The 72,089-nt window shown below is 35.8% G+C and overlaps 2 protein-coding genes across 2 annotated transcripts; both read left to right on the top strand.

Annotated features, from left to right (window-relative positions):
• Positions 1-16,316: 16,316 nt before the first annotated feature.
• On the top strand, positions 16,317-21,911 carry LOC145010623 (putative inactive DNA (cytosine-5)-methyltransferase DRM1B). The gene is made up of 9 exons (XM_078969143.1): positions 16,317-16,359; positions 17,320-17,567; positions 17,974-18,057; positions 18,204-18,269; positions 19,021-19,099; positions 19,168-19,214; positions 19,310-19,417; positions 20,878-20,977; positions 21,073-21,911. The coding sequence occupies exons 1-9, from the start codon at positions 16,317-16,319 to the stop codon at positions 21,909-21,911; spliced, it is 1,614 nt and encodes a 537-aa protein (XP_078825269.1).
• A 13,109-nt stretch (positions 21,912-35,020) lies between these two features.
• LOC145010624 (DNA (cytosine-5)-methyltransferase DRM1A-like) lies at positions 35,021-35,595 on the top strand. The gene is made up of 2 exons (XM_078969144.1): positions 35,021-35,065; positions 35,164-35,595. The coding sequence occupies exons 1-2, from the start codon at positions 35,021-35,023 to the stop codon at positions 35,593-35,595; spliced, it is 477 nt and encodes a 158-aa protein (XP_078825270.1).
• Positions 35,596-72,089: the final 36,494 nt, after the last annotated feature.

The raw sequence follows: 72,089 nt of genomic DNA on the forward strand, positions 1-72,089 counted from the left end.
ACTAAGCATTAAGCTTCGAATACAATGCCTTAGTAAAATTGATATGGGCATATTTAGTTATAAAATTCATGCATTATCTTAATACTTTATGTTAATTTTATCTCATTTAATGAAAAAAAAGGTGTTTAATTAGATTAAATATTTCATTTTCAGCAACAAAGACATGCTCCAAAGAAAAATGAAGCGGAACTAGCTATTGGAAGCTTGGATCTTGGATTTTGAAGAAAGAAGGATGTTGTTGGACAGCTTGACCCCTCGTCAGTGTTTTGGTCATTTCTCATGAACCGTAACTCCGATTGACGAGATTCAAAATGTTCTGAAAAGTAGACACAATTTCGGACGACTTTCGTGTTTTGAGAAAATGCTGATTCAAAACGTACTCGGCGAGTAGGGTCGATTACTAGGCGAGTTGTATCGAACTTTCGCGATTCTGGATGCGCTGACTTGCCGTACACGGGTTTTAAGTGATGGACTCGCCGAGTAGCCTCTGTTTTGTGAAAATCTATATAAAGGGACTTTCAGATCGATACCCTAGCATATAGATGAACCCTTGGAGGCCAATTGTCGACTAGAGGTGCTGCTGGAGCGTGGGAAGCAAGGGAATCAACCCTACATTCAATTTTAAGGAGAATCAAGTCAAAATCAAGTTTACTCTTACCTAATCTCTTGTTTGAACTATATTTTTACCAATTGATTTCGTTTTTGTCCTTTTTTCTACTGTAATCATGAGCTAAAAACTCATAACTTCTGTTTAGGTAGATGAATTTGTGAACATGGATTGATTATTTAATTAGGATTAATTTTAATTGGTGATTATGTTTTATTAAGCTTGTTAAAGAACCGTATGTGTTAACAATAACTATTCTTCTGTTAATAAATCAGTAATTAAGTTGTATGAACATCTCTTAGTTGCTAATTTCATATGATTTACGTGACCACATAGTTGTATGTCTAGGAATAACGAATGTGAAACTAGAATTAACTTGAAGATAGGTAAGTTAATGTGTGAGCTTGTGTGATACACCATCAACAAAAGGTTAATTGAAGAACCAATTTGATTAGCTAATTACAAGTCTTTCTAAACCCGAATCAACAAACTAGGAAATTCATTAATTTAGACAACTGGCCATTGCTTGAATTAATCTGTTTTCTAAGGATTAGCTATAACGAATGTGAATCTAATCACTTTAGTCGGTAACCAATGAAGAATTAATCCGATATATTTACCATAAAATCATCCATGTGAACAAATGATTCGAACCTAAACAGAAGGCCTTTTTAATCATTGAATTTAGTTGATCTTTGTTTTCTTAGCTATTAGTTGCTTAGTTTGCGTGTTAGTAAAGTATTTAAGTTTCTAGTCTTGAAAAACTAGAGAAACCCCCTTTCTATTACTTGTTTTATTTAGATAATATTAGCATTTATTTTAATTGTCTACCGTTCCCTGTGTTCGATACCCTACTTGCTTGAACTATATTACTAATCGATAGGTACACTGCCTTTCGTGTGTTTATTTTGTGTCTAAGTTAGTAGGATTAAAACTAGTTCGTTTTACACACATCAAAAATATATTATAATCCATACGAAGAGTACAAAAGACTTCGACTCATTACAATTCCCAAATACCCTTACAATCTCCCCCTTTGTAATCAGAGTTGAAGACATCAATTTGTAAGAAGTTGGATTAAATACAACAAGACTCTTCGTATTTCTGTGTACCGGCTTATTATATTCTTAAGCTCCTTCTTGTCTCCCTCATTATTCTTCTTGCAATGATTCATACAAACAATTAAGTTCGTATATTGCGAAGTCGAATATCTTTCTACTTCAGCAGCTTGAAACAAAAATTTCTTCGACATACCAGACTTATCCTTCCCAGAAAAGACTAAACCAAAAGGTTTTAAGTAGATTTCTCCATCATCATATCTTTTAAGTTATGCTTGAGTCTTCGAAGGATTCATGGGAGCACTTATTTCAAGACCCTTTGTTGTAGCCAACTCCACATCTGCCATTTCCAGACATTCATAATAATTTTCAATGAAGATTTTGATGTGAGTAACTCCCAGCTTAAACTCTTCCGGTTCAGTGTTTTGCAAATAAGAAAATGACCTTTCCTTCAGAAATAATGCAACTTGTATAAGATCATACAAGTTCATTAATGGAAAGCCAGCAATTGTGAATTCATGTACACTGCCATTTTCCCTCACCACTGTATATTTCAAGTTTTGGACTGTGTCTTCGAAGACCACATCCTTCTTTATACTCATCACTTTCTTGATCTTTGTTAAAGACCACACCTCCTCAGCTGGCTTTGCAAGAACAACATGAAATCTGATCTTCATGTGTGTTCCTTTATCCTTTTCTTTGAATTTGCTTTCAGCTTTGAATTGTGGCATGATAAACATCATATCATTTATAGGGAAATCCAGCTGGCCTGCATCTGTATTTGTGACAATATAGCTTTGCTTTGGTTTTTTCTCAAATGCGTATATGTGATTGAATGCAACTTTGGCTTCAATCATTTCATAATTGTAATGCTTCGAAGGATCACCTTTGTTCAAGACAGGAGGGGCACTGGCCCTTTGAGTCATAATACTCTAGATCATTCTCATTTTTTCAACCTCAACCTCTATCTTTGCTTTCTTTTCCTCCTTTGAGTTTTCAATCAAAATTTCTTTACCTTTCGATTTTGAACCAGACACAACATCATCAACTTTTGGCTTTGAAACACTTCTTCCAATGTCTCCATTTTTACCAATCACTATTCCTTTCGGTTTCGTAGTTGGTACGGTTGTTATAACTGTTGAGGTGATTGGACCAGCTGTTGCCATTAATGGTTTTAATGTTGGGATATTCAAAGAGTAAACCTTCCCCGCCACTTTCGAATTTTCTCCTTCAGTCTTTGACCCTGTAGATATTTTTTCTCCCGCTTGCACCCCTGTGCTAGCAGGTGGGGGGTATGTAGTTGGAAGAAGACTGGAGATGCGTGACAAAGGAGCTAGTTGTTGGATAAGTAACTCTTCAAATTTAGAAAATTCCTGGATCAGATCTTCCGTAGACAGCACAGACGCAGTAGACTTGGAAGATATACTTTTAAGCTTTTTCAAAAGTGTGAACACCTCCAGGAAATTTTTGTTGTCATTGGTTGAAAGCTGAGATATCTGAGGGCTCAGACTTTCGTATAGCTTTGCAAACTTTTTTACTGCCTCACAAATAATGTCCACTTTCTTGTTGATGGAATCAAACTTCATTCGAATAACAGAAACTTCTTTCTCCATATCTTCTCGTAACTCATGAATTTTGAAATTAACATCTTCTCTCACCTTCTTTACATCCTGGACAAACATCACATGCCTCTCTTTTGCAACTATCTTCAATTCTTTCAAGTCAGATACAAATTCAGTCTTCTGAGAATTCACTCTTAACTCATTATTTTGACTAGAATGATCAATCTTCTCCAATAACCTAGACTCTGAATCTTTCAACATTCCAGAGACTTTGGTGGTTAATCTCCCTTCAAGTAAGGACAACATGCCATCAACTTCAAGGCCAAATACAGAATGACCTCCCCCAAGATCAGCTTGGGATTGAATGATAGATTTAAGCTTCGTATTCAAATTCCAGATTCTCAAAAGTTCATCATCATGAGCATATGATCCGAGAAGTCAGTTTCCTCCTCATCAAATTCCAGATTCTCAAAAGTTCCCCCAAAACCTTCAGATTCATTTTCAGTATCCATGAATGAATCTTTTATTGGAGAAGTAGTGGTTTGTGGATCAGTTGATTGTGAAGGAAAAAGAGTGGTAAAAGGTTGTAAAATAATGTTTGCAAAAGTTGGAGAATCTGTTGTGGATGTTGTAGGAATGATAGGGGTAATCTGTGAAGGTAAAGAAATGAAAGACTCTGAAACCACATTCGAAGGGTTACCTTTTGTTGCTTTATTCGAATCGTCCTCACCCATGATGACATTTGTATCCATATCAGATATGTTTACAGGGATGCCTGAAGTTCGAGCCTCCACAGTACCTGTCTTGGCAATCGAAACTTCGGGTGGTGTAATAACAGATGTATCCACATGAGAAGAATCTTTAACAAAAGTTGTCTCAGGTGTTTTGGGAATAACCTCACCCTCATCTGAGGAAAGAATCACCCTTCGCTTTTTCTTCTTAGAGAGTTGTTTTGCCATATCAGCAGCCAAACGCTTTATTGTCACTCATTTGCTAACATTTTACATGATATGGATCACCGAAAGAAACTAGTACTAGCCTACACAATCTTTGAATTGAGTAAGAACATATCTTGTTGCCAAAATAATTATAACTTGTCGATGTAATGTTTGAGAGTGCACCCATAATAGAGAAGAGTTGTGTACGAAGTAAATAATGTTGAATTTTGAAATGGACATAAGAAAAACTACAAAAAACTATTTTAACTCAAAAGCTTGTGCTCTATCACATAGATCTCAATGCAAGCCTCGACCAATCCTTAAGAAGGATTAAACAATTATAAGACGTTCTTGTTGTAAAATTACATTCAATATATCACTAAAATCATGAGTATGTGCACATATAATAAAAAGGATGGAGAAAAGCAACACTGAAAATATGTGATATTGAGGACTAAAACATTAGCGTATCGATCTTAAACGTGATTAGGACTCAAAATTTTGAATATATGATATGTCCTAAACTTCCTATGAGTTTTTAAAATTAAAAAATATATATCACATTCTAGGTTATCGGTTTTAACTTTTAAATTAACATATTGCAGTATTTATTCCCTTTTTAAAAATTTCCTTGCATCATTTGTGTAAAAATAAATCTTGTTCTATAAATTGAGAATAAAACAAAACTTTCTTGCTTAAAAAAGAGTAAATTACGTGAATAGTTCATGGAGCAAAAAACCACCATGGAAAATAAAAACCATATCGAATCCATTCAAACCAAATATCAAATATAAAATTAAAACAAAAAATCAAATCCAAAACTAAAATCAAAACTAAAATCAATTCATTCAAATTCAATCCAATCAACCCAAAAATCAGACTAAAATAAAAAATACACATTTGTTTTGAATGAATTTTTGATATGATTTGTGTAAAACAATATACAAAGAAATATGGATTTGATAGGTTTATCATTGAAGCTTGAGTAGTAGAGACAACTTCATTGTCACTGAATAAAGATGCAAAGGTTAGGAAGGCGTAGGAGGTCGATTCTGAAGATCAAAACCAAAAGCCATGGTAGGGTTGCAATCGGTAGAGAGGTCAGGTCAATGAAGATGCCTTCATCACAGATAATGTATCATGTTGTTAGGGTGAAGGCGACGATGTGCTGTTAGAGAAGGGAGAAAACAAAAATAGATTTGTTGGAGTCACCGACAATTGATGGAGACGACAATGATCTTGGTGAAAATAAAAGGATTCTCAAAGGAAAAAAAGCCTTAAACACCCATCATCATCATTATCATCATCATCTTCTTCTTCTTCTTCATATTAAACCTTACAAACCCAACTTTAGATCGAGTCAATGCATCGGAGAAATAAGAGGATTTCTCAAAGGAAAACTCCCAATTTTAGCATAAACTTCAGTAGTGTTGGAATTCGTCACAAACTTGGTGGTTGATGGTGCAGAAAAAGAATGGTTGTAGATTGTGTAAAAATCGAGTGGTGGTGGATAAGAGGTGTGGACTGACAATGACGATAGTCCGATTACAAGGGTGATCACGATCCTATTACAAAGGGTCGGCGATAGTTGTCCGATAAAGGAGGTGGCTACAATCATCCGACAAAGGAGGTGGCGACGATCATTCGAAAAAGGAGGCGACAATAGTCGACTAGTCAAGTAGGGAAAAGACCTTAGTGTAGTGATTTAGAGCTTAATGTATTTTAGAAGAAAAATATATGATATCGACCAAATGGATTCTATCAGGTGGTGCATTCCCTCTTTGAGGTTGAGAGTTTAAGTCCCGTCGTGGACATATAGGTGGAATTAAGTGTTAGATTATAAGTATATTAGATTTGTCGGTTAAAAAAATATAGATAATATCAAATGGACAGCGAGCCTTTTTTTTCTTAATTTTCATTTAAATTTAAAAATGATAAATAAATGAGAGAAAGTTAAAAAAGAAATTAATGTGATGTAATAGTCCTTTTAGATTAGACAATGATCAAACACACAATAAACTCTATTAATCTTCAAAATTAAAAAAATAAGTTAGAAAAAAATGTATAAATTACTTAAATAACTATTCATATAAATTACTCTAAATATTAACATGCACATAAAAATAAGACAAAACTTCAAAAATGGTCCCTGTGGTTTCACAAAATTTATAGTTTGGTCCCTAATTTTAAAAAACCACACAGATGGTACCTATGGTTTCAAAACTTTTAATGTTTAGTCCTTCTTGAAAGACCCTAACTTTCGTATTTTTGAAAGACCCAAACTTTCATATTTCACATTATCATTACTCCAAAACATGCTATTTGCATATTCATAAAAGCAATATTTTATATTGATATAAAGGATTTATAAACTATTGGATACAAACCTTCTATTACAAAGTGTTATATATATTACATAACCACCCAGGATATTGTAATTTATACAAACATAAAAAGTAGTACAAAAGTACTATTACAAACTATTCTACATCTTTCAATAGTATGTAAACATACTATTTATTTATCACCTGCAATTGTTAAACATTGATAGGGTAAGCGGTGACGCTTAGTAAGTTCAAAAATAGATACAATATAATGTTATGTCATATATATATACTTCAATGTGGCAAAGCAAAGAGGAACAAGATGCATGTGAGATCATGTAACAAGCGTTCATATCAATCAAATATATTATTCAAAGATATTCTTTTCAATTCTTGATATACATCAATAAAGCTTTGGCCCAATTGGCATAGAAGACATGCAATTTCTGATTAACATCTTGTTAGATTTCAGGCTTATAGTCTTGTCTATCCATTTGCCAATGCCATAGAATAGAAGTCATTCTCTTACGGAGACATGCTCTACATGGCCAGAGGCTACGTACCAGTACCAATGTGAATCTAAGTCCTTTCACTGATCACATGGTCAAAGGTATTACAATTGCTATAAACATAGCGAATAACACGAGAAAATAATTCAGAATAATAACACTGAGAAGCACATAGCACATATAACACATAACATACAATTGTTCCTATATATTGAACTCACCTTAAGTTAACCGGAGGTTAAAATAGTAATTTGGACAGCACTTCGGCTTTAAATATGCCTTTCTATGTTGAAAACCGGGAGTTTGTTTGAAAACCGGGCTCTACGAAGGTAGGGCTTCAAAACCGAAAAGATAAAATTTACGGGCTTCTCGGGGGTCTCAGGACGTGTTTCGGGGGCTAAAATTGATTTCGGGGCTTCGAGGAAAGTTAATATGAAGAAAATATGGGAAAAGGGGCTAAAAGTGTCAAATTTTCAAAGTTAGTCGGCAACTCTCGTAGGCCCCCTTTATATAGGGCCGAGGTTCGGATGTCAGTCTAGAAGCGAAGCTCGGTGGCAGCAGCAGAGCGAAGCAGGTGGCGCGAGAGGGAGGCTTGGATGCGAGGCTCGGCTACGAAGCTGGTAGGCGCGACATGGAGGTGCGAGACTCGAACACGAGGGAGACGCGCGTCGGAAGCCTATTGGCTCGCACTTCGGTCGAATAGTTGAGCGGCACGCGTCGGACTTCCGGAAGCAGGCAGTGAGGTAGTTCGGTCCGGGCCACATCTCCGGTGACGCACCTGCTTCGTGCGAGGTGACGTGGTCGGTTACTATTCATGCGAAAATTTCCGATTTTCGTGCCCCGAACTTCTAAAATTCATAACTTTTTCATACGAGCTCCGTTTTTGACGTTCTTTATATGCACGCGTAGCTAAAATCATGCTCTACAACTTTCATTTAGACTTAGTCGGCTAATTTTGATTTTAATTTTAATATTATTATTTTTAACAGACCGGGACAGGAAAAATCCGTTAAAAATTCATAACTTCTTCATCTGACATCCGTTTTCGTCAGAATTTTTTACCGTTGTACTACATATGACGAGACCTTCGATTCTCATTTAGGATGTATCGGTCAAATATTTCTCGATCTAAAATTCGAGTTTTTAGCTGTCTACTACTAAGTTGAAACTTCGAAAAATCATAACTTCCTCATACGAAGTCAGATTTTGGCGTTCTTTTTATCGAATTTCTCGGTTTAACGAATACTATGACTTTTATTTAGATTACTAAGGCTAAGAAAGTACTTTATCAAAAACTCACTTTTTACGTCATTCGGCGCCGTGCCGGTTTTGTCGCAGATCTTCGGTTGGTCATAACTTCTTCGTTATAACTCGGATTTTGACGAGGTTTTCGCCTACAAATTTCTAATGAGATTCTCTACAATATCAAATAATAAAATTTTGCTTATTTAAAATTTCATATTTTCGCTAAATTTCACTATTTGGCTTTTAATTGGAATCTCATAAGACTTCCAATATTTTCTGAGTGATTCTAAACATAGTTTTACTTCATTTCTAGTAAAAACCATCTGTTAGAATTCAACACTCAATTTTACATAATATTTCACAATTTTATTAATTACAAAACACGATTTTTAAAACGTGTATGTTACAAATACCTCCTCCTTTTGAGGATTTCGTCCCCGAAATTACATCAATTAAAATAAATGGGGATATTTTGATTTTATCGCATTCTTATTCTCCCAAGTATAGTTTGGGCCACGATGGTGTTTCCACTTGACAAGCACCAATTCTACTTCTTTATTGCGTAGCTTAGTTGTTCTTTCATTCACGATTTCATCAGGCTCTTCTACATATCTTAACTTATTATCCAATTTCACTTCGGATAATGGAACTGTCTCATCGTAGATGAGCATTTGCGCAGATAACTTACATGAAACACATCATGAATACCTGCCAAATCTTCAGGCAATTCTAAGCGGTAAGCTTGCTTTCCAATTCTTTGGATGATTTTGAAAGGACCAACAAATCTAGGACTCAACTTTCCTTTCTTCCCAAATCGCATAAGGCCTTTCCATGGGGATACCTTCAGCATCACGAAATCACCCACTTGAAATTCAATAGGTCTTCTTCTCTTTTCCGTATAGGACTTCTGTCGATCCTGGGCTGCTTTCATTCTTTCTCGTACGATTTGAATCTTGTCGGTAGTGTCTTGAATCATTTCAGGGCCTCCAAGGATCTTCTGTCCTACATCATGCCAACATAATGGCGTACGACATTTACGACCATATAAATTTATAATGCTTCATATGGTGGCATTTTGATTGAAGTGTGGTAACTATTATTATACGAAAATTCGACAAGCGGTAAGTATTTATCCCAGTTACCACCGAACTCCAAAACACATGCACGAAGCATATCTTCTACTATCTGGATTGTTCTCTCTGTCTGACCATCTGTCTGAGGATGATAAGCGGTACTGAGAGCAACTCGAGATCCCAATTCGTGTTGCATACTCACCCAAAATTGAGAAGTGAAGCGAGTATCGCGATCGAAAACGATCTTTAGTGGCACACAATGTCTTGCAACAATTTCATCCAAGTATACCTGTGCGTATTTCTCCATTGGAGCTGTTTCACGCATAGCGAGAAAATGTGCACTCTTAGTTAGATGGTCGATGATTACCCAAATGCTATCATTCTGTCTAGCAGTCTTTGGCAATTTGGTAATAAAATCAATGGAAAGCTCTTCCCACTTCCATACAGGAACACTAAGGCTTTCTGGAGTTCCATAAGGCTTTTGGTGTTAGTTTTGACTTGTAAGCATACTAAGCATTCCTGTACATATCTTCCAATGTCTCTCTTTAATCCAGGCCACCAATAATCAACTCTTACATCATAGTACATTTTACTTGTGCCAGGATGTATTGATAGCTTAGATTTATGAGCTTCATCTAAAATCTTCTGTGTTAATCCACCAATCTTTGGAATCCATAGCTGATTCTTAAATACTTTTAATCCTCATGGATCATCAAGTAAAACATCGGCATAATGTACCATTCCTTCCTTCTTTACATTTTCTAGCTTTAAAGCTTCAACTTGCCACTTCTCTAGTTCATCAAGAATGGTGAACTTCACCGTAGTGTGAGTAATAGTATAACACATACTATTACGATAAACTTTCCTACTAAGTGCATCTGCAACCACATTAGCCTTTCCAGGATGGTACAGGATTTCGCAATCATAGTCCTTGATCAGCTCCATGGCTCATTGTTGTCTCATATTCAGAGTTTGCTGACTGAATATATACTTGAGAATCTTGTGGTCGGTAAATAATTGGCATTTTGTACTAAAAAGGTAATGTCTCCAAAGTTTTAGGGCAAATACTACTGCAGCGAGTTTAAGATCATGGGTGGGATAATTCTTTTCATAATCTTTCAGTTGTCTTGAGGCATAGGCTATCACTTTACCACGCTGCATCAACACACAACCGAGACCCAATCTTGAAGCATCGCTATATACGGAGAAATCATCATCACCTTCTGGGAGTGATAAGATGGGAGCATGAGTTAAAAGATCTTTTAGAGTTGAGAATGCTTTTTCTTGATCTTCACCCATTCGAACTTCACTTCCTTCCGTGTAAGGCTTGTGAGGGGTACGGCTATACGAGAAAAGTCTTTAGTGAATCTCCGGTAAATCCCGCGAGACCTAAGAAACTTCGAATTTCGGAAGCATTACGGGGCACTTCCCAATTTTGAATGGTTTCGATTTTGATGGGATCTACAGATACACCATTACTAGAAATAATATGGCCGAGAAATTGAACTTGGCGGAGCCAAAATTCACATTACGAGAATTTAGCATAAAGTTTCTCCTTTCGAAGAAGTTCTAAGATTTCACAAATATGAATGGCATGATCGGCTTCAGATTTAGAATAGATTAGAATATCGTCAATGAATACGATGACAGACTTATCGAGCATTGGTCGCCACACTCGATTCATCATATCCATGAATACAACAGGAGCATTTGTCAAAACGAATGGCATGACAAGGAATTCGAAATGCCCATAACGAGTACGAAAAGCAGTCTTTGGTACATCTTGCTCTTGTACTTTCAACTGATGATAGCCAGATCTCAAATCAATTTTTGAGAAATAGCTAACACCCTGAAGTTGATCGAATAAATCATCGATGCGAGGTAGTGGATCCTTGTTCTTGATAGTCACCTTATTCAGTTCACGATAATCGATGCACATTCGCATCGATCCATCCTTCTCCTTGACAAACAATACTGGAGCACCCCAGGGAGAGGTACTCGATCGAATAAAGCCTTTGTCAAGTAATTCCTGCAGTTGGATCATCATTTCTTTCATCTCGGCTGGTGCAAGACGATAAGGAGTCTTTGCGATCGGAGCAGCACCGGGCACAAGGTCAATTCGGAATTCTACTTGTCTGTCCGGAGGAAGTCCAGGCAGATCATCGGGGAAAACATTGGGATATTCGTTAACAATGGGAATATCATTTACAGTTTTATTCTCCTTTCTTGAGATGTCAACTGTATAGGCCATATAGATAGAACAACCTTTCGATATGAATTTACGAGCTTTGAGGAAAGAGATTATTTTTAAGATTCTTTGTTCACCATAGACATGAACAGGATCTTCCCCTTCAATAGGAATGTGTACCATCTTTTCATAACACAAGAGTTCAGCATGGTTCTTTGACAACCAATCCATGCCGAGAATAATATCGAAATTGGGCAAGGAGATAGGGATTAGGCTAGCAAGAAAATTATAGCCTTCAATTTCTAGGACACAATCCCTATAGATTTTATCAGCAAGTAATGATATACTTCCTGTAGTATCTACGTGAAATGGTTGCGCGAGTGCATAGCAAACAGTTTGAAAAGAACGCGCAAATTCATGAGATACGAAAGAATCTGAAGCACCAGAATCAAATAAGATGTGAGCAGGTCTAGAGTTGACAAGAAATGTACCCGTCACGACATTTGGGTCCTCACGTGCTTCCTCTGCGGTAATCTGGAATGCATGACCCTTAGCTTTTGGCACCTCCTCCTTTTTAGCTGGAGTATTCTTCGGTTGTTGGATAGGGACTTGACTTCTCGCTGGTTGTTGAACAGAAGCTTGACTTCCCGTCAATTGGCTAGTAAGAGTAGGGCAAAAACGCTTCTTGTGGCCAGTAATACCACATGCATAACAAGTCACATCCTTCCTTGGGCAAGCTGGCTTGATATGACCTGTTTCTCCACACCCATAACACATAATGGATTCTTTGTCTATTTTGCATTGACCCGGATGATTCCTTCCACAAACGCGACATGATGGTGATTGAATAGAAAAAGATTGTGACCTACCACGGCCACGAAAAGCACTCTAAGATTGTGCTTGCTTGCTAGGATCAGTTCGAATAGATTGAGCTGGTGGAATAGTGGAAGCAGGAGTAGTTCTTTCACTACGTGGATGCTTTGGAATAGTAAGAGTGGCACCACGTATTTCTAAGTCATGCTCACGGCTTCGAGCATACTCAACGACTTTATCGAATGACATAACATCCCGGTTGACAACGAAATCATGGATTTTGTGTCGTAGTCCTTCCATGAATAACTGAATTTTCTCGTCTTCAGTTGGAATATACTTCGTAGCAAACCTTGCTCTTTGATTAAATTTAGTTTCATACTCATTCACAGTCATTCCTCCTTGTTTAAGCTCGAGTAATTCCTTCTCCAATCTTCTCCTCATATCTAGAGGACAATACTTCTCTAACACACGAGTCTTGAACAACTCCCAGGATAAGTTCTCCTGGTCACATCCATCCAAAGCTTCATATGTTGCTTCCCACCAGACTAAAGCTTCTCCAATGAGCATTGCAGAAGCATAAATAGCCTTGTCTTCATCATCCACATGAGACACACGAAATACTTTCTCAGTGTTCTGAATCCAAGTTAGGCCAATTATAGGATTAAGGACACCAGAAAACTCTGTAGCACCATTACTCTTGAAATCTTTGAACGAGGGACGCTTCACCTTTCCGCTTGAAGATTCTACTGTGACTTACACTTTTCCTTTCTCATCATTCTTTTTGTGTTATTCGAGAGTTTGTCGAATAACACTGGTAAGTTTACCTAAAAGTCGCTCCTCACGAGGAGATACTGGAGTATTCACTTCCTCGGGTTGAGGATCTCCACCAACATCAGGGGTATTGCTACTTACTTGTTCAGCCATTGATCTGAAATACGGAGTAAGATAGTATTTTAGAATATTAGGGTTTACTATTACCTAATACTTTTACTTACATATTTCCTATGGTTTGTATCCCTATACTTACAATGATTAAGTTCATATATTGAACTTCCTATAGTTTAAGTCTAAATACCAATCCGTGGAATTTAGTTCGCTTAAACTACTGCTCTGATACCATGGTTGAAAGACCCCAACTTTCGTATTTTTGAAAGACCCAAATTTTCATATTTCACATTATCATTACTCCAAAACATGCTATTTGCATATTCATAAAAGCAATATTTTATATTGATATAAAGGATTTACAAACTATTGGATACAAACCTTCTATTACAAAGTGTTTTATATATTACATAACTACCTAGGATATTGTAATTTATACAAACATAAAAAGTAGTACAAAAGTACTATTACAAACTATTCTACATCTTTCAATAGTATGTAAACATACTATTTATTTATCACCTGCAATTGTTAAACATTGATAGGGTAAGCGGTAATGCTTAGTGAGTTCAAAAATAGATACAATATAATGTTATGCCATATATATATACTTCAATGTGGCAAAGCAAAGAGGAACAACAAGATGTATGTGAGATCATGTAACAAGCGTTCATATCAATCAAAGACATTATTCAAAGATATTCTTTTCAATTCTTGATATACATCAATAAAGCTTTGGCCCAATTGGCATAGAAGACATGCAATTTCTGATTAACATCTTGTTAGATTTCAGGCTTATAGTCCTGTCTAACCATTTGCCAATGCCATAGAATAGAAGTCATTCTCTTATGGAGACATGCTCTACATGGCCAATGTGAATCTAAGTTCTTTCACTGATCACATGGTCAAAGGTATTACAATTGCTATAAACATAGCGAATAACATGAGAAAATAACTCAGAATAATAACACTGAGAAGCACATAGCACATATAACACATAACATACAATTGTTCCTATATACTGAACTCACCTTAAGTTAACCGGGGGTTAAATTAAATAGTAATTTGGACAGCACTTCGGCTTTAAATATGCCTTTCTATGTTGAAAACCGGGAGTTTGTTTGAAAACCGGGCTCTACGAAGGTAGGGATTCAAAACCGAAAAGATAAAATTTCCTGGCTTCTCGGGGATCTCGGGACGTGTTTCGGGTGCTAAAATTGATTTCGGGGCTTCGGGGAAAGTTAATATGAAGAAAATATGGAAAGAGGGGCTAAAAGTGTCAAATTTTCAAAGTTAGTCGGCAAATCTCGCAGGCCCCCTTTATATAGGGCCGAGGTTCGGATGTCAGTCTAGAAGCGAAGCTCGGTGGCAGCAGCAGAGCGAAGCAGGTGGTGTGAGAGGGAGGCTTGGATGCGAGGCTCGGCTGCGAAGCTGGTAGGCGCGACGTGGAGGTGCGAGACTCGGACACGAGGGTGAGGCGCGTCGGAAGCCTATTGGCTCGCACCTCGGTCGAATAGCTGAGCGGCACGCGTCAGACTTCCGGAAGCAGGCAGCGAGGTAGTTCGGTCCGGGCCACGTCTCCGGTGACACACCTGCTTCGTGCGAGGTGACGTGGCCGGTTACTATTCATGCGAAAATTTCTGATTTTCGTACCCCGAACTTCTAAAATCCATAACTTTCTCATACGAGCTCCGTTTTTTATGTTCTTTATATACACGCGTAGCTAAAATCATGCTCTACAACTTTCATTTAGACTTCGTTAGCTAATTTTGAATTTAGTTTTAATATTATTATTTTTAACAGACGGGGGCAGGAAAAATCCGTTAAAAATTCATAACTTTTTCATCCGACATCCGTTTTCGTCAGACTTTTTACCGTTGTACTACATATGACGAGACCTTCGATTCTCGTTTAAGATGTATCGGTAAAATATCGCTCGATCTAAAATTCGAGTTTTTAGCTGTCTCCTACTAAGTTGAAACTTCGAAAAATCATAACTTCCTCATACGAAGTCAGATTTTGGCATTCTTTTTATCGAATTTCTCAGTTTAACGAATACTACGACTTTCATTTAGATTACTAAGGCTAAAAAGGTAGTTTATCAAAAACTCACTTTTTACGTCATTCGGCGCCGTGCTGGTTTTGTCGCGGATCTTCGGTTGGTCATAACTTCGTCGTTATAACTCGGATTTTGACCAGGTTTTCTCCTACAAATTTCTAACGAGATTCTCTACAATATCAAATAATAAAATTTTACTTATTTAAAATTTCATATTTTCGCTAAATTTCACTATTTGGCTTTTAATTGGAATCTCATAAGACTTCCAATATTTTTTGAGTGATTCTAAACATAGTTTTACTTCATTTCTAGTAAAAACCATCTGTTAGAACTCAACACTCAATTTTACATAATATTTCACAATTTTATTCATTACAAAACACGATTTTAAAACGTGTATGTTACACTTCTGCTTAACTCCATCAGCTTTTTATCGTTAAGTGAGGGACATTTTCGTCATTTCAATACTCAGGGACCATTTATGAGGTTTTTTCTATTTAAAAAAATAATATAAATAAAATATAAATATAAAATATAAAATGGTCTTTCTTTCTTTCTCTCTCTCTCTCTCCCTCTCTCTCTCCCTCTCTCTCTCTCTCTCTCTTAACCAAACAACTATCGTTTGGATCTTGACCATCTGTACTTTGTTCCCCATGTGTACCATAAGCTTGGACCTTTGTACTTTGTTCTCCAGCCGAAGCATAAGTCTAGACGTCTTGAAATTGATTTGAGTAATCATAAACATTCTTCCTATGCATGGAATCATCTATTACATTGTTGCTGCTTAACACAACATTTTGTTTCTGACTAACCAAGTTACAACCTTTCCCTATTTGATCCACATAACTATCTCCAAATTCAGTGAAAAAATCATTGTAGGATCCAAACCCATTACCATCATTCTCAGCAGGTTCGGTAGCAAAAGTTGTCCACCACACCTCCTTAACACCAGGAGCACCTCCAGATCCATGATCCCAACTAGCCATAGAATCCAAAAGGCTCCTCCAAACCAGCTACCTCAGTATTGGGTTCTTCACTCACGCTATCAAATGTAAATGAATTTGAAGAAACCAACAGATGAACATGGTCTAAAAAAGTGTCAGTTTACGCATGTTTGGTATCCCCATCAATGGAAGAAGAATCTTCACCTACTTTCCCCAAATCTTCGAGTCCAGTGCTAACATCACTGATACTTATATTAGCAAAAGCTTTAGTATCATCATAATCGTTTCCATCAACTAATTTGGTCGTTTATGAGGATAATAGAGTAACCGTATAATCATCATCGCCATCATTGACCAATTTATCAAAGAAATCTTCGTTAGTATCCTCCACCTGAAATGGAGGATTTGAAGCCATCTATACCAATCAAAACCTAACTTGAAAAAAACTCTCTTGATCTCAATTCGATTCAGAACCACATTATAGATCCGGAACAAGAACTCCCAATAAATCTAGAAAAACCCCCCCTAAATTGATATATATATATATATATATATATATATATATATATATATATATATATATATATATATATATATATATAAGATTTAAAACATGAGAGGTAACTAGGGTTTTACAGATCACCTAACCAGAATTCACAAAACCGTGAATTGCATCATCCTAATCCCAGAGCAAAAATTTACCTTTAAATAGTCTTAGTGCATCAAAATCGAACAAGAATGATCCCCGAAAGACATGAATACATTACAAAATAAACTTAGATACCAATATGACGATTTGAAGAAAATCGCATTATGTATACAAATCTACATGGAGAGAGAGAGAGGAGAGGGGGGGGGGGGAGAGAGGTAGGACCCTTTTATATTAAATATTTATATTTTTTAAATAGAGAAATAGTCACTGGGTATTGAAATGATGAAATTACCATTCACTTAAAGTTAGAAAGCAGACCGAGTTACGCAGAATGACTAAACATTAAAAGTTTTGAAACCGCCTTAACCATCCATGAAATTTTTTAAAATTAAGGATCAAACTTCAGATTTCGTAAGTTTTGAAGTTTTTCTTAAAAATAATATAAAAATAAACTAATTAAAGCTGTTTTAATCGGCGATTGCATACGCCATTGTCTCGGGATCCTCTGTAAAAGCGAGCAGCATCAAGCTACCTGCAACTTTTGTAGCTTGTTGGCAAAGCTACCTCTGAAAGCGGATTTCATCACTGATTTCATTCCGATTTCATTTTTGGTAAACAGTAGAAATCAAGTTGCTAATACCTACATTGTGATGTTTGCTGAAACATCATTCAAACACGATTTGCGTTTTGATTTGTTGCCGTTTATTCTAGTTTTACCTTTACAATGCCACACACATTAATGCGTGTAATCAAGGATTTTCACTTCTTGTTGCATTTCATTACTCCCTTAGTTTCTGTACTTAATCCGTCGTCGTTCACCTTTCACATAACGAAGAAGGAAACCCTTCAAAGCTAAATGATTCTCATTATGCATGACTTACTTGTACTGTACAACTACAATATACGTGATTTGATCCATTTCGGGATATTCTTGTGGAGTCCTGGATTTTATTCAATATATTAACATTATTTATATTGGTTGATGGAAGACATGAGCCCTAGATTTGATGAGGAGCTAACTATTGAATTTCCATGTAATGTTGCTTCATATTAGGAGAGGGAGTTATGTAATCTTGTTGTTTTGTTGAAGAATATTTTATTATTTCATCGATAAAGATTGATATGGATTCCAATCCTTTTAACAAATTATTATCTGCTGCAGCCTACAGAGTCGCATATCCTGAATCTTTTGGACAAATGGTAACTTGGTGCTATTAGTAATTTGCTTTTAGATGATTATATTCAAAGCCTTTCAACAAAAATTTAAAAGCAAGAAATGTTCTTCATTAGCTATTTGGTGGGCCCTATCAAACTTGGAATTTATTTAAAAATTCATTTCTATGCAGGATGACAATTCTTCTTCTGTAAGAAGTGACACCATTGATTGGAATACTAGGGATGAACGTAGGCGGGTACCCGCTTCATTTTGTGAAAACCGGAACCGGAACTGGAACCGGCGGTTCCTAGAAAGTTAGAACCAGAACTGGAACCGCTCTAGGCAGTTCTTAAATGTTTGGAACCAGTCTCGGAACCGGGGAGCGGGTAACCCGGTCGCATTAATTTTGTTAACTTTTTTTAACAAAACCGCAATTTAGTTCGATCTAAATCAAATAAATTCGGACCAAAGACGAACAAAATCGGACCAATATATTCTATACCGGTCTAAGTAACACACACACACACACACACACACACACACATATATATATATATATATATATATATATATATATATATATATATATATATATATATAAACCAGTTCCGGCGGGTACCCAACGGGTAGCGGTTCCAAAAAAACGAGAACCGGAACCGCTTAAGGCGGTTCCATAAGTTTAGGAACCGGAACCGAAACCGGAACCGGAACCGGAACCGCCTAAGGCGGTTTCCATTCCAAAATCGGCAGTTCCGGTTCCAAAAGCGGGTACCCGGTTCCGATGCTCATCCCTATGAAATACTGATGTGAGCTGGAGATCGCTAATAATAAATCATCATCTTCCTCAGTTTCTATGAGTACTAATGGAACTGTTTTATCCGAATTCGGGGAGGTAGTTTACAATTAATTAATTACACATAAATAATAACACCGGGTCCCACATAATGCCACATGGGATGTGATAATGAAATGTTACACTAATCTCTTTTACTATTTGGTTGCTGCAGTCAAGTTCTTCTAGCAATTATCACTTTATAAAAATGGGATTTCCTCAAGCAATGGTGGATAAAGTCATAGCTGAAATTGGTAATAATTCATCTTTTAATTTTATCTATTATCATTTTATTATATATCTAGTTTTGTTTCATTTCCAGGAGATCATGATATTGATGCAATACTTGATACATTACTCTCATACTATGTAAGTTCTCCATATGTTTTGTATCTTACTATTATTTATATCAACCTTTCTTTGAATAAAAGAAATTGTATTGTTTCTAATTGAAAGTGTTGCAGTATCTTGATGAGACTCTCCACCAAGAACAAGAACTCAATGATTCATTTGTGAAGTCTGAAAGCAATTTTGAAAGTGACTTCTCTGATCTTGATGACAGTTGTAGTGATGTAAGTCCTGCTTTTGATTTTCTTTTTTGTCAAATAAAGCACCGAATTCGTAGTCTGGCTTTCTTCTTCATGTATTTTAGAGATGAAAAAGTATGGAAAACAACGATTATCGTTTTTTTCAAGTTATATGATGTAGTTTAGAAAATTGAAAATTTCTCTTTTCTTAGGAAAAAAACATTTTTCTTACAAAATTTTTTGTGGAAAACTGCAAAATTTTCCACAACAAAACACATTCTGAGGAGGGAATTGGTTGTGGAAAATTATTTTCAGTTTTTTTGGAAAAGATTTTAGAGAAAGGAGTGGAGTTTTATTTTCAATTTTCCGTAGAAAAATTTAGAAAAGAAAACATGTTTAGATGTGTATTTTCTATCCTTTTTTTTATTTTCCAATTTTTGTTATTTCAAATAATAAACAATTTAATATATTACTTACATAACATTTAGCAAATATTGTCGCATCAAACTACAGTTCTCTAATGCAAAGAATTACAGAAATGGTCCCTGTGTAATAGTAAATTGCAGAAATGGTCCGTGTCCTTGCATTGTGCATGAAATAGACAAAATTACAGAAATGATCCCTGTGTAATTGCATGGAATGTAAAAATTACAAAAATGATCCCGTATAATAGTAAAGTTACAGAATTGGCCCCTGACTCCTTGTGTCTTTACATTTTGCAGGAAATGACTTTTTGCGTAAGTTCATTTTGTAGAAAATAACCTTTTTTATATTTAAATAGTTTAAAAATAAAATTTACTCTTGAACTTATTGTTTAATTGCTTTGTCAACATTAAAAATTTTCTGGGTGTGGGTTTATAATTAAAAAAAATTAGAAATGGAAAAGTATGGAAAACAACAGTTATCATTTTTTCAAGTTACACGTAATTTAGAAAATTGGAAAATTCCCTTTTCATAGAAAATTTTTGGAAAAAAAATTGAACCAAACATGTTTTCTAACTTATCGTTTTTTTTTTTTTTAAATTAGAAAATTTTCCACAACCAAATGCATCCTTAGCTCCTATACTTTAGGTTAATTTTATGGGTCCTGTTTATATGGTGTGAGAATATTGAAGATTTGACTAAGTGAAACTGGCTTATGCACAAGGATTGAGACAATTCATCTCATTTACTTCATATAAAGAGAAATAAATATAGGTTCAGAAATAGACACTAGAGGAAAATCTTATAAATAGATAGAATTTACCTTTTTAATAAGTTAAATGCAAGAAATATCAATACACTTTCATTTATTTGTTTATCATAGCATCATAAAAAATCTTCCTAGTTATAGCAATGTGATCCAAATACAAAGCAATTTTCATTGCTTATAATTGGGTAGAGTTTCAAAGTAAAATGTCCCACTAAAAATATTTGAAAGTACAATGCTATGATTGAGTGTATTTTTTTTTTTTTTTCCAATAGACAAGTATATTATATGACTAGCTTCCTTCATGTTTTTGCAGGAAGACAGTAATGAATCTTTTGAAAAGGATGACTCATTGGTGTCTCTAATTGATATGGGGTACTCAAATGGAGAAGCTTCAGCTGCTATTGCCAGATGTGGTGTGTGTAGTTACTACTTCCTCTTCTCAAAAATAAAACTATGTGCAACACATTTAATTCATGACCTTAAAATGAAAATTTCATCAAATTTGTAGGAAAAGATATGCCATTATCAGAGCTAGTAGATTTCATCAGTGCTGCTCACATATCAAAACAAGCCGATGCAGAATTCGATGCATTGACATACGAAGAGGAAGTCTCAAAACAGCCAAAGGACAAGAAGAGAAAGTCTCAAAAAAGGAATTTCTTGATGAAAAAGAAAACGATCGAAAAAAAACCAAAAAGAAAAAGAAACAATGAAGATGAAGATGAAGACGTTCTTCACCTTCCTAATCCAATGATAGGATTTGGGGTTCCACACGAACCATTTCACAATATTCACAGAACGCTTCCCGATGCAGCCATTGGGCCTCTGTATTTTTACTATGAAAATGTTGCATTTACACCGAAAGGTGTTTGGAATACAATCAAACGTTTCTTATACGAAATCGAACCCGAATTTGTGGATTCAAAATTCTTATGTGCAGCAGCTAGAAAACGAGGTTACATCCACAACCTTCCGTTAACAAACAGATCCCCAATTCAACCGCTTCCCCCTCGCACGATTTTCGAAGCTCTTCCTGGAACTAAAAAATGGTGGCCTTCGTGGGACAAAAGAGAACAATTGAATTGCATACTTACATGTATAGGAAGTGCCCAACTTACGGATCGGATCAGATTAGCCCTTTCAAATTCGAATTCGAATTTGAAAAGTGAGTGCGAGCCTTCGGAGCAAGTGAAGAAATTCGTTATCAATGAATGCAAGAAATGGAACATGGTTTGGACAGGGAAGACGAAGGTGGCGCCACTTGAGCCTGATGAGATTGAGTTAATCATGGGGTACCCTATCTACCATACAAGAGGTGCAAGCAAAGCCGAAAGATACAAAGTGTGACAACTGCCAATTCAGGTCATTCTTGGACTCATGCATCTTTATAATAACCATTCATGCACAACATGTCATGACCTAGTAGTATAAATTAGGTCAAAAATCTTGCATAAACTAGGATCCAACTAAGGTCTAGGACTAATATACTTGATACTTACAATTCTAGTAAGTTGCTTAGCTACAATAGGAAATGCCAATACTATAATTAGAATAAAGCTTCAAGCTTTGTTATAATTGAAATAGGGTATAAAACTCTAAAAATAAATTAAAACATTCTAATTATACTTCAACATGTTGTTGAATATCAATCAATGTTCCAAAAACTCTAAACAGCCAAAAATCCAAATTTATAAATCTTAAAGCTTAAAAACTTTATAAAATTTGGCTATAAACTTTCTAATATCAAATTTTATTAATCAAATTATGGATTATACCAATGAAATAGAAATATAAATTACAAGTATTAATCATAATTTATTAGTTAAAAACAAGATTTTTAAATAAATCAAAAATTGCTTAAAGAATCACTTTTATAAAAATTAGATTTTTATAAAAATTAGATTTTTATAAAAATTAAGGAGGGATTTTTTATAAAAATTTGAATTTAGGAGAGAGGAGGCTTTAATGCCTCAAAAATCTGGCCATCTCCCCTCTCCCCATGCACTCTCTTCCCAAAACTCATGATTAAACTCAAACCCACACTCCACCTCTTCTCTCTTCACTCTTCTCACTTCACTCTCTTCACACACTTCACCCTCTTCCTCTCTCTCTCTAAACTCACGAAATTTCTCTCATTTCTCTGCCAAATTTCAAGACTTTGAAGACCTTGAAGTGTTCTTACTTCTCTCAAGATCATAACCAAGGTAAACAACATCATCTTCTTCCATAGTTTGATGATTCTACTTCTTTTCCTTCTTAGTTTTCTCTTCTTTTAGGATTCTATGCCTTTCCATGGCTAGAAATCTTTATTCTCCCCTTGTGGTTTGTAGATTCTCACCATAACACAATGCATGTGTTTGAAATGGTGAAAATCCGGGATCAAACCCATGCAAGGAGTGAAAAAGATGCACATATGATCATGTGACATCAAAACATAATATTTCATGTTCTTCTCCATTTCTTGTGTGTTCATGCATGAACGAAAGCATTAAACCATTTCTAGTACATCTTGGATGCTCATTCATTCCATGCATGTGTTAGAAATCGGGCCTTACCAAGGACATGCATGATGTTCTTATTGAAATACCCTAAAAATGCACACAAGCAAACATGCAATCTGCCAGATTATTTTGTTCGACTTTGAACAGTCATAACTCAGTCATTTTTTAACCAAATCATGATATTCTTTTTGTATTGGTTAGTTCCACGAGTTAACTTTCAAACCCAACTGGTCTTACTGTAAAATATTAAATATCCGATTTTTGGCAGATTTTACAAAAAGGTTGCGCATACAGCTCTTTTTCTGTGATCACTATTTTTATCTTGCTTAAACAATGGTCTTAAACCCAACCATAAATCTTAGGAAAAATACCTTAGAAACTTAACATATCTAGTGAGTTATGGTTGAAATTTCGTGGCTTAAAACCTCACTGAATGGGCTACAAAAATTCATGAACCTCAGCCACATCTACACTTCATGCATTATTGCATGCAACTTTTCTTAAATTGTTTGGAATCATTACCCTCATTTCTCTTCTGAATACATTCTTAACATTTTTACTTTTGAAAGCCCTTGCATGCATGAGATAATCTGGAAAATTTCAAGAGCTTTTGTTATTTATTTGATTTATTAGAATTATTGCTAAAACCAAGGGCATAAATCATATAAAATACTTCCAGAGGTCAATAAATCCTAAATAAATTCATGGATGATACTTATGGGGAATAATGACCCCTCACCAAATTTCAGCAATTTTTGTTACTGTTTCATATGATTTCTAATTTTCTTTTATTTAGGACATGATAAATTACAAAACCACTTTTTAGGATGTGAAAATTTTATCTAACAATTTTCGCATACCTTACTTGTGATGGGTGACTCAAGAAAATAATTTCAAGATTTTTCATCATGTCTAGCTATTTTTCCCAATTTTTGGTAATTATAATGGCTTAAAAATGGGAAAAATAGTTCTGATTATCCAAAATTCATGAAAATTTGCCAGGATATCATATTATATAGTAGGAGGTTACATAAAAAGTTTGAATATTTTTCTCCACTGTAAACTATTTTTCCCTTATTTTCTAAAGTTAATTGCACTAAAATTCACTTAAATATACATAAATACCCAAAACCAGTTTATACATTATGAAAACCACTTTTGATATTTTTCCCAAGATATTTATACTGTAAATGATGTTACAAAAATTTATGGTAATTTATTTTAACTGTTTAATAATATTTCTTTAATTAATGACTATTTAAAGAAATAAAACAAGGAAAAATACAAATAACCACTGAAAAATATATTTTATATTTTTCCCAGCCTATTTATGTATAATAACAATTAAATAAAAAGTTTGGGTAATTTTGGAAACTGTTTACTATTTATTTCAATTTTTATTGAAATAAATGCTCAAAAATTATAAAATATAATTAAACAGCTTGGAAATCCATTTTTATAATTTTCCCAGCTTAGTGTTGTGTATTAACAGTTAAATAAAAAGTTTGAGAATTTTTATCCCTCAAATACTATTTTTCGTGAATTTATGTTGTTATTGAGACTTAAAATTTGGAAAATTAACCTTCCAAGGTTGTAATTAATCGCACGACTTGTAAAATTTCAATACATCAGAAAAAGTGTAACAAAATGATATAAATCCAATACTAAAACATAAATTGGCATTTCCCTATATGTAGAGTTTAGTATATTAGCATTAGATATCGACATGGAAACTCACTAGTGCGTGTGTTTGGTGTCGTAGGATCCCGGTAGTAAGACGTTGGTGCATCCCGAAGTACCGCTTGTGTCTACACAAAACATCGTGAGTATTCACGCACTCCCCTATTTTCAAGTTTTATGTTTTGGGGTGGAAAAGCATGTCCAGAAAAACTATTGTTTGCATGTTGTACTTAAATTGAATTGTATCAAACATGATTGCTATTGTATTGCTATGTTTCTTTATGTATGTCTATGCAACACGGAACATGAGAACTTATCGTACAAAGGCCCTTCCCTTATCTCTAACCATTAACTCTTTGAGCCAATGGTCGTTATGGATAGCGCTATTAGGAATTGACAACTCCTCACTCGCCCGAATCGCTGGAGTGCATGATACCATATTCATCTATGGAACGATAAGCATAGATCTCGATAGGGCTTCAGTCATAGGTTTGGTTGAGACTCATTGTTTGCTCATACACATACAAACTCGTTTCTCGTTATAGCAATAAACTTGTATTCATTAATAGCAATCAACTTGTTTATCATTGAAGCAATGTACTTGTATTTACGAAAAGCCTTATTGTACGCTCGATTTTATAAACTTGTGATACTCACCAACTATTTTCATAGTTGACGCTCGTTTTACATGCTTTTTCAGGAAATAATTAGTAAGTGGATGTAAAGATTCATCATCATAGAGCATGCTGCATCGTGTTGAAGCTATTATGAAGCTATATTTTGAACAATGTTATTTTGAAAAACTTGTATTTTGTTCTTTTGAAGCTATGGGTTGTAAACTTTTAAATACTGCTATGGTGATGTATCTTTATCTTTTGCAATGAAACCGTTATCGCTGTCATACCTTGCGTTTCCGCTTTAGCGGGGTGTGACAGAAGTGGTATCAGAGCTAAAGTTATAGAGAACATCGGTTTTTCTTTAAGAAAACACAATCTATAACTAAAACTTACAAAGAAATTCCTTTTACATCAAACATATTACAAGTATAATTAGGTTGGGAGTTGTATTATTGGACCTTGATTAAACATAGCCTGATCACCTATGTTTAATTAAGAAAAGATTTATACAAAGCTTGAGCTAATTATAATGGGAATATGTTCAACAAAAATATTTGAGAAAACCTTATTTAAAAATTTCAAAAGGTTAATTTTGGTGTGTGTAAGCATTGCATATTATAGGCATGCATTGTCATTTATTTCATATCTCATTGAAACTATGTCACAGTCCACTATGTCAAGATCGTCATCTTCCCGCGCTACCGCCTCAGCCGATGAATCCGGCTACGTCACTGTTATCCCTCGACGTAATCCCCCCGCCTCGATAGAAGAAGACCCATCAGAGGATACGGAAGATACTGGGAACTCGGTGGAGATCAGCAATGACAACGCCCCGAGTCAACGACGCGAGGCATCACCGACATCGGTGTTGCCACAGCCACCGCTCTATGGACTTCGCATTCGGAGGACAGCGAGGAAGAGTGTCCCCATTCCAGGAAGGATACCCGCCAGCACAGCAGGTAATGGCACGGCAGGACCTAGCGGAGCAGAACCCAGCGATGCAGGACCGAGAGCACCCTCACCTCAGCAAGTTATAGGGATACCTGTCAGACAGCCAGGTATGACCCCGGAGGAGTCCTGGAGATTGCAGTCGATAGCAGCGGGCCAACGTCACAGTCTCGCTGTGACAGCTGGGCATCGAGAAGTTTTGGATGAAGTCTTGGCAGGAATGGAAATCCTGTATCAGCATTCGATGGAGACTGCTGACACTGCTAGTGCTGCTAGACGAGAGGCAGGTCATGCGATGACAGCATATTATGTGTTTGGTGGGCTGTTCCTGATTGTGATGTGATAAGGATGGGAGCATCAGCAAAGGAAAGCTCTAGTAGCAAGAGGAAGCCAATAAATCAGGGAGAGAAGAAGTATGGAGGCAAGTCAGGGAGGGAGCAGAAAGTCTCAAGAAACTTTATGGTAAGAGCCCAGGAGCAAGAACCAGTGAAAACTCAAGGACAAGAAGTGCAGGAGCAAAAGCAGTACTCAGGGCCGCTTCCGAAGTGCAATAAGTGTAACTTCCATCACAAGGGAGCTTGCCCGGTGTGCCAAAACTGTAAGCAAACAGGCCATTACTCGAAGTATTGTAAGGTGAATAAGGAGGGAAAAAGGACATGTTACGAGTGCGGGAGTAATGATCATCTCCGTAGAGCATGTCCTAAACTGAACAATGGACCTGGTAACAATGGACAAGGCCAAGCCAGGCAAAACTTTCAAGGAAATCAAGTTGGACAGCCAAGAGGTGTAGCCTTTGTGATTGGTGCAGAAGAAGCTTGTCAGGACCCTGAAGTGATAACAGGTACGTTCCTCCTGAACAACCATTTTGCATCAGTAATATTCGATGCGGGAGCAGATAGGAGTTTTGTTTCTTTAGCATTTAGACCGTTAATTGGCTTGAAATCGGTAAAGATGAGGAATGCTTATGCTATTGAACTTGCTGATGGGTATGAAATTAGGGCTAGTGATATAATTCCTGGTTGTACTTTGAATTTAGCTGATAAACTCTTTAGCATTGACCTAATTCCTATAGAGCTAGGTAGTTTTGATGTGATAGTAGGGATGGATTGGTTATCCAAAAATAGAGCGGACATTGGTTGTTATGAGAAAGTCATTAGAGTGCCTCTCCCTAATGGAGAAACCCTTATCATACACGGTGAGAAGCCAGGAAGAAGTTTAAACATAGTATCAAGCGTGAAGGTTCACAAGTACCTGAAGAAGAATTGTATTGCATTCATGGCCCACGTGCTAGAAAGAGAACTAGAAGCTAAGCAACTCAAGGAGATTCCAGTGGTTCAAAACTATCCCGAAGTATTTCCGGAGGAATTGCCCGGTCTACCCCCTTATAGACAGGTCAAATTTCGGATAGACTTAGTTCCCGGAGCGGCACCGGTAGCAAAAGCACCATATCGCCTTGCACCATCCGAGATGCAAGAACTATCCGGACAACTTCAAGAACTTCTAGACAAAGGGTTTATTCGACCAAGTTCTTCACCTTGGGGAGCCCCAGTGTTATTCGTCAAAAAGAAAGATGGTTCGTTCCGAATGTGCATTGATTACAGAGAATTGAACAAGTTGACAATCAAGAATCGATATCCCCTCCCTAGAATAGATGACTTGTTCGATCAGTTGCAGGGCGCTTCCTACTTCTCAAAAATCGACCTTCGGTCAGGGTATCATCAGCTAAGAATTCACGAAGAGGACATTCACAAGACAGCGTTTAGAACCCGTTATGGACATTATGAATTCTTAGTCATGCCTTTTGGACTAACGAACGCACCCGCTGTATTCATGGATTTGATGAATAGGGTCTGTAGACCATACCTAGACAGGTTTATAATTGTCTTTATCGATGACATACTTGTTTACTCGCGGACCAAAGAAGATCACAATAGACATCTAAAGCTAGTGTTGGAGCTGTTGAAGGAACAAAAATTGTATGCCAAGTTCACTAAGTGTGAATTTTGGATTCGGGAAGTACATTTTCTTGGTCATGTGATCGGTGAAAGAGGAATCCATGTAGATCCAGCTAAGATAGAGGCAATCAAGAAATGGGAGGCCCCCAAAACCCCGACAGAAATACGACAATTCCTAGGATTAGCTGGGTACTACAGACGCTTCATTGAGAATTTCTCTAGGATTGCTCAACCATTAACATCTTTGACCCAAAAGGATAGAAAATTTCTCTGGGAAGAGAAACACGGAGAGGCGTTTCAAATCCTGAAAAACAAGCTGTGCAATGCACCAATTCTGGCTTTACCAGAAGGATCAGAGAACTTTGTGGTGTATTGTGATGCGTCTCATCAAGGATTAGGATGTGTGCTAATGCAAAAAGATAGGGTCATTGCATATGCTTCCAGACAACTCAAACCGCACGAGAAGAATTATACCACCCATGATCTAGAACTAGGAGCAATAGTTTTCGCCCTTAAGATATGGAGGCATTATTTGTACGGAACCAAATGCACCATTTATACCGATCACAAAAGCCTTCAGCATATTCTGGATCAGAAAATGTTAAACATGCGGCAGAGAAGATGGGTAGAGTTGTTTAGTGATTATGATTGTGAGATACGATACCACCCAGGAAAGGCTAACGTAGTAGCCGACGCTCTTAGTAGGAAAGTAAGAGTGAAACCTTCCCGTGTGAGAGCTTTGGGAATGGTAATTCAGACAAGCTTGAAATCTCAAATCATTAATGCCCAGGAGAAAGCGTTATGCAAGGAAAATCTTCCAGGCGAAACTTTACATGGTTTGGAAGAAAGATTTGAAACCAAACCTGATGGAGTTCGTTATTTTAAAGACAGGGTCTGGATTCCAAGGGTTAACAACCTGAGAGACATGGTATTAGAAGAGTCTCATCGATCTAAATACTCCATCCACCCTGGAGCAGATAAGATGTACAAGGATCTTAAAGAGTACTATTGGTGGCCTGGAATGAAAAAGGATATTGCCTTGTACGTCGGGAAGTGTTTGACATGCTCAATAGTCAAAGCTGAACATCAGAAACCTTCCGGGTTGTTGCAACAACCTGAAATTCCCCAATGGAAATGGGAGCAAATATCTATGGATTTCGTTACCAAACTCCCTAGAACTGCTAGAGGTCACGACTCAATTTGGGTCATAGTGGATCGACTGACGAAATCCGCTCACTTTCTCCCTATTCGAGAAGATTTCAAGATGGAAAAATTGGCCCAAATCTACATCGACAAAATTGTTTCTCTGCATGGTGCACCCCTATCTATCATTTCTGATAGAGATAGTCGTTTTACATCTCGATTTTGGTGGATGTTACAGAGGGCACTAGGAACCAAGATAGATTTGAGCACAGCTTACCACCCTCAGACAGATGGGCAAACAGATAGAACAATACAAACATTGGAAGACATGCTACGAGCGTGTGTCATTGAGTTCAAAGGAAATTGGGATACTCATTTGCCCCTAATTGAGTTTTCCTACAATAACAGTTACCACACGAGTATCCAATGTGCTCCATATGAAGCATTGTATGGACGCAAGTGTCGTTCGCCCTTATGCTGGACAGAAATCGGTGACAGACAGTTGACTAGAGTCGAACTTATCCAGGAAACATCTGACAAGATTACTATCATCAAAGATAAGCTTAAAGCTGCTAGAGATCGTCAGAAAAGTTATGCGGATAATCGTCGAAAACCATTAGAATTCCAAGTAGGAGACAAGGTACTTTTAAAAGTGTCGCCTTGGAAAGGGCTTGTGCGTTTTGGTAAGAAAGGAAAACTAAGCCCGAGATATGTTGGACCCTTTGAAATCCTTGAAAGGATTGGTCCGGCAGCGTATAAACTCCAATTGCCCCAAGAGTTAAGCGCCATTCACGACACATTCCACGTCTCCAACCTTAAGAAATGTCTAGCCGACGAAACATTAATAGTACCCCTGGAGGAAATTAAGATCAATGATAAGCTGAGCTTCGTTGAGGAACCGATAGAAATCCTTGACAGGGAGGTAAAACAACTTAAGCGGAGTAAGATCCCGATTGTGAAAGTTCGATGGAACTCAAAACGCGGGCCGGAGTACACCTGGGAGCGCGAGGATTACATAAAGGAAAAGTATCCGCAACTATTCCCATGCGATGACAAGCGATGATATAGAATGAATTTCGGGACGAAATTCTTTCTAAGTGGGGGATACTGTGACAACTGCCAATTCAGGTCATTCTTGGACTCATGCATCTTTATAATAACCATTCATGCACAACATGTCATGACCTAGTAGTATAAATTAGGTCAAAAATCTTGCATAAACTAGGATCCAACTAAGGTCTAGGACTAATATACTTGATACTTACAATTCTAGTAAGTTGCTTAGCTACAATAGGAAATGCCAATACTATAATTAGAATAAAGCTTCAAGCTTTGTTATAATTGAAATAGGGTATAAAACTCTAAAAATAAATTAAAACATTCTAATTATACTTCAACATGTTGTTGAATATCAATCAATGTTCCAAAAACTCTAAACAGCCAAAAATCCAAATTTATAAATCTTAAAGCTTAAAAACTTTATAAAATTTGGCTATAAACTTTCTAATATCAAATTTTATTAATCAAATTATGGATTATACCAATGAAATAGAAATATAAATTACAAGTATTAATCATAATTTATTAGTTAAAAACAAGATTTTTAAATAAATCAAAAATTGCTTAAAGAATCACTTTTATAAAAATTAGATTTTTATAAAAATTAGATTTTTATAAAAATTAAGGAGGGATTTTTTATAAAAATTTGAATTTAGGAGAGAGGAGGCTTTAATGCCTCAAAAATCTGGCCATCTCCCCTCTCCCCATGCACTCTCTTCCCAAAACTCATGATTAAACTCAAACCCACACTCCACCTCTTCTCTCTTCACTCTTCTCACTTCACTCTCTTCACACACTTCACCCTCTTCCTCTCTCTCTCTAAACTCACGAAATTTCTCTCATTTCTCTGCCAAATTTCAAGACTTTGAAGACCTTGAAGTGTTCTTACTTCTCTCAAGATCATAACCAAGGTAAACAACATCATCTTCTTCCATAGTTTGATGATTCTACTTCTTTTCCTTCTTAGTTTTCTCTTCTTTTAGGATTCTATGCCTTTCCATGGCTAGAAATCTTTATTCTCCCCTTGTGGTTTGTAGATTCTCACCATAACACAATGCATGTGTTTGAAATGGTGAAAATCCGGGATCAAACCCATGCAAGGAGTGAAAAAGATGCACATATGATCATGTGACATCAAAACATAATATTTCATGTTCTTCTCCATTTCTTGTGTGTTCATGCATGAACGAAAGCATTAAACCATTTCTAGTACATCTTGGATGCTCATTCATTCCATGCATGTGTTAGAAATCGGGCCTTACCAAGGACATGCATGATGTTCTTATTGAAATACCCTAAAAATGCACACAAGCAAACATGCAATCTGCCAGATTATTTTGTTCGACTTTGAACAGTCATAACTCAGTCATTTTTTAACCAAATCATGATATTCTTTTTGTATTGGTTAGTTCCACGAGTTAAATTTCAAACCCAACTGGTCTTACTGTAAAATATTAAATATCCGATTTTTGGCAGATTTTACAAAAAGGTTGCGCATACAGCTCTTTTTCTGTGATCACTATTTTTATCTTGCTTAAACAATGGTCTTAAACCCAACCATAAATCTTAGGAAAAATACCTTAGAAACTTAACATATCTAGTGAGTTATGGTTGAAATTTCGTGGCTTAAAACCTCACTGAATGGGCTACAAAAATTCATGAACCTCAGCCACATCTACACTTCATGCATTATTGCATGCAACTTTTCTTAAATTGTTTGGAATCATTACCCTCATTTCTCTTCTGAATACATTCTTAACATTTTTACTTTTGAAAGCCCTTGCATGCATGAGATAATCTGGAAAATTTCAAGAGCTTTTGTTATTTATTTGATTTATTAGAATTATTGCTAAAACCAAGGGCATAAATCATATAAAATACTTCCAGAGGTCAATAAATCCTAAATAAATTCATGGATGATACTTATGGGGAATAATGACCCCTCACCAAATTTCAGCAATTTTTGTTACTGTTTCATATGATTTCTAATTTTCTTTTATTTAGGACATGATAAATTACAAAACCACTTTTTAGGATGTGAAAATTTTATCTAACAATTTTCGCATACCTTACTTGTGATGGGTGACTCAAGAAAATAATTTCAAGATTTTTCATCATGTCTAGCTATTTTTCCCAATTTTTGGTAATTATAATGGCTTAAAAATGGGAAAAATAGTTCTGATTATCCAAAATTCATGAAAATTTTCCAGGATATCATATTATATAGTAGGAGGTTACATAAAAATTTTGAATATTTTTCTCCACTGTAAACTATTTTTCCCTTATTTTCTAAAGTTAATTGCACTAAAATTCACTTAAATATACATAAATACCCAAAACCAGTTTATACATTATGAAAACCACTTTTGATATTTTTCCCAAGATATTTATACTGTAAATGATGTTACAAAAATTTATGGTAATTTATTTTAACTGTTTAATAATATTTCTTTAATTAATGACTATTTAAAGAAATAAAACAAGGAAAAATACAAATAACCACTGAAAAATATATTTTATATTTTTCCCAGCCTATTTATGTATAATAACAATTAAATAAAAAGTTTGGGTAATTTTGGAAACTGTTTACTATTTATTTCAATTTTTATTGAAATAAATGCTCAAAAATTATAAAATATAATTAAACAGCTTGGAAATCCATTTTTATAATTTTCCCAGCTTAGTGTTGTGTATTAACAGTTAAATAAAAAGTTTGAGAATTTTTATCCCTCGAATACTATTTTTCGTGAATTTATGTTGTTATTGAGACTTAAAATTTGGAAAATTAACCTTCCAAGGTTGTAATTAATCGCACGACTTGTAAAATTTCAATACATCAGAAAAAGTGTAACAAAATGATATAAATCCAATACTAAAACATAAATTGGCATTTCCCTATATGTAGAGTTTAGTATATTAGCATTAGATATCGACATGGAAACTCACTAGTGCGTGTGTTTGGTGTCGTAGGATCCCGGTAGTAAGACGTTGGTGCATCCCGAAGTACCGCTTGTGTCTACACAAAACATCGTGAGTATTCACGCACTCCCCTATTTTCAAGTTTTATGTTTTGGGGTGGAAAAGCATGTCCAGAAAAACTATTGTTTGCATGTTGTACTTAAATTGAATTGTATCAAACATGATTGCTATTGTATTGCTATGTTTCTTTATGTATGTCTATGCAACACGGAACATGAGAACTTATCGTACAAAGGCCCTTCCCTTATCTCTAACCATTAACTCTTTGAGCCAATGGTCGTTATGGATAGCGCTATTAGGAATTGACAACTCCTCACTCGCCCGAATCGCTGGAGTGCATGATACCATATTCATCTATGGAACGATAAGCATAGATCTCGATAGGGCTTCAGTCATAGGTTTGGTTGAGACTCATTGTTTGCTCATACACATACAAACTCGTTTCTCGTTATAGCAATAAACTTGTATTCATTAATAGCAATCAACTTGTTTATTATTGAAGCAATGTACTTGTATTTACGAAAAGCCTTATTGTACGCTCGATTTTATAAACTTGTGATACTCACCAACTATTTTCATAGTTGACGCTCGTTTTACATGCTTTTTCAGGAAATAATTAGTAAGTGGATGTAAAGATTCATCATCATAGAGCATGCTGCATCGTGTTGAAGCTATTATGAAGCTATATTTTGAACAATGTTATTTTGAAAAACTTGTATTTTGTTCTTTTGAAGCTATGGGTTGTAAACTTTTAAATACTGCTATGGTGATGTATCTTTATCTTTTGCAATGAAACCGTTATCGCTGTCATACCTTGCGTTTCCGCTTTAGCGGGGTGTGACACAAAGGCCTCGGGAATGCATTTCAGGTTAAAATGTTTTAAAATTTTAATTTGAGAAATCTACATATTTAGCCTTCTGAAATCATCATTTGTCGAGAAATAGCCAAAAAGTTATAAAAAACAAAAGAGTAAGTTACTGAAGTCGTTCCTGTGGTTTGGTCAAAACTGCATATTTGATCTTTAACTTTTTTTTTTTGCACTCGGATCGTCTCTGTGGTTTGATTTTGTTGCGTTTTTTGTTCCTGTGGTTTGATTTTATTGCATTTTTCGTCCCTTACATACATAAAGTTAGGGACCAAACATGCAACTTTTGCCAAACCATAGGAACAAAAATGCAACAAAATCAAACCATAGGGACGATCCGAGTGCAAAAAAAAAATTAAGGACCAAACGTGCAATTCTAACCAAACCATAGGAACGATTTCGGTAATTTACTCAAAACAAAACTACACAAAATGAAATGGCAGATGAGCTTTCACATGTTGCAATCTTGTCATTTTTGCATGATGGAATTGTAGATGTCAAAACATCTACGATTTCCTTTCCTTAACTGAGATTGTACATGTCTTTAATGCATAACATTATGCATTAAACACTTGTATAATTTCATTTAAATAGAGGAAATCCCATATGAGATTTTGGAAAAAAAAAATCAATGACCGATGACACCTGTGATTTCATGGTACAAAAATAACAAAAATTATTATTATATTTTTTTTATACTTTTGACGAAATGGCAACCCGCGAAGGCCCATCTGCGATTTCATTGGCCATTCGGGTTCTTTCTTAATTTTTTTAGCTATCTTTTGTCTTTTTCTATTATAACTTTTGTAATAATCTATAATACGTAAATAATTATGAATTTGTTATAATCAGGTTGATACGGTTGCTTACCATTTGTCCGTGCTAAAGAATTTGTACCCACACGGAGTAAACGTTCTTTCGCTTTTCTCCGGGATTGGTGGGGCGGAAGTTGCACTACACAGACTCGGGATTCCAATGAAGAATGTGGTTTCTGTTGAGAAATCTTTAGTTTGTCAGAATATTCTTCAGGATTGGTGGGAACAAACTAACCAAAAAGGGAATTTGATACACGTGTCAGATGTTGAAGATGTGACAGTTGAGAAGTTAAAAGAGTGGATTGGGTGTTTTGGAGGGTTTGATCTTGTGATTGGAGGGAGTCCTTGTAACAATCTTGCTGGTGGAAATAGGAGAACACGTGATGGACTTGAAGGGGAACACTCTTCGCTTTTTTATGACTATTTTCGTATTCTTGATGGGGTTAAGTCTATTATGGGTACAAATTAAATTAGATATCCTGATTTAATACAATATCTTTACTTTTGGATATAAAGTAAACAATTCCCACCATTGTGTTCTCATTTATTAGCGTTGAATGTAAATGGTGAAAGCTAACGAAACCTCAGGATTCACGTTACAAATGTCCTTGGTAGAATGGAAATATTATATTTGATTTTTATTTGTTTTCTGTTATATTTATCTTGGTTTTGTCTATATTATGATAGAATGGAAACAATATGTTCAAGAAAAATGGTGAATTTTGTTTTTTAATCTGATATTGAGAAATCCAAAACCATATATAATCATCAATGTATAGCTTACATGTTTTAATAGCATTACTCGTATGTAGAATGGAGTTATAAGAGCGTATTTAATGGGAAGTTTTATTATAATTAATTATTATTTGTTTGAAATGGATTAATATTTTATATTGCCTCTTTAATTATATTTAATATTTTACAATTAGTTTTTTAGTAAAAAAAAAATTTTTTATTAAAAATATGATAGTATTTCAATTATGAAATATTTTATTATATAATATTTTTCATGTTTAATTTTATAACTATAACAATTCTTTTTTATATTTTAGTTAATTACCTAATGTAGTTGTACTTAAATATTAATGTCTACTAATACTTATTAAAATAATTTGTAAAATCTAAACGGCAAACATATACACACTCGTCTCGTTAAATACTACTCAGAAATCTATCATTTTTAACATATTTTAGACAACCTTTTTTTTTTTTTTTTTTTTTTTTTTTTTACAAATAACTATTATTTATTTTTATTTTGGGCTAGTAATCATGAAAGACCTAATACTTTTTTTTCTTTAAACCTAATTTTTATTTAAAAAAAGCCTCACATTTAATTTTTTTTTTTTACTCTTTTAGCAGGTATACCAGTGATTTTTCGGTAGTTGAAAAAAAAAATCTACATTTTTTCCTTGAAAAGTTGCTTTGATCTTACTTTTGTTTATGATCTTCTTGTGCTTATTCATATTGCCGGTTTGATCCATAAACATCTATTTAGATTCATATTTTCTTTTTCCTATTGTTGCTCGTTGTTCTTGGTGTGTTGGCTTATAATTTGCGTGTTCTTGTTTATGTGATTTGATCAACAATAACCTCATTATATTTCTTTGAAAATCAAATTTTCCATTCAATTGTCATATCAATAATAGCATGGTCTCGCTCGCCGCTACTAACGGGGTCTCGGTTGATTTCCCTTCCTTTAGCTACTCAGATGTTTCAGTTCGCTAAGTTTGAAAAGTCCAAAGTACTAGCTCTGATCTCTCTTCAGCAGTTGCAGTACGATTCTTTAATTCGAATTCCCACGTTCCAGCTTGCATTATGCCAACAAGTCCCACCCCCAACTCTTTGCTCTTCGACAGCCCGTCACTCGAAGCTCCTCTGTCGCGGAGAATCACTTCGCTACACTCCTTATGGCCCTTCTCTTTAATCAATGATTGTAGCAGCTTGTTGCTCTGCGTTGAACTCCTTTAGTGGCTTGGGACCCATAGATTCATTGTCTGCTGTGCAGAAGCGATCTCGTACTAAACGAAAGAACTTTCACTTAGCTTCAACAGTCCTTTCTCCTTTCTTTTCCGAAACTCAAATAGAAAACTCCGGGAAGAGAAGTGGTTCGTTTTCTTTCTATACGAAATTAAAGATTTCGTTTGTGTTCATGTTGGCGATTTTAGATGTAAATTCGGCGGTTCGTCCCTCCCCTTATGAGGGGATAGGAGTGAAAGAATCATTATAAAACTACGAGGTCGCCCCTTCACTTTCTTTGCTGGACGGGAAGATGCGAATCGTGAAGAACTGCACTCAGGGTTCCAAACCTCCCGTGAGTGACTGTTTTGAATACCAGAATAAAGACAAAATTACATAGATGGTCCCTGTGGTTGGCACGAGAGACCAAAGATAGTCCTTATGAGGAATTTTGAACGAGTATGGTCCCTGTGGTTCCAAATTGTTGCACGAATAGTCCTTATGACATACTCCGTTTAATTGTTGCCGTTTATCTAAATCACGTGACCCTCACACGAGGGTATTTTCGTCTTTTGCTTTGTTACACGAAATGATCATATACATAAATGATCCTTACATCCAGTTGCCATTTACGTTGCCCCAAGAAATCGTCCCTTTCTTTTCTCCTCTGGTTTATCATCTTCGTCACTGCAAAACATCAAACGGAAACTAGGGTTTTCATCTTCATCATTTGCGATGGTTCTAACTTTGTGGAATGTCCGTTCAAAATTCTCAGAAAATCCTGACCTGATCAAAGCTTATGGTGAGTGATCAGTTAACAACTTCCAATTTTGTTAAGTAATTTATGCACATTCAATTTTGAGACTTCATTCTTTCCTCATATCATTATTTATTTGTTTTTCAGTTGAGTTAAGTAGTTTTTGCACATTCAAGATTCACCATGGGGGTATGTTCACAAAATACCCAGGAAGACGTTACGTTGGTGGGAGTATTGACTATGTTGACTACGTAGACATGGACGTGTTCTCCGTACATGAGTTAGACGATATGATGAAGGAGATAGGTTATATCAACGGTGAGCCTATCTACTACCACTTCTTGATTCCAGAGATTGAAATCGATTATGGGTTACTTCCTTTAGGTAATGACTCAGACGTACTTTTGTTAAGTAAGCATGTCGCTAATCATAAAGAGATTATGGTGTATACTGAACATGGAACTACTAGACTCCATACATACTTTATGTCTCCAAATAAGGTCGTATTAGAAGAAATCAATGAGCCTATTTCTCCGGAACTCAATCGAAAAAAGTTTACAAGTACAGAGGTAGGATCATGTAGTAGAAAATTGGACTTGAATGAGAACTATGACTTTTCTAGGTCTGTTGTACCTTTTGGACATTTTGATAGAGATGTATTGAAAGATGTTGGAGTTCAGCCTGCAAGTGAGGAGCTTAACAAAGCCCAAGATGTTGGACCTTCAGAAGACTTTGATCCTTTCTTTTATATGGATCATAATGATTACCAACAGATGGGGGACGATGATTACCAACAGATGGGGGACAATGAAGAAATTGGAGATGCTATTAGTGATGAGACTAGTACCAATGGAAGTATAAGCGAGGATAGTGACTTTTTAGTGGATGAACTTAATATGGTGGAGGATGTCGAAGTGAATATGAAAGACTTCCACAGTGGTGTTTATTCTTTTCCAAATCTAGATAACCACCAATCATTCAATGCACCTGATGTCACAGTTGATGACGATTTGGAGGTGATAGATACACAGTTGTTTGAATCAGCTGTTGTAGAAGAAGATGAGAGGAAGAAGTTAATGAGAAGGTTAAACAAACCAACCACGTGTTCATCAGGAGTAGTACATGAAACTGCATTCTATCTGGGTCAAATATTTAAGTCCTCATCAGAAGCGAAGGACTACATTAAAATGCATGCAATTCGAACTAGGAGAAACATTTATTTTGCAAAAAATGATAAACAAAGAATTAGGGCAAAATGCAGGGGTGTGGTCCCAGAAATGACAGGTGGACCATGGACAAAAAGTAGAATCAAATGCAAGGACAAAACAGTCAGTTCACAAAAAGCAACATGCCCTTGGGTGGTATTAATTTCTAGATCTGATGAAGAAAGCGATTGGATGGTGAAAACTTTGGTTCATGAGCATAGATGTGTGCAGTCAAGATCTATTAAAGCGTGTACTTCTAAGTTTCTTGCAACCACCATTCTTCAACAAGTGGAAGGAAACCCAACTATCCCAGTCAAAGCTTTGCGTGTAGAGTTACAAAAGACATACGAGGTGGGGATGTCAAGAATGAAGGTCTTTAGGGCTAAACAGCTTGCACAGAAACATGTTCACGGAGATTATGAAAAGCAATACAGCCTTCTCAGGGATTATGTACTAGAATTACAACAGTGCAACCCAGGAACAACTGTGAAGATTGATGTATACAGTGAACCAAATTCAAACTTGGAAACTAGGATGTTTAGGAGAATTTATGTCTGTTTAGGTGCATTAAAACTGGGTTTTAAGGCAGGTTTAAGAGATTTCTTAGGATTCGATGGGGCTTTCATGAAGGGACCTTACCCTGGACAGGTTCTTACTGCTGTGGGTCTTGATTCCAATAATGGGATCTACCCACTAGCATATGCCATAGTTGAAGCCGAGAACATAAGCTCATGGAGTTGGTTTCTAGAGTGTCTAGGTGAAGATTTCGAGCTGTCTACAAATTCAAACTTCACATTTATTTCTGACAGGCAAAAGGTTAGTCTTCTTATGATACTTGTTCATGACATCTGTGTAATTTTGTCTGCTACCTTTAAAAAATAACATTTTTGTTACTTGTTTATTAGGGGATTTTACCTGCCATTGCCAACCTATTCCCTAGCGTTGAACACAGGTTTTTTTTAAGACATATTCACGAAAACATGAAGCTACAATGGAGGGGGAAGGAGCACAGAGATCATTTATGGGAATGTGCAACAGCAACAACAGTTAGACACTTTGACAGATTCATGGAAGATTTTAACAAGTTCAATTCAAAGGCATGTGATTGGTTAAAGAAAATTCCACCCAAACATTGGGCCAGAGCACATATTTCGGGTATATTTACCCTTATATAACAGTTAGACACCTTGACAGATTCAAGGAAGATTTACACTTTGACAGATTCTTATAAGATATTTTGTTGCATTGTACAGGAAGAGCACATACAGATATTTTGTTGAATAATTTATGTGAAGTTTTCAACTCAAAGTTGTTAGATGCTCGAGACAAACCTATAATTACATGTTTAGAATATATTAGGGAATACATAATGAAACGAATTTGTATTGTGCAAAATGTGATAGATAAGTCTCAAGGGCCTCTTACCCCAACAGCCACAAAACTTTTAGATGGAGTTAAGAAACATGCTTCTCAATACACTTGCATATTTAATGGTGCTGAGAAGACTCAAGTTACTGGGACAATGGGGGAACAATTTGTGGTTAATTGGAGGGACAGGAACTGTAGTTGCAGGCATACAGAGATCACTGGGATACCATGCTCTCATCTTGTTAGTGTCATTTGGGATAAGGTTGAGCATGGGGCAAAAAATGTCCCACCTCTTGAGGAGTGGGTACATCCATGTTATAGGTTAAGCACATGGAATGAAATGTACAAGTACAAAGTTCAACCAATCAATGGAAGAAGTATGTGGCCAAAGTCAGATTGCCCCACAACACTAACACCCCCCAAACATACTAAACAGGTAAATAATTTTCAATTTACAAGTTAGTATACGTTTATATTGTTTTATAATTTATTAATTATGCAGGTAGGGAGACCAAAAAAGAAGAGAAAGAGAGCTCAAACTGAAGAACCAAATAATCAAGGTAAAAGTTTGACCAGGAAGTTCCTTACAGTTACTTGTAGCAAATGCAAGAACAATGGTCACAACTCTAGGAGTTGCAAGGGACAAGGGGGACAAACTGAAGTTAGAAATGTGGTGGCAGGGGGAAAGAAGCTTAGTAAGGCAAAGAAGCAGGGAGATGGAAAAAAGGATAAATCCAAAATGAAGGAAAAAGTTTGATTTGTTGTCTTTTGTGTTGTTTGTTATGGAACCTTAGAAAGGTCTTTTGTGTTGTTTGTTTTGGTACCTTAGAAAGGTCAGACTAAGTTGGTTATTGTGTGTCTTTATCTTTTGTTGGTATTATGGTTCACACAGGGTGCTAGACTAAGATGGTTCTTTTGGTTATGATACATTAGTCTGCAAGCTCTTTTGATATTTTTTTGGTATTATGACTTTTCACTTGAAGGTTATGTAATGAACTTTATGACTATGCAAAAGTTTGCATTTTATTTTTGAACATTTCTAATGTTGTTATGGCTTTACAATGGTTCACACATTATACTACAATGGTCTAAACCCTATAAAAACCTTTCACTTTCATTTTTTATACTTTAATGGATCTGGATAGTTCATTAAGTTGCAAACCAATATTTTACACTCATTACGTTCCAGACCAATATTTTTCAATGGTTGCAGACTAAAAGTTTCCCAAATAAAAAGCATTCCATTCATACATACGAACATTTCTTACATCACAAACAAAAAAACGAAATCATCTTCAAATTAATAGTACTATCTGATTCTACCCACAAGCAAAAGAACCATCATCTATCTACCCACAAGCAAAAGAACCATCATCTCCAGACTAATACTATTAACATCTTTTGTACACATACATGAAAAAGAAAACCCAACTAAAAACTAGCATCATCTTCACTTTTTTTGCTTCAAAACTTGCTTGCAGCAGAGATTCTTGAAGCTTGTTCTTGGATCTTAGCAAACCTGGAATGACAGCCACAGCCCTTCGACACATGGGCTCATCAAACCATGCAATGAAACTGCAACTGCTAGGACATTTCCAAAACCTACGCCCTGGGTTGAGATCCATCCATGATGTCACTATCACCGCTTGCCTTCCACAAAAACAATTTACCATTCGTATGCAAATTTTCTTACAAACACACAGAAGAGAGAAAAGAGAAGAGAGAATAGAGGAGGCGATAAATAAAGAAGGAAGTGATGGGGGTTTAATTTTTATAGGGAAAGGGACTATCTTTTGCAGATCATGAGAGAGAAGGGATAAGCAAATGACGAAAATACCCTCGTGTGAGGGTCACGTGATTTAGATAAACGGCAACAATTAAACGGAGTATGTCATAAGGACTATTCGTGCAACAATTTGGAACCACATGGACCATACTCGTCCAAAATTTCTCATAAGGACTATCTTTGGTCTCTCGTGCCAACCACAGGGACCATCTGTGTAATTTTGTCCAGAATAAAAGAGACCTAACCTCGAAGTCCTCATATAACACTTCTTCCAATCCTGGATGGGGGATCACTTGTAGGAATGACATAATGCTAATCCATGTTCCACACGGCCAAGGAAGCATCGGTTTTTAATCTCATTATGACTTTGTCGTTCAGAAGAGATTGCCCCTATTAGATTAGAGAAGGGTGAGGGCCCACTTCCTTCTGATCTGCTAGCACTGTGAATTACCTTAGACCTACGTAGCAACAATTTCCTTAGGTAATTTATTATTTACTTTTCAAATGAACATATGTATAAACTTAATTAGCAAAAGTATAATATTGAGTTTTTAACCAAAACGGGTTATTTAAAAAACTATTTACCAATCTAGTATAGTTCCAAAAATATTTACCAAAATAATGTTTTTCTTCGTTATACTTCTATTATTCAGTTTTTTTTATTATCTTTTTACTTTAAATACCTATTTTTTTTTTTAAATTTTTTTTACTATCTTTTTAATTTTATTTTTGATAAAAGTTTTTCTCTTGTTTTTTAAAATCAGTTTTTTTTAAGTGTAGATGAATATAACGAATATACTGAAATGAATATTTATACATATATGACTACATATCTTATAAAAAGTATATCTTAATTAATATCGTTACGATATATTAGATGTGAAATAAACATAATATATAACAACTAATATTTTTGTCATATTATTTCTATAATGCAATTACATATTTTAGTAACAAATGTTTTTTATTATTATATGATCTTATATTTAAATTAACTTTTTTTTTTGTTTTGATCAAAGTTTTTTTAAACAAAAAGGAAACAACATGAGTATATATAAAACTTTAAAATGGAAATACTAAGTCATAAAAAGATTGAAAAACCATTAGGTTTATTTTAAAAAATAATCGTAAAAATTCAGTATAACTAATCTAGTGTACTATTATTATTTTGGTTCATTAGAGACCTACTTGTTTGTTTTTTTTAGCATTTCTATAGTGATTATGATGTTTTTGATTTTTTTTTTACCTTAGAAAAAACATTGTATAATGTTGAAGTTTTTACATCTTAAAGAACATTGTATGTGTGCACTATAGATTAGTTATACCGAATTTTTACTATAGAAACGTTAAAAAATCGAACAAATAGGCATCTAATGAACCAAAATAATATGTGTGCACTAGATTAGTTATACCGAATTTTTACGTTTATTTTCTAAAATAAACTTAATGGTTTTTCAAATCTTTTTACGGCTTAGTATTTCCATTTTAAAGTTTTATATATACTCATGTTGATTCCTTTTTGTTAAATTTTTTTTTTTTATCAAAGCTATAGAAAAAAAAAAGTAATATAAATATAAGATCATATAACAATAAAAAAACAGTTGTTACTAGAATATATAATTGCATTATAGATATAATAGCACAAAAATATTAGTTGTTATATATTATGTTTATTTCACATCTAATAGATCGTAATGATATTAATTAAGATACATTTTTTATAAGAGACACACACACACACATATATATATATATATATATATATATATATATATATATATATATATATATATATATTGTATATTTGTTACTAGAATATTCGTTGTTATATATATATATATATATATATATATATATATATATATATATATATATATATATATATATATTGTATGTTTGTAATATTCATCTATACTTTAAAAAAAAAACTGATTTTAAAAAACAAAGAAAAAACTTATAGTAAAAAGATAGTAAAATTAAAAAAAAAAAAAAGGTATTTAAAGTAAAAATATAATAATCAAAACTAAATAATAGAAGTAAAATGAAGAAAAATACTATTTTGGTAAATATTTTTAAAACTATACTAGATTGGTAAATAGTTTTTTCAATAACCCCATTTTGATTAAAAACTCGTAGATATTCTACTTCTGAAATTAGCATATGCAAAACATTTTGTCTCAAAATTAGTAAACGTATAATCATTTATTATATGATTTTATGCAAGTTAATTGACTTACAAAATTTTGTCTCACAATTAGTCCATGTGAAACCACTTGTTATACAATTCCATCAAAGTTAATAGACGCAACAAGAAAATCAAATCCGTCAATTAGGTTTGCGAATTATAGGTGATTTGAGAGTGATATAATTTTGAGAATTAGCATTATGTTTTAATCTATAAAGTAAAACAAAATTACCTTTTGTTTTTTTCTAGGGAAGAGATTAAACGGGTAGTTTGGGACGTGGGGTTGATAAAACTCCATGTCCAGATGGTTTCGCTTTTGGTTTTCTTAAATGGTACTAGGATTCTGTCACAAGTTATTCACTTTCTTGAGATTATCTCCTCGAAATTGTGTAGATTATGGGGTTTGGTTCATGTGGCGTGGGTGGAGTATGGTTGAACTTTCTTCTACTAGAACCTCGGGTTGGGTTAATAGGTCCGTACCTAGGAGTTTGCAGTGCAGAGGGGTTTTGAAGCAAGAAGATCCCTTATCCCATTAGTATTATTACTGCTATGGAAGATTTACATGTGGGCTTCCTTCGTGTTGGGTTAGCTGGAGTGTTGATGGGTATGAATATTGAGGATTTTGATGTGAAAGTTTTTCATTTGTTTCATGCGGTTGATGCATAGGATGTTTCTCGATTAAAAAGTTCGGATTCTTTAACTGATTACTATATTCTAGTTATAATTTTTTTTGGAAAGGAACTTCTCTAACGAGGATTTATAATCTTTGATTACTGAACGGGTCTATCATTATGCACGGCTTGTTTACAACCATTTAAAGGCCAATGATCTCCAAAATTTAAGCACTTTTAGTAGAGGTGTTGGCCAAAAATGAGGTTTCGAGCCTGATCCATTCTTGTCTAGACCGACTCCTTAGAAATTAGGCTTAGCCGGAAAGATATTGGTTTCATGGATCTAACCAGTTCATTCTATATTATATTATTAGGTTATAATCCGTGGACACCACGAATGAGAAAGATAAAAAAAAAATTATAAATAAATCGTAAGGTAATGACTGAACGGTTTTAATAGAAAAATTATTAATTTATAAAGATAAATGTTTTCTCTATGATTTTTTTTTTGATATAATACTTAGTTCAAACTACAACACATTGGTTTTAATATGGGATCGTCATTTTGTGTTTGTAGATATTTTATAAAATTATGATTTTATATTTCAATAGAGTGATTTGATAGGAAACATAAAGCACATATAATTGACCATGTGAAAAAAAGAATCCTTAAGAAACAAATAACCTTCAATAAGAATTATCATTGGCTCATTTTAATTGCAATGATTGGCTCATTTTAATTGTCATTGCAGTAGACTAAAAAATTGGTGATATGCATATATAAGTATAATAATAATTAACATATAACTTCAAAAATAATGATTTGTCAATGTTTTAAAAACCAGTTTTTTAATTGAACCGGTTGGGTGACGTTTTTCGGTTCAACCGGATGATCAAGCCGGTTCTATATTTTTATATGTTTTTAATTATCCTGCATATATTGATTACAAAATTTGTCATTGTTTTAGCATTACAAACGCAAATATAATGCAACATATAAAAACAATCATTATAGAAGTTAAAATCAAACAAAGAAACTCAAAACAAACAAAAAAAATCCAAAACAGTCTGATTCAATCCGGTCCATTCCGTTTCAATTCAGCCGGTTGAACCGGCTTTTTTTTTACCAAAATTGGACGGTTTAATCCGGTTAGGAAATCGTTATAAAAGCGGTTCAAATGGAATCGTCCTCACCTCCGATTCCCGGTTCTCGGTTCAATCGGCCGATTCGAACCGGTTTTTAAAACAATGTGATTTGTAGAGAAACTAATGACATTTTAATTGTAAAATGACATTTGAAAATATAGTTAAGTTATTATGACAACCAAAATTATGTAAATACTTTGATTATTAAGGTGAAAATCTTTAAAAATTAAAAAACTACTTTTATGATGATGGTATTAAACTCGTATGTTGTTTTAGTTGAAATTTTGTTAACAAATTAATATAAAAATATTAGAAAATTGCAAATTTAGTCAAATATATTAATTACCTTGTGAAAAATAGCAAAAAAAAAAAAAAAAAAAACCAAAATTACAAAACTAGCTCTTAAAATCTTAGATGAATTAAGTCTATCTGTAATTTCGTATTTCCATCTGCGAACGTATAAGTGCCTAAAGCACATCTGTGCTTTAAGCACTTGTATGTTCGCAGATGGAACAGTCTATCTATGATTTTGTACATTTCATCTGTGATTTCATAGCTATATTGTATACAAGGTTTTTTTTCTTCATTTTTCATTATCTTTTTTTAGAGAAACTCTCTCTTTCTACCTCCCACCGGTTACAATGCAAACAAAATATTCATTTATTTGTTTAGAGATGTTTTAAATAAAATTTCCAAAGAAATAACAAAAAAATGATAATTTTTTGAAGTTTTTTTTATATATAATAAGGTTGTTTCGTAGTTAAACCCTATCAATTTCGTAGTCAAAATATTTAAACACACACACACACAAAATCGCAGGTAAATAAAGAGGAAATCGCAGATGGAAAGGGGTTATATGTAGAACGAAAAAAACCCACCTCCGAACGTACAAGTGGCTAAAACATGTTTATGCTTTAGCTACTTCTACGTTCGCAGATGGAATAGCGAAATCACAGATGGATTGTACCCATCTGCGATTTTAGTGGCTAAAAATACATTTTTTTTTTGGCTATTTTCCAGAAAATAATTAGTGTATTTGGTTAAATTTGTAATTTTCTTTAAAAGTATTCATTTACTGTAAATTATGCATTTATTTTCAACATTACTAAAAAAACATTTATTTACTAAATAACCACCGATCAATTATCACTCCTCCCTACCCCCTTTATCTGTACCAAATTCGTAGATTTCAGCTACTACTTTGGGCGTGTTTGGCACAGAGCTTTTGGAAGCGTTTATGAGCTTTTAGCTTTTAGTTTTTGAAAAAAACGCTATAGTTTATACAAAAAGTTTCGTTTGGCAGTACGAGCGTTTAGCTTTTAGTTTTATCAAAACGCTCCGATTCTAAAAGCTACTTCATGTAGCTTTTAACAAAACGCTCCGGAGCTTTGAAATCAATTTCCATAATTACCCTTAAAAATATATTTATATACTTTTTTATTTTTAATCAATTGTCTTTTTTATGTAAATTTATATATTTCAAAAGCTTCCAGCTCCTTTTGCCAAACATTCATATAACAAATAAAAGCTACATGTTCCCGTTACCAGCTACCAGCTACATGCTACCAGCTACCCGCTACCAGCGAATCGCTACCCGCTTCCAGCTAACAGCTACTTTTGCCAAACACGCTCTTTTTGCCCTTACATTATCCTCGATATAGAAAATCCGACACCACCGGCGACCTTTGCCCGTCTGCATTTCTCATGATGAAATAACATAAGAATATACATCCAGAGATAATCGTAAATCAAGATACATTGAATATTACATGGATTATAAGCTAATGTCGATGGCTCGTAACATATATCGGGTGAAGGAATGGAGCATTGGGATATCAATACATCAATATTGAAGGTAAAAGACCATCAATTTTTCTGATTCTTTGTTATTTTAACACAAGATAAATATGTAGACATAGAAATTTACCATTTTAATTTGTAGGAATCTTGTATTTGAACTCTTCAAGAGTGAAAAAATACAATCGGACAGCTTTGTAATTTTTTTGTTAGTATATTTCTAAAATTTGAAAATTTAAAATGCTAAGTATAAATTATATTCAAACCATTAATATGAATAAATAAGGGATTTATTTTATTTGATATACCTTCTAAATTAATATAACATGTTATTGTATAAAGGGTGTTTTGAAACAACATTTTTTTATAGTTAAAATGATGATTTATGTTATTGGATAAGAGAGTAATTACTACTTATAATAAGATGTGGATGCTTTTTAAAATTTTTGAGCATGTCTTACAGCCATGCAACCTCTTGTCGATATTATGCCAACCACTATGAGGTTTGCATATAAAAATATAAGTCATTTTTTTTTTCTTTTTTTTTTATTATTTTTTTTATATATATTTTGTTAATGATTATTAAAATATGAATAAATCTTCCTACTCTAATAAATGAATAGTTTTATTCTTCTTTTGCCAAATATCACCCTATTAGGTATCATAATTAATATGATATCATTTGTCAACCTATTGATTCTTTATTTCATATTTCTCAATCTAATTAAATTAAATTAATAACATTAAAAAAAATAACATTAATACATATTATAAGGTGATATAATTTGATGTGTTTAGTTATATCAACGATTATAGTTTTATATAACTAAATAAATATCTATTAATTAACAATTTTTTTAAATTAATTTATTAATAAATTTCAGTTTTAATAAGAAATGTTATTTAATTTTGTAACTGTGGTTCCCACGTGTTATAAACTAGTAATATAATACTTCAAAATTTCATTGATCAGAAAATCTACTGTGTTGTAGATTAACCAGAATCTGATCTAAATCTTGTTTTAGGATGATTACTACGGGCAAATTATGACAATCAAATTCATTATATACATAATTGTAATTTACATCATCTACAATTTATAATGGTTTAGGCCTGTAGGGTACATAATTCTGGCGACTTCAACCTAAGGGCGAAATTCTCATACTTATTTTTATTATGTTAAAATCATGCCATTTCAACACATATTTACTTAACCGACCTTATTTACTTTAATCTCTTTTCTTCTTTGTTGCTAATTTACTCTCATCTGTTTAAAGCGTATCAGAAAATACTTTTATATGTTTTTGTAGCTAATTTGGAGAATTGAATCCAAAATCAAAACGGTGATTTTGTAAACAAAATAAGGAAGTAGGTTACCATTTTCAAAGGTTAATAATATGACCAAAAGATACATAAGAAAGTAGATTACAATTTCTGATGCAAATGGTTTGTTAATTCATTGAAACTCTTTTTTTAGAAAGTAGGTTACCATTTGAAATTTGCCATTTATAAATTGACATTATTTTATAAAAAATAAATATTTGAGGCATGTGTAAGTCTTATTCAATTTTGGTATATGGATTGAATGGTCATTCTTACCTATTTTAACATCATGACATCAAGATAAAACACACACAGGTAGACATCAAACACGTAATTGTTAACTGTTATTGCTGAAAATGGGATGAATTTGAAAGTAAGATACTATAAAATGATTTTTTTCATAGACACATACATATGTGATTCTAGTTATACATGTAAGCATCTTTTTACATTTTAAGTCATTGTAATTTGAGAAGGTGCATGATTAATAGGAAATGGCAGAATTGTCCTTTTCTATTTAAAAAAATAATAAAAGTTTTCTCTTTTTGTTTTTTTATACTGAATATTAACAAGGTACAGGAAATAAAATATCCAGTTCTAGTAATACATGTAAGTATCTTTTTACATTTGAAGTCATTATGATTTGAGAAGGTGTAAGATTAATAGAAAATGGCTGCTTGTCCTTTTATATTTAAAAGAAATAATGGCAGTTCTTTCACCCCATAACACGTACACACAAAAAATCGAAATGATGATAATGCTTGTCTTATCATTATAGCATAAGACTTAAAATCATAATCTTGATGTGAATGGTCCCTTGGTCCTGTATGAAACTGACGAGACAAAATTTGTCCTTAACAATAAATAAGCATAAATAAGCATGTTTCTTAAATATTTAAATCGAGAAAACGAAATGGTACTTGTATCTATGAAACTATCATTTACTATGTAAAAGATATAATGACAATTTTCTCTTTTCTTTTTGATACATAATATAGACAAAGTACATAAAGTCAACTATCTGGTTCCAAGCATACTTGTTTCTAGGATGCTATATTAGAATTGTAACAGAAGGATAAGAAGATAGAAATAAACAAAATGAAAGAAAGTATGGAAAAATTATTTTGTTTTACACTAACCTTATGGATTGGAATATATGAATGAAGATGGTAGTTTTGCAGAGATGAAGAAGCAGAATGACCCCAAACATATAAAAAAATTTAGGGGTTCGGTATCTATAAATGCAATGAATAGGCAAAGATTTTATTGTAATCATGATTTAATTCCTAATATGATGTCTATATATTTGGTAAAAGATCAATTAATTCAAAAACATTGCTGATTATATGGGATATGAGGATATATGAAATTCAAAATCTGTTTAAATTCAGGGACAATATGGTAACCATATAGCTGATTTGTAGGAGATGATGTCGATTCCTAAAGTAAGCAATGGGCAGGAAAAGAATTGAGAATAGAGCTACATGATTGGCACGTGGATTTTGGGGGGGGGGGGGGGGTCTAGGAGGGGGACACATGGAATTTAAGGGAGGTTTTTATTAAGTATCGAGATTGATATTGAAACTAGGTTTTATGGACCCTATCGGCTCACACTAACATTATATCTTTAATTACTTTTTGTGAGAGTATAATAAGTTTTGTGAATAAAATGTTAATATTGGATGATTTATGTCATTATATTTTTTTTATTATTTTAAATTCTTTGAAAAAATTTTAAACTAAAATGGAACTATACAGACCATAAATTTGGATTTCATTTAATTTCCTACACAACAAAAGCATAAGGCAATCAGATTTCTTTGGTCGATTTAAGTTCGTATGATCAATCTCATAACTCATTACTGACAAAGTCACAAGTCTACTAGCTGCCGAGCCCAACATTTTTAACCTTAAATAAAGAGTATGTTGATCATAATGATCGAAGATGATAGATTGTTACCTTCAAAGGGAGAGGTTCATTAAACAACCTTTTGCCCATGAAATAACATCACATTTTGTGACCTACCAATTTAAGTAACAACTTTAGGGTGATTATTAGACTGAATTTACTATCTAATTATGATCAGTTCTGATTTTATTTTGAATGAAAACACCAAAGTATGATGGCTACAATTGAGTAATACCAAACACACATAATATGAGCAACACCACAACTCTCTCATCTAAACAAAGTGATCCTTATCATCTTATAGCAAGTGTTTCATAGTATGAGATGCTCATTGGAAAAAAAACAGTAATGACCTTCTTAGAAGCATAAGGATCTGGCACACATCACCTCAGTAAATTAGGATGATAAAACGAATGGTGACCTTTAGGGGTGAACAAAAACCGCACCGCAACTAAAATTAACAACAAAAACCGTATAAACCGCAACCGCAATAAAAACTGATGGTGAGGTTTTTTGTTTTTCAAAAACCGCAAATTTGCGGTACAGTGCGGTTGTTAGTCTTTAAAAACCGCAAAAAAACCGCACAACACTGCATTTATTATATGCATTTTTTTATTAATTATTAATATATTAAATATTAAAAATAAGACAAGTTTTATGGATGAAAGAACGACAGAATTCTAGAAGACAAAAGTGTTGATTTTTTGTAATGTTTAACTTTGGAAAATGGTGAAATTTGACAATTTTAAGATGTTTATTGTTAATTATTAGTGATTTGATGATTGTAAGATATTAGTTGTTTGTGATTTAGGTTAATTGTCTTATACCTTATCGTTTTTTGTTATTACAAGTAATATGTTTGAAATTTTAAAACCATTTAAACTCTAAACTGCGGTTAAAATCATACAAAAAAAAAAACATACCAAATTCATGCGGTTAATAACCGAAACACAAAAAAAAAAGAAACAAAAAAAAAAACAAAAACCGCACCACAAAAATAACCGTCTAACCGCACCGCAAAAATAACTGCACAAAGCGGTTTTGAAAATGGATTAACCGCATTTACGATTAATGGTGAGGTTTTAGCCAATAACCGTACTGAATCGCATTGCACCCACATCTAGTGACCGGAACTTCAACTTGCAGCATAAGTTCTGACAAAAATAAACAATAATTATTTAAAGTAATATACAAAAAATAAACCAAACTAAATATGTATTACACCATAATCAAATTACAGTAAAATGTTTATTGAGGTAGGCTTAAGGATTCTACAATCGTATTCACGAAAAAGATCTTGAATTTTATGAATCCGAAAAACAAGGAACAAATTTCATATTTTTGTGTATGTTATATACTTATGTAACTCAAAAATATTGTATAAATGTGTTATTTATAGGCTTCATTCGAGGTTTTGACAGTTAAAACCTATAAAAACGGCGCATAAATGACAACCAATAATAATTGTTAAAACATTAAAAAAAAAACTGATTGACATAATAACTAAAATAATTAAAAAAACATTAAGATTAATATACATTAAAATCAATTAATTAGTCATGATTCAAGAAGAGTCTCAAGAACCTAAACCATATATTTGACCAATAATTATATTTAGTCCAAATTCAATCAATTCTAACCCAACAACACCAATCAAGCCCTAAGTTCTTGACCAACTACTTGATCTATGTGATAAGTAAGGTCAAAAAATCCTTATAAGGCAAATGAAAGTTTTTCCTTTTCCTATATGCGACACGATCCCTTATGTTCGTTTGCCTATATCAAGTTCCAACAATGTTGCTACATCAATCTTCAATGGGGTTACTCTTGGCGTCTCATAGCTAAGAATGGTCATAGAATATGACATGGGTAGACAAAGAGGGTTTAGAGTATTACCGAGATGTTCATAGTAATACTCATAATGCATATGTTAGAACAAAATGATTATGTATAATGGGAACGAGTTTAAAGTGTTTATATATATATATATATATATATATATATATATATATATATATATATATATATATATATATATATATATATATATATATATATATATATATATATATATATATATATATATATATATATATATAGGGTTAGGTTTATTTGAGACCACCTATATTTTGTGAGACCGTGAGACGCATTTTTTTATTTATTTTTATTTATTTATTTTTTTTTAGTTAATTCATGTTCCGAAAATAATATTTAAAAAAAGAATTTTTTGATTTTTCCATTTATTTTGCATTTTAAAATTATTTTTAGAATATGTACAGTGTAATATTCTATTTAGAATATTTCACGTATTTTTCAAAAAAAATAGAATTTTTTTTATTTTTTATTTTTTATTTTTTTTAGTTAATTCAAATTCCGAAAATAATATTTAAAAAAGAATTTTTAGATTTTTCCATTTATTTTGCATTTTAAAATTAGTTTTTAGAATATGTTAGTGTAATATTCTATTTAGAATATTTCACGTATTTTTCAAAAAAAAAAAAAAACGGAATTTTTTTTATTTTTTTTTATATTTTTTTATATTTTTTTTAGTTAATTCAAGTTCCGAAAATAATACTTAAAAAAAGAATTTTTGGATTTTTCCATTTTAAAATTATTTTTAAATTTGATCTCACGGTCTCACAAAATTAGAATGGTTTCAAATGAACCTGAACCTATATATATATATATATATATATATATATATATATATATATATATATATATATATATATATATATATATATATATATATATATATATAATTTGTTCGACTATCTTTTCTTTTTCCTTGAGCCATTAATGTTGTATAGGAGATTTGTGGAAGATCTAATGATGACAACGGCACCTTATATAATATTATTTATATCCAAGATACTTATTTACTTTTGTATTATAGCATCTTATTATTTTATTTATTTATTTATTTATTTTCCTTTGGAGCATTATTCTTTCTAGATCTTATTAAAGCATTGTGTTTGGAATAATCTATCCAATCATAACATTGTAGTTTCATAAAAATTAATGAGACATTTTAGTTTGAAACTCTACCCAATTATAGCAATGAAAATTGCTTTGTATTTGAATCACATTGCTATAACTGAATAGCTTTTTTATAATACAATGCTATAATAGGATTACCTAAATGTGTGATGCTATAATAGAGAAATCAATTAAAATACACCGCTACTTCTTGCATTTATCATGTTAAAATGGTAAATTCTGTCTATTTATACCATTTTCCTCTAGTGTCCACCTATATTTATTTTTCCTTATATGAAGTAAATGAGTAAATTTTCTCAATCCTTTTACCTAAGCCAGTTAGGTTTCAGTTAGTCAAATCTTCAATATTTTCACACTTTACAAACGAGACTCGTAAAATTAACGTAACGTATAGGAGCTAAGGGTGCTTTTGGATGTAGAAAATTTTCTAGTTTTCCTGTTTTTTTTTTTTTTCTGAAAAAATGATAAGTTAGAAAGCATGTTTGGTTCAAATATTTTTTTCCAAAATCTTTGTAAAGAAAAGAATTTTGCGATTTCTAAATTGGTTAACCATTAGAGAGATAATTTAATTATATGTTAAAGTTAATGGCATGATGAGGTGAGAATAATTTTAAATGATAATCTACATTAACCATTGAAGATGCTCTTACATAACATTTAGCAAATGTTGTGCATTGTTTTTAATAACACATCAAACTACATTTATTTAATGCAAAAAATTACAAAAATACTCCATGTGTAATAGTAAATTACAAAATGGTTTGTGTCCATGCATTTTGCATTAAATAGACAAAATTACATAAGTGGTCCTTATGTAATAGAATCAAAATGTATAAACTATAAAAATAGTTATCATGTAATAGTAAAATTACAAAATTAGTCTCTATGCCTTTATGTTTGCAAGAAATGACTTTTTGTAAAAGTTATTTCGTTGAAAATAACATTTTATATATTTAAATAGTTTAAAACTCTTGAACTTTCTAGTTAATTGCTCTATCAACATTACAAATTTCATTAAAATTTTGGTGGGTGTTGTGTGGGTATAGGTATAGGTATAGGTAGGAGTTGGGTAGGAGTGTGGGTGTAGCTGTAGGGGTGGATATGTAGGGTGGGGTGAAAGTGTGGATATTATTATGTCCAAAAAATTGAAGGTAAAAATTTCATGTTTAAAATAACGAAATACCAACAATTGTTCATTTCAAATAAAATCTAATCATAGTATGACAATGTATCCTTAAACATCAATGAAAAATTAAAAGATAGTGTTAAATAAAACTCCAGGGTGTGCAATGCGATCATGCTGAGCTCTTCTATAACACATGTGGATTCAGATTAGTCAATTAAGACATAATAAGCATTAAAAATGACTTTGTGATAGAAGATTATTTAGGATAAATAATCTTAACCAAAGTTATAGTATATGTGACAAGGATTCCATACATATAGAGAACGCCTAAATCTGACTTTATGAGAGAAAGTTATGACTTTTAGAAGTTTCAATGTAGTAGTGTGTGACTCAGAAATCGATATTGAAATCGGTCGATTATTACGAAAAACAATCTGGACGAGAGTTGAAGATCTCGTCACTACTTATCTGATGATATAAAGACAACCGATAACAAATATAGTAGTATAAGAGAGTTATGATTTTTATATTGACTTTAACAGTCCAAGCCCATTAAAAATTAATTGAGAATCAACTGAGGAAGTCTAAATGAAAATTGTAGATGTCATCGATAGCTACGCGTGGATTTAAAGAACATCAGTAACAGAGTTCACATGAAGATGTCACAACCCGAAATTTTCTATCCTGTACAGTCAAACACTTCATAGAAAATCAAACTCATTTCTGCTACCTTTTAGCACGTTTGGTGTCCGTTTGAGCATTCTGAGCTTTAACCCTTCAAGTGGTAAACATAGGACGTATACTCCAGGGCATTTTGTGCATCTTAGAAGTCTTAAAACTCCAAGAGTTTGGAGTTTACGGCCCATATGGCATTTGGACCGTAAACTCCATGGGCTATATATATGGCACTTAGTCATTTTCCCTTCATTTCTTCCATTTCAACTAGAGAAAACCCGATTTATCTCCCAAGGATCTTCAAGCTTTCGTCCCAATCTTCTCATATGTAAGTACTACTATCCTAGAGTTTATTAAGGCTTGTTACATTTCCATATATCAATAAATCACCCAAGAAACACCAAGAACAAGGTGTAACACCGTAAATTTCAAAACAATTTTTTTTCAAATTTTCGTAAAACATAATTCATTTAATATTCATAAAACAACCATATTAATTATCCAATTCAAGTAAATACAAAATCCCAAGATCACAAATGCATAAACTCCGAGTGTGTGTACGGATCAAGCCGGCGCCTTCCCGCGATCGTCACTAGTACCTGAAACAATAACATCAAACACTGTAAGCACAAAGCTTAGTGAGTTCCCCAAAATACCATATATAACACATAATAGCCATTCGAGGCTATAACTCTGTGGGTCCGTGCACCCAAACTCTGTGAACCCCCAGGTTCTAACTCTGTAAACATGAACAACATAAATCACATAGAAATAATGTAGTACAACACATAACATACATAACATACAAACACTCTATCACATAACTCTGGTTACCTACTCAAGGTAAAGTATAGTGAGTAGACTCACCTCGCGTCTCGGTAAGTCGTGAATCCTGAAATCACTAGTGCTCGATCCCCCGAGCTAAAGTCCTACTATATCACAATACATCTCTAATTAACACTTTCCCAACTAAGGTTGACTACTCTTTAACAAGTTAACTTAGGTCAACGGTCAACGATCAACTTTGACCGGACTCGGCGAGTGCACAATAGCGACTCGGCGAGTCTGAGCGTATACACTGATTTCCCTGAAATCCTCCCTTGACACGTCGAGTATCCTCCTAACTCGACGAGTTCCACCTGACATGAGTTGTGGGGCAACCACGACTCAACTCGCTGAGTCTCAAGAACAACTCGGCGAGTCCAGCTTGACTCAGTCCACCTGTCCACTCAGACTTCCCCCTGACTCACTGAATCAACCCTCCCCAACTCGGCAAGACCACTCGCTGTGTGGTCGGGCAACATTCATACTACTCGCCGAGTCTGTTCTTCGGACTCGGCGAGTCCGTGCCATGCAATGACTCAAACTTGCTCATAAGGTTAGATCCAGTCCATTAACCCATAAATCCAGTCCTTCCAAGCATATTTAGCACGTAAAGTCACTATCTTGATGCACATACAATCTCTATATGACCACAAATGATGTTTTTGTCTCAAATACTACAACCCAAGGTCATAAACTCCATTGCTATACATAAAGCTTGAAGAATGAGGCTCTTTGGACCTCTATGGATCCAGATCCAAAGCCTCAACACAAGAAGGGAACTATTTGGCATCAAATCATCCCATAAATGTCCATAAGAAACCCTAGATCCCATTATTCATCACAAAACAGAAAGTAATCCGAAATCATACCTCTAGATTGATGATCTAAGCTTCAAATCCATAGAATAGCAACCTCCTTTGCTTCCTCTTGCTTAGAATATTCTCCTTCTTTGCTAAATGACACACCCAAGGGTCAAGAATGCTTCATTTCTCTCTCAAAACGTTCAAGCACACAAGGATTTCTCTCTAAGGGTTGGGTGAGCACAAATGACGGCCATAAGGCCCTTTAAATAGGCCGTAAACCCCAGAAATTAGGGTTTCACCACACAGCGTGGACTCGTTGAGTCCGGACGCGACCCGTGCCCAAATCCGCGATCCTACTCGGCGAGTCTGGGCTCCAACTCACCGAGTCCACTCACAATTTCCATAAAATAAATCCAAAATAAATACCTGAAAATTTCCGGGCTGTTACAATTCTCCCCCACTAGAACTAGACTTCACCCTCGAAGTCTCACTATGCAAATAACTCTGGATGCTGCTCTCGCATCTCACGCTCCGGTTCCCACGTCATCTCGGACCCCTTCCGATGCTGCCACTGAACCAAGACCAAAGGTACCTCCTTGTTCCTCAAAACCTTGATTTTCCGATCTCTGATGGCCACTGGTCTCTCAGCACAATTCAGGCTCGCATCCACTTGAATATCGTCTAATGGAACCACTGCCGACTCATCGGCTATACACTTCCGCAATTGCGACACATGGAAAGTGTCGTGAATCTGCCCCAATTCTGCCGGCAAATCCAAGCGATAGGCTACCCTGCCTACCCTCGCGATTACCCGAAATGGTCCGATATATCGGGGACCCAACTTGCCCCTCTTCCTGAATCGGATCACTCCCTTCCAAGGAGAGACCTTCAGGAGCACAAAATCACCAACCTGGAACTCAAGTTTGGACTGACGTCTGTCCGCATAACTCTTCTGTCGACTCTGAGCAGTCAGTAACCTCTGTCTGACCTGCTGGATTTGCTCTGTCGTCTGAAGCACTATCTCCGTATTACCCATAACACGCTGCCCGACTTCTCCCCAACAAATGGGGGTTCGACACTTCCTCCCGTACAACAGCTCAAAGGGTGGCATACCGATGCTCAAATGATGGCTGTTGTTGTAAGAAAACTCAGCCAATGGCAAATACGTATCCCAACTTCCCCCAAAATCCAATACACATGCTCGGAGCATGTCCTCGAGGGTTTGAATTGTCCGCTCACTCTGTCCGTCTGTCTGGGGGTGATATGCGGTACTAAAATGCAGCCTAGTACCCAACTCCTCGTGGAACTTCTTCCAGAACCTGGAAGTGAAACACACGTCCCGGTCGGAGACAATCGAGATCGGCACCCCATGCCAAGATACCACTTCCCTCACATATATCTCTGCTAACTTCTCTGCGGAAGAACTTTCACTGATGGCGAGGAAGTGAGCGCTCTTCGTCAACGTATCCACAATCACCCAAATTGCATCAACTCCCCGAGCAGTCCTTGGCAGTTTAGTGATAAAATCCATGGTGATCTGTTCCCATTTCCATTCGGGAACCTCCAATGGCTGTAACTTACCATGCGGCCTTTGATGCTCGGCCTGAACCTTACGGAAGGTTAAGCACCTCTCAAAGAAGCACGCAACGTCTCTCTTCATACATGGCCACCAATACTTCTTCCTCAAATCCAAATACATCTTAGTGGCCCCGGGATGGATTGAGAATTTCGACCGATGAGCCTCTTCCATCAAAATGGTACGCATACCTCCCACGAACGGTACCCAAATACACCCCTGAAAAGTCATAAGCCCCCGACCATCAGTAACGAACTCGGATACCAATCCAACAACTCGCTCTCTCTTTTGGTTTTCCAACCTCACTGCCTTAGCCTGTGCTCCTCGAATGGTGTCCAACACCGGAGTCATCACGGTCAAACGCAAACACACACCTCGCAATGGGGCACTCTCCGCCCGACGACTCAGGGCGTCGGCTACCACATTAGCCTTGACCGGATGGTACAGGATCTCACAATCATAATCCTTAACCACGTCCAACCACCTCCTCTGCCACATATTTAGGTTGGGCTGATCCATCAAATACTTCAGACTCTTATGGTCCGTGTATATCGTACACCGAACCCCATACAAATAATGGCGCCATATCTTGAGGGCGAACACCACTGCCCCCAACTCTAGGTCATGGGTGGGATACCTCGACTCGTGAGGCTTCAACTGCCTCGATGCATACGCTATCACATGCCCTCTCTGCATCAGTACCGCTCCCAATCCCAAAATCGATACATCGCAGTATACAACAAAATCCTCTATTCCCACCGGGAGGGCTAACACCGGGGCCTCGCATAACCTTTGGCGAAGCGTCTCAAAGGAAGCCTGCTGCTCGGGACCCCTTGAAAAAGCAACACCCTTCCGGGTCAACTTAGTGAGTGGTACTGCGATCTTGGAGAAATCCCTGATAAATCTCCGATAATAACCGGCCAACCCTAGAAAACTCCTGATCTCGGAGGGTGACCTTGGCACTTCCCAACTCATAACTGCCTCCACTTTGGCCGGATCGACCAATATCCCATTCTGGTTAACAAGATATCTAAGGAACTGGACCTCTCGCAACCAGAAGTCACACTTGGAGAATTTGGCATAAAGCCTCTTCGATCTCAGAACTCTAAGGATCTCCCTCAAATGCTCCTCATGCTGCTCCCTAGATCTCGAATATACCAAAATGTCATCAATAAATACGATCACCGACCGATCCAGCATCGGCCTGCATACCCGGTTCATTAGATCCATAAACACTGCCGGAGCATTAGTGAGCCCAAAAGGCATCACCACAAACTCATAATGCCCATAACGCGTCCTAAACGCTGTCTTCTGGACGTCCTCATCTCGTACCCTCACCTGATGGTATCCATACCTCAAATCGATCTTGGAGAACCAAGATGCTCCCTGCAACTGGTCGAACAAATCTTCGATCCTCGGCAACGGGTAACGGTTCTTGACCGTCAGCTTGTTCAACTCTCGGTAATCAATACACATCCGACGTGAACCATCCTTCTTCTTTACAAACAGAATGGGCGCTCCCCACGGTGAGCTACTCGGCCGAATAAACCCTTTCCCCAGCAGCTCCTGAAGCTGCGAGGATAACTATTGCATCTCTGGAGGTGAAAGACGATAAGGCACCTTAGCAATAGGCGCGGCCCCCAGGACCAAATCAATACCGAACTCTACTTGCCTCACGGGAGGCACCCCCGGCAACTCCTCCGGAAAAACATCTAGAAACTCACGCACTATAGGAAGCTCCTCCACCGACCTCGGCCTCCCGAAATCAACCCGCATATCTGACAAGTACGCCACAAAACCCTTACAGCCCTGCTGTAAACACTGCCTCACCCTAGCGGCCGAACAAAATGCTGATCCAGAACGGGTACCCTCACCGTACACTGTAAGAACTCCCCCACTAGGGTCTCGTATGGTCACTAGCTGTCGCTCGCAGTCGATAACCGCACCGAACTTGCTCAACCAGTCCATGCCCACGATGACACAAACATCCCCCATGGCAATAGGAACCAAATCAAACGGGAACTCAACACCGAAAATCTTGAGTACGCACCCACGGATCACCTCCGTGGCATATATTGCCTTCTCGTCAGCTATGGAAACTCTTAGAGGCCGACTCAGCGCCTCGCGACTAATACTGATGTGCTGACTAAAAGCCAAAGATATAAAGGACCGACTCGCACCCGAGTCAAATAATACCAAGGAAGGTACAGAATTCACAAGAAAAGTACCTACGCATAACATAATATAAGCATAATATTTCAACATTATAATAAATACATGAAAGAATACATACCAGCCACGACATCGGGCGCTGCGAGGACCTCCTCCGCGGTCAACTGAAATGCTCTCCCACGTGCCCTTGGCGCCTCGGCCTTCACTGGCCCACTCCCGGTAGCTCTGATGGCGGCAGGGGCAGATCCCTGAGGTGCTCCCTGAGCTGATCCCCGCAACTGCGGACACTCTGCCTTCCGGTGTCCGGTCTGGTTGCAGTAAAAACATACTGCAAACCCCTTGGGGCAGTCCTTGGCCATATGCCCCTCCTTGCCACATTTGTAGCAAGATCCTGCTTTACACACTCCATCATGACCCTTGCCGCACTTTCCACAAGTGCGGCCCTTCTGGATCCCTGATTTGGGATCAGCGGGCTTGGCCCACTTGGCTGCCGGCTGGAATTGTACCGGTCGCCGATCCCTCCCCTGAGACTCAGCCTCCTCCCTAGCCTGGGTCTCAAGCTCAATTTCCCTCTTCCGGGCATTTGCCTGAAGCTCGGCAAATGTCCGGTATGAGGAGTTCGCCACGAACTCCCGAATATCCCGCCTCAAAATACTCAAATATCGACTCATACGTGCCTGCTCAGTGGACACGTGCTCAGGGCAGAACATCGGCCTCTCGTGAAACATCCCGGTGATCACTGTAACATACTCTGTACCCTGCTTGAGGGTCAGAAACTCCTGGGCCAACCACTCCCGCTCCACCTGGGGAACATACTCATCTCGGAACATGGCAGTGAACCTCTCCCAGGTCACTACCGCAAGCTCAGCAGGCGAAAAGTGTGCTGTGACAAACTTCCACCAGTCCTTCGCTCCCAAGCGAAGCTGGTTCAGCGCGAACTGTACTCTCAGATGCTCAGGAGATGAGCAAGTGAAGAAACACCCCTCTATGTAAGAAATCCATCTCATGGCCGCCACCGGGTCCTGGGTCCCATCAAACTCCGGTGGTTTCGTGTTGCTGAACTCCCGGAACAGCAACGCGTCACCACCCTACGGCCTAGCAGCAGCAACAGCTGCAGTGGCCGCCGCAACCGCAGCCTCAGAAAGAGTGGCATAGCGCTCGTCGAAAGTCTCGATCAGCGCGATCTTAGTAGACCTGAACATCTCTGGTATCTCTGCTCTGATGACCGCAGCCACCTCCTCATGAATGATCTACCGGATCTCCTCAACATTAGCCCCGACACCCTCCGGCATATGACGTATCCTCACCAACATACGATAAATTAGAATCCGCTCGAGCATACTCACACTCGAAAACCCATCCTTCCTTGATTCTTGGTATTCCAATGATTTTTATTTGGACCGTGCACTGCCCCGGTGCTTTCAGTAGTACAGGCCCAATACTACTGTCCACACCGTCTCAGTACACACCCCAAATCCTCCTCTTCGGATCCCAAATTCCAAGTACTCTATCACTCTCAAACAGATTTCTCATAAGCTCCTCACTGCTACCTATTCGCTCTCAAGCATCTCATAGCAGCTCACACCTCCCTAGGCTAAGGCATCACAAATCAGGGCACTCTAGTCCTAATAAGAATACGTAGCCTACTCTAATAAGAGAATACACCATAAACATATAATATAAGGGTATTTTGGGAAATCACCGTTCGGGCGCTGACTGATCGTACACACGTTTCTTCCTTGAATTTCTCAAAAAAAATCTTTTACTCTTAGAAAAGTTAAATTTTCTTTTGAAAATATTTTTCCAAATCCTCAGTTTGAGTTCAAATACTCCCGAAGGTGTACCCGAATCCCTGAAACCAAGGCTCTGATACCAAATTGTAACACCGTAAATTGAAAAAAAAAATTGTTTTGAAATTTACAGTGTTACACAAGGTGTTTACGGTCCAAGGTGTTCTTGGATTGTAAACCCTAAAATGGGTGCCAAAGTGTGCGCTAGTTCCTTCTAAGCCTTGACAACTAGCATAGATCCTTTCCTTGATGAGCTTAGCACTTGAAAAATACCAAAAAACCCCAAAGAACATGAGTTTACGGTTTAGGAATCTCCCAAAACCATAAACACCCCCAAAGGGTGTTTTGATGCCCCTAAACACCTTCTAATGCTTGGACAAGAGGCTAGAACCTTGCATGCATGAACTAGGAACACCAAAGCACGAAATGGTTGGAGTAACCATGAGTTTACGACCGTAAACTCATGTGTTTACGGTCACTAACTCTCAAAGGTGGTCCAAGGACCGTAAACTCCAATAAGTGTGCCATTTCAAGCCCTAACCACTTCCTAAGCTTTTGATTCAACCCTAGGACACTTCTTTGTCAGGCATAAGACCTTGAAGCACTCAAATACACCATCCTCATGAGTTTACGGCCATAAAATCATGGGGGAAATGGTCCCTTAACCATAAACACATATAGGGTGACCATTTGAAGTGTAAACTTCATAGTGAGACCATAGACTCCTTAGATGCAACCCAATAGCCTCCTAATACTTTGACCAAAGTGTTTTCATCACATCAGGATGTTTATACATGTATAATTAGTTATATAATCACTAATTATATATATATACATATGTCTTCATATGTTATTAGGATCATTGTGTGTGTCTAAGTCTTCATTTGGCACCAATCACTTATCCGACACTTCCATCCGATCTGCTCACTGCAGATGAGTTCATACCTCTTGATTAACCTTTTAAATGTTTTTAAATGTTTATAAATGCTTTATTGAGAGGGGGGGGGGGGGGAATACAAGTTGAATCATGTTTAGTTATTATATCAATCACATGTGATTAATATCTAGCATGCAAATGGATTTACTATACGTTAACTGTTTTACCAAACAGATTTCTTCAAATGACTTTCTTAAACGTTTTTACATATTTAAAACTCTTTATTAAACTGTCTTATATACTATAAGTTTCCTTTGAAACTCTGTTACAAATGCGTTTTCAAACAAAGGTTTTCCTTATACTTAAACTGTCTTATCAGACAAAATACTTTCAATCGTTTTATAAACTAACATCAAGTCATCGTTTCTTACTATTAATCTTTTCAAAGGTTTTACAAAACTTGTTTTACACTTTTATATTGTCAAATGCGTGTCTAGATATGTATAGTTATATAAATAATGTTTAAAGGACTTAGGACGAGTAGCTCGCTTTATTTCCTTTTCCTCGTTGGGATGTGACCTTAGGGCATCGGTTGCTCATCTGAATGTCGTATAAATATTAATTATATATCATGTATACATATATAGGTATAAAGGTTCCCTTAGTCAGTTTAGTACCTTTGGGTAGCAAAGGTATACTTCCGGTTATACTCGTACGTCACTAGTGACTATAATATGTGTAGTTAGGAGATACTACTTACCATTCCAAGTACAAGGAATCACACAAGAGTTAGTTCATTCATAAGTCTATACTAATACATTACATGTTATATGACTATGTTTACATTGATACGCTTACATGAATATGTTTACATAGATACGCTTACATGAATATGTTTACATAGATACGCTTACATGAATATGTTTACATAGATACGCTTACATGAATACATTTACATAGATACGCTTACATTGTGACAACTACCAAATTCTGGTCAATTCAAAGTCAAATAAAGTCAACAAGTCAAACCGGTCAACTCAACTAACCCTTGTGTACTAGGGCTTACGTTATGTATTTACTAAACAACTCGCTATTCTGATGAGAAATCATAAATCGAAAAGTACGTCCAACTAGATCTCCTTAACCTAAAACTGTGGTAAGTGGCACGCCAAACCGATAAAACAATGTTGCATTGTAACGCCCGCAGATCCGGGCTAGTCAATTTAGAGGCAATAGGGGTCGAAAATGACTTTTCGATAAAAGATTATTTAGAATAAATAATCTTAACCAAGTTGTAGAATATGTCACAAGGTTTCCGTACATATAAAGAACGCCGAAATCCGAGTTATAACGAAGAAGTTATGGCCCGTCGAAGTTTTACGGCAAAACCGGCACGGCACCGAGAAGCGTAAATAGTGAATTTACGATAGAGCGAGATTTATCCTTAGCAATCTAAACGAAAGTCGTAGAATATGTTAAACTAAGAGTGTCGTTAAAAAGAATGCCCAAATCTGACTTCGTATGAAGAAGTTATGATTTTTCTAAGATTCGGCTTAGCAGTGCACGGCCCGAAACTCGAATTTTAGTTCGAGCGGTTATTGGCTTATGTGAACTAAATGAGAGTTGAATATCTCATTAATAGGAACTCAACGGTAAAAAGACAGATGAAAACGGAGTCCGTATGAAGGAGTTATGAATTCTTCGCGGTCATTTAACAGTCTAAACGCCTCCTACTGTTAAATTTGAGATCGGTCGAGAATTAGCCGACGGAGTCTAAACAAAATTTGTAGATCTTGATTTTACCTACGCGTGGATATAAAGAACGTTGAAAACGGAGCTCGTATGCGAAAGTTATGATTTTTCTAAGTTTGAAGGCTGATACGCGATAGGGGGTGACGTGGCACCACCAGAATTGGACACGTGGCACCACCAGAAGGCCACCACATGGACCAACTCGACGAGTTATGACTCAGACTCGGCGAGTCCACCAGTCAGGCCTCCTATAAATAGAGGTTCTGGGCATTCACTTCTCTTCACACCTCTCCAACATTCTTTCTCTCTCTAGTTTCTCTCTCTAGCCTCCCAAACCCTCCCTAAAGCCTAGGTAAACCCCCTAGCACCCGAAGGAAGCCCCGAGGCTCCCGGAGTCCCGAGAAAAAGGGTCTTTCGGTTCGGAAACGCTGCTCCAGCGAAGCCCGGTTTTGCGAAAAACCCGCTGTAAGTGAGCTATGCCTACGCTATCTTTAGTATAGCTTATGTTTTAATATAGTAACATTATTAGGAACTTATAATGAGTATTTGGGCTATTATTATGAGTTATATTGAGTGTTATTTAACGCTTATATAATAATAATAATAATAGTAAGACTATTAATTAGTCACGGTTATCGTTAGACTAAGCCCTACTGGTACTAGTACTAGGTTTTATCGAAGGAATATCGTTTTGAGAGTATTGAATCGCTGTCCGAGTGTTGAGTCACCACCTATTCAAGTGAGTGCACGGTCCCTTTCATCTTACACATAGATATGAAATATTTTAATATAAATTACGTGTTGTGTGTGCATATTGTCTGAATACTTGCTGTCTATGTTGGGTGAAAGATTTTTATACATGTTTTAAATGATTTAAACTGTAGATGTATTTTATATCTACAAAATGTGTTGGGAAAACATGGGTAGATGAAATAGTTGTTTTGTGATAACACGATGTTGTCAGTGATCCATTCATTTAGTGGAGTATAGATGAAGACCATGGGTGATACTAGATGGTCCGATGGAACGCTAGTAAGCTCGTAACCTGCAGGTGTTTTTGAACTAGGTGCTCATTAGGTATTTTGAACTGAGTGTGTTCACTACGTATCTTTGAACTGAGTGTGTTCACTAGGTGTTTTGAACTAAGTGTGTTCACTAGTTACTTTTGAACTAAGTGTTTACCAGATGTTTCGGACTACGTGTTCACCAGATATATTATATAAGCCTTGGTAATAATGGACTTTGTGTCGATTCCTTAGGATGATCCTTAGGAATAAATAAACGAGGAATAGCTGATTCTTAGGGTAGATCCTTAAGACTAAAGAAGATAATGGGGATGGGTAATTGGGTTGATTGTTTGATTGTTTAAACATAATAATTATATTATTGTGGGTTGAAAACCCTATGTACTCACCAGGTTTCCCAACCTGACCCACTCAGTTTATTTATATCACAGGTGTTGATATGAAGTCACTTTACACTGAGAGATTTAAAGAGATGTAGATCACTAGTGTAAATAAATGTAAGTTCTGTTTATGCTTATGTTTCTGTATTAACGATGACATCCCAAACATTTTGAAATGAATAAAATACGTTTCTTCGAAAATGTTTTAATAACGCATTTATCGTATTTTTCTGGGAACAAATTCCGCAACATTTTTATTAAAAGAAGTACTCTGATTTTTATAAAGCATAAACAAAATCGGTCCTTTCTGGCCGTGAAAATGGGGATGTCACATGCATACTCATCGGGAGTGTGTAAGATCCTTAAACAAGGCTTAACAGGGTTTACGGACCCATCATTGCGAAGCCGGGTACTCAAAAAGGTCACAAATGAAACCTCTCCCAATCGTTTTCACTAAATCTCTCTCAAATATCTCTTTGTATGAGAAATCTCTCCAAGAATGTCAAATCTCTCCCAAATCTCTCCAAGTATGTGAAATCTCTCTCAAATATCTCTTTGTATGAGAAATCTCTCCAAGAATGTCAAATCTCTCCAACTATGTGAAATCTCTCTCAAATATCTCTTTGTATGAGAAATCTCTGCAAGAATGTCAAATCTCTCCCAAATCTCTCCAAGTATGTGAAATCTCTCTCAAATATCTCTTTGTATGAGAAATCTCTCTAAGAATGTCAAATTTCTCCCAAATCTCTCCAAGTATGTGAAATCTCTCTTAAATATCTCTTTGTATGAGAAATCTCTCCAAGAATGTCAAATCTCTCCCAAATCTCTCCAAGTATGTGAAATGTCTCCCAAATCTCTCTCAAACGTTCCCGTAACTTTTTGGAATCATTCGGGTCATTCCGACCCTTAACCGGGTCAAAAACGGCTTAAAACGGGCTAAAAACGAGAAAAACGGACTTAAGCAGCCGAAACTCCTCTTAAGGAACCGAAACCTCTCATGGAAACCGAAACCTCTCATGGAGCCGAAACCCTAAGGAGCCGAAGCCCTGAGCAGCCGAAACCCCATGTACCCGAGACCGAAACCGAGTCTCTGTAGCCAAAGACCTGAGAACCGAGTCACTGTAGCAGAGACCTGATAGCCGAACCCGCCAAGAGTAGAGACCGAGGCTCGGTCCCTTCTCTTCTCCACCTCTCGGTCTCCCCTCCCGCCTCTCGGTCTTCTCCCCGCCTCTCGGTTCTTCCTTGCCCTCTCTCGGTTCTTCTTCTCTTCTCTCGGTTTCTCCCTTCTAGTCTCGTTTCTTGCATCAGAAGACCGAAACCTCGGCCAGACTTCCGAAAAATGACATTTTTCGCCTATTTTTGATATTTTTAACATTTTAAGCCTGTTTTTAATTATTTTAACACGGGATTTTCACCAAAAATCATATTTTAACATAATTAACCCTAAATATTCACAATTTAATCATATTTTCCTGAACATCTTTATTTAAATAATAAAAGCTAGTGGGTAAAGTACAAAGAGGTGGAGTGTTGACTTTGCTTTACCTTATGACACAAGCAACCACTCCCACACCCACTCTATGACCAGCCACACCTCCCCACCTTACCTAGGTCACATCAATGTCCTTTCCACTTAGTTATCACTCTTTCCCACATTTTTGAGAGCTGGACATTCATCCTCTCTCCTCACTTCTCTCATTTTCCCTCCTTTCACCAAAAAGATCAAACTCTTTTCTCTCTCACTTCCTCTCTGTAGAATTCGAGATTCAAGGGCTGATCTTGGGTTTTTCCTCCACATTTGGTGAGCATAATTCATTCTCCTTATGAATATCTCACTTCTTTCTACTCAAATCTTGGATATGCTACACAAACTCCATCATAATTGTGTTAGAGCTTCGAATCTTTAAGTGATTCTTCAAGTGTTCTTGGGTTGAACACTTCTCTTCTTCAACACTTATCTACTGAAATCACATAAGGTGAGTTCATACCCCTACATTTTAATGTTTTCTCAAGTTTTTAAGGGGGGGGGGGGGGGGGGGGAATACAAGTTAAAACACCAAGAACATAACTAAAATTTTCTAACAGCCTTCATCAGAAAAGTTCAACTCCATTCACGAACTGTTTTGGACAACTTAAACATTTTATTTTTCAAAACTGTTTTAGGTGCAAGTAGTACCATTTCTTAGCTTTAAAATGACTACTTGCAAATCTCCAAACGATTTTTCTACAATTTATGATGATTTTTACAAAACAGCATGTGTTTTCAAACATAAATCCGGACCAGTCTGTGAATATGAGCATTTTAATACAAGTTAAAGGCTTCCAAAAATCATGATAAAAATTATGAGTAAACTAGACTCATTTTAGGAACTCTCAGAATTTACGGATCTAGTTTTCGACTTCATATGAGTTTTCTATGATTTGTCTAAAACAGTGCAGAAAGATTAAGAATTAGTTAACAACTTCTAACTATCAAAACACTTTGTAACATGTTGAGCAAAGTGTTAAGTCTTTGATGACTTCATATATTACATGTATTTCTTGTTATGATATATTTGTATAATAGGAAAGTACTTACTGAATTTATAAGAATCCTCCATGATGAGATTAAGCTTTCTTTTAATCTATGAAGATCGATTAGATCTTGAACAAGTATGTAAATAATGACGATATGAACACAAATAAAAGAACAGAACAAGATTGAATCAAACGAGTCGAATGATTAAAATAAAATCCTCAGAAGAGCTCGATTAAGAACATCAACTGTAGAGGATTGGAAGGTTACAAGAACGATCAAAGAAACCTTTTGTCGTCTGGAAAAATCGTATACTCAGATCTCTAAAACCTTAACCTAATATGCATGCAAGCATTAGATTATATACATAACATAAAAGACTCACGGTTGGACAGGCCCAAACCGGAATACAAAATAGCATAATTAGACGAGCCCAAAAGACGCAATCTATAAAGCCCAACAATCTCCCCCTTTGCGTCAATTTGGAGCGAGACATTTACTAATTTCTTGGGCCAGCAGCCGAAACCGGTACCTTCTTCACGGTACCAAACAGACATTTGGTGATTGAAAGAATGGTCTGTCTAAACCGGATGTACCAGTTAATCATATCTTCAAAATACTTGACATCATCGGCCGAGTTCTCTTTACACCGTTTGACAATGAACAACACATGCTCCAAACAGGTTGTGGTGTAAAGATGCTTGTCAGCTAAAGCGAAGAGACATTTCTGTCCTTCCGCTCGAGTGAACATGACAGTGTTACGCCTTGGGTCAATCTTGCCCAGCAGCATTTGATTGAGATCACTGGCCGATCCCACAGGAGCAATTTTGGGTTTCTTCTTGAAGACTGTGGCGACCTCCTGATCCATAAGGGCAACCTCCATGATGTAGCAGATTAACATCCTTTTGACATGGTCTAGAATGGGACCATATTCAGCTTCATTGGTCAAAAGGATATTATACAGGACGATCCAATCATGAGGATTTAGATTCGGTAGATCTGTCAGAGAGATAAGATGAGCAGATTTTGCAGATCCCCGAATCAGTTTGAACCGAACGTTTATAAAACGTCCTTCAGTATATGGTTTTAGCACCCGAACGTTTACAATCTTCTGGGCGCTCCATGTAAGGAATTGTGGACGAGCAGCCTTCAGATAGAAGTCAATGAGCTCCCTGTCAAGCTCAGCGTTCGGGTGAGGGACTTCAAAAATATTAGAGAAGACGTGGAAGATGAACGCCTTTCGAGTCAACGGCATATCGAACTGCGAATCGACAGTGTTGCTGCAGTCGAACGATATAACCGGCTCGAGCCATAATATGCTGGGTGTTTCAATGGCCTCTTTGATCAAGCGTTCCCTGGTCCAGGCAGGGAAGAGAGTCTTTCGGCTCTCAAGGAGATCGTGGGCTTCTTTTTGTTTGCGTTCGGCTTCGGCAGCCTTACGCGCCACACGACTGGCATCTTCACCAACATTGCGACTGTTCTTTCGTTTTAAAATGTCGGCAATAGTCTCCTTGTCGCCTTGCTCATCTTCGTCCTCAGCTATAATTTTGCCTTTGTTCTTCACACCCGAACTTAAAATTTGATGAGTTGAAGATGGTTCAGTTGTGTGAGTAGCTTTGGAGGAAGGAGGTGGTTTTGAACTTGTCTTCTCATCTCCCCCTTGTTTCGGAATGGACACAAAACTTGGGAGGCCTTTGACTTTGTTGAGTAGATCGATGGCTGGAGAGAGCTTTTCAGCAAGGGATCGCCTCACCGAAAAGTTTAAAATTGGATCATGTGCTTCCAGAATGTTTGAGATAACAGCGTGGACATCCGAAACACATGTCTTCACCACCTCCCGTTCAGAGCGAAGATCTTCCAGTTCTTGTTGGGATTGAGAGAGTTGAGTGGTCTTGACCTCAAGTGCAGTTGTTTTTGAAGCCAGATCGTCCATTAAAGAACGCTCGGTTGTCAGATCTTCTTGGAGCTTGACGAGGCGAGCTTCAATGGAGGCGGTAAAGGCCGAGTTGTCGTCGCTTATGTTTTGACGTAGATTGGCGAACGAAGGCAACTCCGATGAGACAAACGTGACCAATTGTTGGACAATTGGTTCCAACGATGCCTTTGTGGCATTTGCACTTTCTTGGATGGACTGCAGTAGGACAGAGGCATCAGAAAATAGTTTATCGACTTTTTCGGTCGCTGCCTCACATGCCCGGGTGGATGCCTGAATTGCTGCAGTTGCTGAGGCTGCTGAATCATGTTGAGCCCTGGAGAAGGCATCAACAATCTTCTGAAGTGCAGCTTCAGACAGGGTTGATTGTTGGTTAGACGAGGAGGCGAGAAGTAGATCAATCTTCTCGTTGAGCTGTTTGAGATGCTTCTTAGTTACTGGGGCATCATCCTCCTCGTCACTTTGAACTTG

This window comes from Lactuca saligna, chromosome 8, assembly GCF_052625555.1.
Source record: "Lactuca saligna cultivar CGN05327 chromosome 8, ASM5262555v1, whole genome shotgun sequence".
Taxonomy (NCBI): domain Eukaryota; kingdom Viridiplantae; phylum Streptophyta; class Magnoliopsida; order Asterales; family Asteraceae; genus Lactuca; species Lactuca saligna.

Coding starts and splice junctions, on each gene's coding strand:
- LOC145010624 (XM_078969144.1), top strand. CDS start 35,021: ATGGCAACCCGCGAAGGCCCATCTGCGATTTCATTGGCCATTCGG. Junction 35,066..35,163: donor CGATTTCATTGGCCATTCGG/GTTCTTTCTTAA, acceptor TGTTATAATCAG/GTTGATACGGTTGCTTACCA.
- LOC145010623 (XM_078969143.1), top strand. CDS start 16,317: ATGAATTTGAAGAAACCAACAGATGAACATGGTCTAAAAAAGT. Junction 19,100..19,167: donor TAAAGTCATAGCTGAAATTG/GTAATAATTCAT, acceptor TTTCATTTCCAG/GAGATCATGATATTGATGCA. Junction 19,418..20,877: donor TTGATGACAGTTGTAGTGAT/GTAAGTCCTGCT, acceptor ATGTTTTTGCAG/GAAGACAGTAATGAATCTTT.